This window comes from Neomonachus schauinslandi, chromosome X (genome assembly GCF_002201575.2).
Source record: "Neomonachus schauinslandi chromosome X, ASM220157v2, whole genome shotgun sequence".
Classification (NCBI taxonomy): Eukaryota; Metazoa; Chordata; class Mammalia; order Carnivora; family Phocidae; genus Neomonachus; species Neomonachus schauinslandi.
This window is the reverse complement of record NC_058419.1, coordinates 43,386,518-43,458,606: the sequence shown is the minus strand read 5'-3', so window position 1 is coordinate 43,458,606 and position 72,089 is coordinate 43,386,518. Positions and strand designations below refer to the sequence as shown.

The 72,089-nt window shown below is 39.0% G+C and overlaps 1 protein-coding gene across 1 annotated transcript; it reads left to right on the top strand.

The window, feature by feature from the left end:
- The first annotated feature begins 19,320 nt into the window (after positions 1–19,320).
- FAM199X (family with sequence similarity 199, X-linked) lies at positions 19,321–41,976 on the top strand. The gene is made up of 6 exons (XM_021678040.1): positions 19,321–19,517; positions 27,331–27,550; positions 36,729–36,878; positions 37,127–37,288; positions 39,489–39,755; positions 41,055–41,976. The coding sequence occupies exons 1-6, from the start codon at positions 19,321–19,323 to the stop codon at positions 41,223–41,225; spliced, it is 1,167 nt and encodes a 388-aa protein (XP_021533715.1). The 3' UTR covers positions 41,226–41,976.
- The last annotated feature ends 30,113 nt before the right edge of the window (positions 41,977–72,089 follow it).

Below are 72,089 nucleotides of genomic sequence, written 5' to 3'. Positions count from 1 at the left end.
GTTTCCAAAGAAGTGTTGCTGACTTTGGGTCGAGTGTTAGATAAGATTCAGGTATGTGTGAATGGACAGAAGTCCTTTTCAAGGTAGAATGCACCTAGAGGGCATAAGCAGATCCAGTAGCAGGAAACGGACAATCAAGGCTCCCATGGGGGAGCGGAGAGTAGTCCAGTGCGGCTGGAACACACTGAATGAGCCAAACACCAAATTCACATGCATTTTTACAATGAAACAAGAGGCTGCGACATTTTGTATTTGGCCCATAACCATGAGGTCAGTTGACAACCGTATTCAACATTCCAGTGCTCACTGATTACATAATTCCAGTATGGTACTAGGACTTCTAACTTACCGATAGACTGACTTACCCAGCAAGAGCTATTTGTGTGTGTAACATATAGACACATATGGAGGCTTTAAAAGTGAACCAGATTCTGCCAAATTAAAAGAATAAAACTCCTATACATGTCACTGGAAACAATATTGTTTGTGTTTTCATCTGACCTCATACAATGAGATAGAGAAGAGCAAATGTCCCTTACCCCTTGGTTACTAAGTACTGTTACCAAGAAAGATTAAAGAGCTAAGTCGTCACAGTTTCAACATTAATGCCATCAAATTGTCTTACCTAAATACCTCAAATAAAGTATACTGAGGCAAACCTTCATATAACTACAGTAAAATTGAAATTATTATTATTATTAGATTTATTTATTTATTTGAGAGAGAGAGCATGAGCGAGTGAGCATGAGCGGGGTGAGGGGCAGGGGGAGGAGCAGGCTCTCTGCTGAGCAGGGATCCTGATGTGGGGCTCAATCCCGGGACTCCGGGATCATGACCTAAGCCAAAGGCAGATGCTTAACCGACTGAGCTGCCCAGGCATCCCCAAAATGGTTTGTATAAATAACACATGACTGACTGAAAATGATTAGTGGGATTTTTTTCAAAGGATTGTTACCATAGGCAATTATAATATTAAATTTTGTTATTCATCAAGTAGTTTGCTAGTGTTAATATTACTCCTTTTTTCCTTAGGGAAAAAACCCACACACACTTCGTTAATTTTACTCAAAAATTTCAGTTAAATAAATAGTTCAAGATCTTATCTTAAGGGATGCCTGGGTGGCTCAGTCAGTTAAGCATCTGCCTTGGGCTCAGGTCATGATCTTAGGGTTCTGGGATGGAGCCCAGCATTGCACTCCTTGCTCAGCGGGGAGCCTGCTTCTCCCTCTGCCTGCCGCTCCCCCAGCTTGTGCTCTCCCTCTCTCCCTGACAAATAAATAAATAAATAAAATCTTAAAATATATATATTATTTTAAAAGGAGGTGCAAATTATCTGCAGAAGTTTCTTTTAGCGTACTGGGTAACCTCTTTTTCCACGCTTCCTTCTGTCCACTTCTGTCCACTCCGGGTCTCCGGGACCAAAGAGCCCAGCAGCAGTAGCGAAGCTAAATGCTTTGTCACTATCCTGTGTTTCCTCTACCAATTACCTTCTTTGCTCCTTTCACTCCATCCTTTTTGTTTTAACCAAAATTTCTACCTCTGATTGGATCACTACTGCTTTGCGATAAACCAATCCAAAACAGTGGCATTAAAAAACAATCGTTTTATTCTGCTCTCTGATTCTGTGGTTCAGGAACTCAGAGTACGCCAGGGATAGCTTGATTCTGCTCCATGCTGTCTGGGGCCTCAGCGGGAGACTCAATGGCTGGGAGCTTTAATCATCTAGGGGTATCTTTATTCACAGGTCTGGTGAATGTTGGCTATTAGGTGGAACCTCAGCTGGGACTGCTGACTGGAGGACTTATAGGTGGCCTCAACATGGGCCTGGACTTTCTCAAAGTATGGCAGCCTCAGGGTAGTCAGACTTCTTACAAGGCAGCTCAGGACTCTACAGGTCAACGTCCTTGTAAATAAGACAGAAGCTGCACTGCCTCTTATGGCTTCGCCTCAGAAGTCACAGGTCTCATTTCTCCCTATTCTATTGGTCAGTACAATCAAAGTCTGCCCAGATTCAAAGAGAGGGTACATCAACCCTAATTCTCAATGGAAGGGTGGCAAGATCACATTGTAGAAGAATGTGGAATGGGAGATACTGTTGTGGCCATCTTTGAAAAATTCTGCTACATTCTCCCATCTACTTCTCTTGCTTAAGTATACTCTGATCTGATGTTTTTGTTTGTTTAAGGAAAAACAACCTCAGGAGACTACTATTTTCACTGAGGCTTTTAAGTTCTACTAGAGGTTAACCAGAGTCTTTCATCCATATCGACATCCACTGCTCAATCTTTCCTCTTCAGCACATTTAACCATCTTCCTGCTATATACGGCTCCTGGCAGAAATGGAATTTGGTTCCCTACAGGCTGTTGGGCCCAGCACTGATCACTCTTAGGAGAAAAGCAGCCACTGACAAAAAGCAGCTGGCCTAGTCCTCACAGCTAGGCCTTGGTGTTCTTTTTTTTTTTTTTTTATTCATGAGAGACAGAGCGAGAGAGAAAGGCAGAGGGAGAAGCAGGCTCCCAAAGAGCAGGGAGCCCGATGCGGCACTCGATCCCAGGACCCTGAGATCATGACCTGAGCCGAAGGCAGACGCTTAACCATCTGAGCCACCCAGGTGCCCCGTAGGCCTTGGTGTTCTTGACATAAAACAATTTCATGGGCCATCGACATCAGACAAGGCCACTATGTCATCACTGTGACAGAGACAAAAGCAAGACCACTGCATAATCAGGTCTGAAAAGAGGCAGAACATGAACTTTCACCAAACCACAAAATGACCAAACATCCTTCTATCCTGGCTAATGGCCACCACTGCTACTTTACCAACTAGCCTCCTTCTAGTTATCCTCCCTCTAGATAAGATCAACGAAGATACCCAATTATAGCATTACCCCTATATTCTGCAACTTCCTAACAGAATCCAATCCAGAGCAAACCCTCACTTCTTTAAATCCTCCTCCAAATCACCTAACACAAGTCCAAAACCTATAATAAATCCTTTCTAACACCCTTTGAGACACCCTGCAAGTTCCCAATGATGGGCACTCTCCCTCGATGTAGTGAATAATCAACCCAACTTGTTCAACCACAGGTATGTTTCTGGTGGTCTTTAGCTAGAGGGCACTGACAACTCCTCTGAGGACCTTGAAATTAGAGAACATATTTCTCACGAGGTCACTTCTGATCTGCTGAACTCCAGCTTTCAGTCAGACTTTGGATTTGGCTCTTTTACAATGCAGTTTTGGAAGACAATTATATGCATTACTCAGACTTCCAAAAGCTATTAAAATGACCATATAGTTAAAAATTATATTTATATGAGATTGAGTCCTCCAGGCTTCCTCATCGCCTTACCAAGTGCAGGAAAGTTATCATGATAATAGAGGCAATAGCTGCTCTGTCCCCATGATGGTCACAGGACATAAGGACAACCTGGCTGCAGGCTACAGGTGCTTAAGCATCTGCTTCTGCTGTGGGAAAAGCTAAGCAGGTATGCACCTGCCAACTGGCTTTTCAGTTTCAGATGCCAGACCCTAGAATATATTTCTGCCTCCTTCTCCTCCTTCTAGTGAGTTCTTTATTTTTCTCTAATTTATTTTACAGTTCTCACTCACTTTATGTAGGGACTCTCATCCTTAGAAAGGCAACTCCAAATAACCTCCATAGCCTTGTGGTTAAGTGCCTGATCCGAAACCCTACTCTAACTCAGGTTAGAGACACTTACTGATTTAAAGTTGTTTAGAGAATCAGCTGCAGCAACCAGGAAATTTGAATTGGAAACAGTCCTATCTGAATTTGAATTGTGGAGTAATCATTTGTGTATTACATGGCCCAAAAGTCCCTTCTATCTGTCCACTCTCAGAGATTGTGAAATATTGAGTGCTCAAGCAACAAAATTAAATCATTTCTACCTAGGAATCACTTAGGACACAGTGACGCACAGTTCAAACTAACATAGGTTTGTTTTCTTTCTTTCTTTTTTTTTTTTTGAGAGAGAGCACGTGTGCGAGTGAGGGGGAGAGACAGAGGGAGAGGAAGAGAGAGAATCTTAAGCAGGCTCCATGCCCAACGCTGAGATCATGACCTGAGCCGAAATCAAGAGTCAGACGCTTAACTGACTGAGCCACCCAGGCGCCCCTTCATTTCATAGAAAATTATACTCTCTGTAAGTTTAGGTGATTAGGTACAGATGAGAACTGGTGTGGAGAGGAGGAATCACTGCACAAATATAATAAGTGAGAGTCTCACTGACCACCTGCAAAATTTGATTATTATTCAAGAGTCATGTATATGAGTGTTGAGGGGGCTCAGGACATGCTATCCCAAAATATGGCACCTTGGCATATTGAATGATTTAAGCTGAAGGATTTGGAAAAAATGGCAGAAGCAGAAAGCTCATTTTGACCTCCTGTCCTCTGAAACAGGACATAAAACACTCATGTGAGAGGTGGCCTCCCAATAGCATGAAGGAAAGCGTATCTTTATCTTCGAAGACAAAGGGATGCTGAGAGAATCCTAACAGGCCTTTGCTAAGTTTCCTCCCGTTTACTATGCTTGCTTCATACTCATTATCATATTCCTCCATGACTGTCCACTCTTCATCAAACCTAGCATAAAATACTTAGGTCTGTTTCTTAGGGTCTTAATTTCCTTATAAAGGTTCCTGTGTCATATAAAACTTAAATACATTTGTATGCTTCTCTCCTGTTAGTCTATCTTTGTCAATTTAAAGACTCAATCAGGAACCCTAAGAGGGTTGAGGAAAATTTTTTCCTTCCATACAGTGTCCTGCTGACTCCCTTGGGTTGTGGATATGACAGATCCTTAGATTTCTGAAACATCCAGAGTACTGATAATCCTAGCATCTTGCTGGTCCCTACAAAGGCTCATAATAGACTCAGGCCAGTGCGTTTGGACTTTTTTGGTGTTTTATGTGTGCATGTTTGGTTTTGCAGTTTTGTTTCATAACTGGCCTGGGGAGAGATTTGGGATCCAACATTGATAGGGGTCTAGAATGATTACTGTCATTCCTAAAAATGTGTCTTGGCCTTTTTTTAGGCTCATGGGAGGGGTTTGGAGATTAGGTAGAAATGTGGACTGTCTCCCTCCAAGAGCCTGTCCAGGCCATTCCCTAAAGGGAGGTTTCAAATTAAGCTTTGGCACAGTAAGATTCCTGGTTCTATCTGCACTCTACAGTGAATAAACTGATTGTTTGTTCTGAGAAGGTGGGGTTTCATTGAGGATAAAAAAAAACAACTATTCATCACACCTCAATTCTAGCTCCTTATACTAATCTCTGTTGATTAGATTGTCACTTTTTTTTTACTTTTAAACTCAAACATAATTTATTATGAGAAATTAGGAACACTTGAGGGATTTTGGTGATGACATAAGCTGGGGTGTGAGTTCCACTGTAAATACCTAATACCTGAATATAACTGAGCAACGCATCTGAAAAGAAAATAGCTACGTTGTTTTTTAAACAATTTATGGTACAAAGAAATCTGATACTTATTTGGGAAGAAAAAAACTGGTGCCAGCCTTGCTTTGTTTAGTTCAGGAAGATTCACCTTTGCTCCTCCATTCAAAGCATACAAATGAACAACAAAAACAAATCCATTTCATATCTACTGAGAGTTAACTCAGACATGTCTAACCTTTAGGAGTGTGTCTGGTTTTCCCTAGAGATGTCCTTTACAGTTTAATGTTAGTTCTGTTTAGACCAGTAGTTCTCCTACTGTGGTCTCAAGAACCAGTAGCATCAGCATCTCCAGGGAATTTGTTAGAAATGTAAATTGGGGGGCTCAACCCAAGACCCACTGAATCAGCAACTCTGTGGGCAGGACCCAGCAATCTGTGTTTTAACAAGCCCTCCAGCTGATTCGGATGCACAAGAAAGTTTGAGAACCACTGACTTTGATTGTCCGCTACACTTTTGTTTCTCTGGTAAACAAAGCAGTAGGTTTAATGATTCGGAAGTCTTAAAACATTGCTTAGGATTCCAGGTGGATGCACAATTCTGTGAACTGAATTTGCTGGAAAACCAAAGAACAGGCACAGAGATGTTTCAAATGCTTAGGGCAGAGAGGCCTTGTGTCCTGCACTGTAGTTCTACCCAGAGCTTGCAGGCTACATGTGCAAAGGGAGGCCTTGCTCTCAGGTAAGACTGATTCTCCAGCAGGGGCCCTGGAAGTGCCATTGTGATGGGACAACTGCTCTCACCAGGAATGAACTAGCTTGGGCCTTAAGTGTTCCTCAGTTCTCCAGGTAGCTACTGCTCCTGAACTAAATAGGCTTGGAAAATTTTACAGTTTTGCCCTACTTATATTATCTTCAAAGTATATGTCAAATCATCACATCAAAGACTGTCTCGGATTGCACCCTCAGGTAAGTTTGGTGGCCCCCAGCAGGTTTTCAAAAACACTTGATGTATCTATCTCTGTCTTCTTATATTGCAATTGACTATCTCCAAATGCATATCGTTAACTAGCAGGCTTCAAATGTCGAAAATAATGGCTAACTCCTTTCCTCATCCAGAGCCTTTAGTACAGTACCCAGCACAGACTGGGTACTTGGTAATTTAAGGGAATCAACCCATCAAAAGTAAAATCTGAAACCAGGGATCCATTAAAATCATTCCATAAAATCATCCCGTATAGGTACGATTCATAGATGCTGGTGTCCAGCTTTTCCCTCCGTTCATCTGTTCGCCGCTTCCCCCATCTCCAAGTAACCAGGATATTCACGCGTCTCAACAACAGCACTACGCAACACATTACACTTCCCTCTCCGACACCTACGCAATCAAGTCTCGCCGCTGGTCCGTCAACCTGTCAGTTCCCCCTACTCCTCATCCCCTCTTACTTCCGTTCCCCTTTCCCTGCGCGGCTGGAGGCAGGATGTGCCTATGCCTTCAGCCCAAAAGAAGTGCTTACAAACCTCCACCTCATCCGCTCTCCAGGCAGCGGCCGGCGGCCACTGCCTTGCGGCCCCGGACACCAACTGCGGCGGCATTAACCAGATCCCAGCTTGCCATGACCTTCACTACGAGTCGGTCATAATAGAGAGACACACAGGATATTTCCCAGGAGCCCACGGGGCGACGTAAAACGGGGTTCCCACAATCCTCTTCGCCTTCGTTTCCCCCATCCGTTCTCCCCCCGCAAAAAAAAAAGGGTCAACCATTAACCCTTTCGTGTCTGAGCTCATTGTCCCATCGACGCCTTCTTGTACGCGGATTGCTTTGCTGGGAGATACAGGTAACTTATCTGGTAAAAGAAATAAAAGACCAGGCCTGTCCTCTTAGTCATAGTCATCTATTGAACATTTTCTCAATTTGCTTGTAAATTGACCTGTAAGTTTACCATTTTTAAATAGGAGCTTAATTTACTTGTTCACAACCTGAATAGTTCATAATGATGCCTTTAAGCTTCCGGACCAGCCGAAACTCCAACTTTATAGTTGATGATTGTTCACCTTGAACCTGTGCCCTTTATCCTACGTTCCCCATCTCCTTTGGTTTGACGTTTAACTGCTTACCTCAATGGTTAAGAGCAGGTACTTTCTAAACCTGGCTTTCTGGGTTTGAATCTCACTATACAAGCGGGATCTTGGGCAAGTGATTTAAGCACGCTATTCCTTGGCTTCCGCATCTGTAGGATTGATATAAGAGTAGTACCTACCTCTAGAGTTGTAGTGAGAATTTTATAAGTTCGCATGTGAGCAGCACCTAGAACATTGCCTGGCACAGAGTTAAGCAGTATATTGAAATAGAAATGTTAATTATTGACCTTGAGGGTGATGTCATCTCAGCTAAGGCCTTCTAGCTAATAAATACTAAATGATAATAACGATTAACGTGTGGGCATCTATGGACCAAGTACTATATTAATTGCTTTAAACCCATTTTGTTGGGTTTTTGTTGTTGTTGTTGTTGTTTAATCCTCGTAATTATTGGTGGTAGTTACAAATATTATCCTTCCCTTTCCTCCTCCTTGTTTTTCTAAAGCAGCTAAGAAAATTCAGGTCAGTGAGATAGCAGATAACTCTATAACTTTCCCGTGGTCACAGAGTCAGTAACAAATAGAGCCAAGACTTAAAATCAGATAAACTCAAATATATATGTCCCTTTCAAATATCACTGAGAAAATGGCAATAAAGTATTTTTGAGTGCTCTTTTTCCCCCTAAGAATTGCCTCAATATCTGTGCAGGTGAGGAAGACTAGGTTCTCTTCAGAGGCAGAAGGGCAGCAGGCAATAAAGCAAGGGTCTCTCTCTTGAAGACTGGCAGCAAAGGAGATGAGCAAAATAGCAGTAGTCATAACCAGCTCACTTATTGTGCCCCACTGTGCTAGACAGGCCCCATTACTGCCTAAGGCCACCAGAGATAAAGATGCAGGATCCCCACCTCACCTGACCATCCTGTAAAGCTTGGATATTATCAAAGATCATGCTTGTTTTAGGACAGCACCAAGAGACTATAATATACTATTCTGACTCCAGCCAAAGTGGTAGTTATTTCCACATTTGCAGTTCATAGAATCAGATATTTCTACCTCAGTCCAAGAGCACGGGGATATCTCCTTTCCCCTCATTAAAACAAAAAAGGAATTCCCTCCTTTCTTTCAAGAGCCTACAGTACCCAAGGTCTTGTTATTCTTGCTTCACACCCACCTACTACCGCTTCCCAACTTATCCTCAGGCTGTTTATAATGGTTTTTCCAGCAGAAGGACTGGTGATGGTAGAGACTGGGGAAGGAGAAGGTAAATCCCCGATTTTCCTGAAGGTAAACCAAGTACTGCCTTGTCCCCACCCTCTACCACTTCTGCTGATCCCTGACCTTCTTCAATCCCTCTTGGCACTTCAGAACCCATTATTCTGCACACCCAGGAAACCTCTGAATTGTAGAAGAATCAACTTCTTGTCTTTTTCCCCCCCAATGCCCATAATAGCATACATGACCGGGCTTGGTCTTCTACTTAAAGAGGTTAAATTTAAAAAGAAAAAGGAAGAGAGATAGCAGGGGAAGGCATTTTACTTAATCTTCTTCATTATTTCTAGCTGTGAAACTATTAGAAAATGTCAGCGTAGGGGTAAACCTGCAAGAAGTTCAGTTCCAGAGGCTAGGAAAGATAGAAATCTTGGTGCAAGGCAGAAGCGTTGTCAGAAGACAAACAGTCAAGGGTGTCTCTAGGGCTGGTAGAAATAAAGAAAAGGGGGATGTTGGGGTGCAGATCTCAGACACAGACTAGAGACCTTGCCTTTATAGCTCCTTTCACCCTAAACTACATAGCACCATTCCAGAGACTTCATCTGCATTAAATCCTAATCAACCTGGTCCTTTCACTGGTGGGCATCCTGTCCTGATCACTGAAGCCACCACCAGCTGCGACGGCTTAGCGAATAGAATAGGTGAGGGGGGAGGATATTCCTAAACCCAATGCTCGAAAGGGAGATGTGTTCCCAGCATCCCTAACTGTTCTCATATTTTTAGAAACACCATCATTAGTTTAAGTGTTCAAGTTTTGCAATGCTTTCTGTAGTATGTTTCAGTTACATGTTTCTTAATGGCCAATTTGGGGTCCTAACATGCAAATGACAGTGTTTCTGTATTGTAGTGTATGTACACTGCTGGTGACCAGTTCAGGCCCACTTTATAGGGCAGATGGACCCATCCCCTGCAGCTCTGGGTTTTAGCTGCTAACTCCAGCTGCTTCCTTCGCTGGAGAATTGCACTCTGCAAAATATGAGCTTCAGTACTCTGCAGCACCTCCTCTCCTTACACACCCCTGCAACCTGCAGTCAATGACTGAATGATGATGAGGGTACATAACGCCAGCCACTTTGCCTCAAGGTAAACCAATTCTGTGGGGCAAATCCTACTCCAGTGTTCCTTGTGGGGTCAGGCTAAAGCTAGTCTCCAGTGGCTTAGTTGTTTTCCCCCTTGCCCTGTCCTGCTTCCTTCTGAAATTCCTTTTACCTGAGAGCACTTCCTCAATAAATGACTTGCATAAGAACCACCTCCTCTCAGACTGTGCTTCAAGCAACATTCTCTAAGATTCATTCTTATTTTAGGTTTATCAGAGGACTAAGTAAAGAAGGCCCTCTGTAGTCCTCCCTTCCCTCCCCCATTGTTGGCATCCATCTCTCGGGAAGCCAGTGGTGAGTTAAGATGCAAGGCCCCTCAAATCAAACTTGGACCTATGACCTAATTCAGATGAAAACCAGGCCCAGCCTATTCCTAATATCTTTTTCTAAGATTTTATTTATTTATTGGAGAGAGAAAATGAGAGTGGGGAGGGGCAGAGGGAGAGGGACAAGCAGACTCCCTGCTGAGCAGGGAGCACCATGCGTGGGGCTAGATCCAAGGACGTGGAGATCATGACCTGAGCCAAAATCGAGTTGGATGCTTAACTGACTGAGCCACCCAGGTGCCCCCGTAATATCTTTTGTCTTGCTGACACGAACAGACCACATTCTATCAATCAGAAATAAAGGTACATTCCTTCATGCTTCATTGTAATTCTTTCTTACTACAGAATATGAAAAATTCTTATAATTATTAGAGCTATGTAGCATTGCTTAAAAATTTGGTTAGATTATAATTCTCTTGTGATATTCTTGCTATAAGAGTGTGAATCTTAAATTTATTTATCAGCTCTTGGCTGTTTTATTTCTGTTAACTGTAAATTGTTAAGATGACCAAAGAATGAGCCCAAGTTTGGATACCTGATAAAGATGTGCTGATTAATCTAGAAGTGTTAAAAAACAGACCAGATTACCAGTTTGCAAATAATAAAAATATATCCTAATTTAATAATTCTGCTATGATTCAGAAGACATATTGGGGTCATCATTATAAACCTCGATATTGTAGAAGTGTACAGGTATTAGTTAAGAATAATGTTCAGGTTGAAAAAATGTTCAGATTGAAAATGACCAGATTTTAAAAATTTACATTTGCAAAGATGCAAATTCTATAACATCTGGCATCTTGTTCAGTTTTTTCCTCCAATATATATATCCTGTTATGTATCCCTTATATAGCCACCAATACCAATATCAGTTGACTAAATCCACTCTACTGCGGGCGCCTGGGTGGCTCAGTCGTTAAGTGTCTGCCTTCGGCTCAGGTCATGATCTCGGTGTCCTGGGATCTAGCCCCGCGTTGGGCTCTCTGCTTAGCAGAGAGCCTGCTTCTCCCTCTCCCTCTCCCCCTGCTTGTGTTCCCTCTCTCGCTATGTCTCTCTCTGTCAAATAAATAAAATCTTTTATAAAATTTAAAAAATAAATAAATCCACTCTACTGGCTTACAACAGAAGTGTCAAGACAATAATTTTCACTGGGATTATCTTCTCAATTAATTTCCACCTAAATTAGGACCCAAATGTACCTGAAAACCTATATCTGTGTATATTTGAATACATTCCTTTTGGTGTGACTTCTCATAAGTCTCACTTTTTATTTATTGTTTTCATTTATTTACATATATCTATATATAATTTATTATTTTAATTCTTTTTCATTTGTTATTTAGCAAAATATATTGATCATCTCTTCCCTGTAAAAAATTTAAATTATGGAGGGTCTTTTAAATGGTTTCTTTTGATTTGGTAACTGAAATAAACATTCTTTATTTCATAAGAATAAAATATTAATTAAAAATTTCTACTGATCTGAGAAATGTTTGTTGTTTCTGAAAAGCACTTCCTGCATTAGTCAAATAAATCTCAATATTTATAGGTCTTGTACAGTATTTTAGTTGTGTGCAAGATTTGCAATATAACATAGAAAAGAGTGCTATACTTGCTTAACACAGACATATACTGAAGAGGAGGTATGACTTTCAGAACTTCTCTGTAACAGTGTTTAAATGAAGGTTTGGTAAGAGCAATTGAAGAATGGACAGTTATCCACTCATTAAAACTTTTAAAGTACTTGAACATTAGGATGGACAGAATTATACAGGAGAAGATTATATCTTACTTCCTTTTCAAAAGTAAGGAGAAAATTATATGAGGGCAACTATGTAAATTTTATTATAATAGTCCCCTTTGTTGGTATTTCTCAAAGTATTTCTGGCCATCAACCCTTAAGGGTTTCCATGGTTGTATATGATTAATATTACATCATCCATTTCTTTTTTTTAAAGATTTATTTATTTATTTGAGAGAGAGTGCTTGGGGGTAGAGGGTAGGAAGAGGGAGAGAATCTCAAGCAGACTCCTCGCTGAGCACAGAGCCCGATGTGGGGCTCAGTCTCACGACCCTGAGATCATGACCTGAGCCGAAACCAAGAGTTGGATGCTCAACCAACTGAGCCACCCAGGTGCCCCTCACATCATCCTTTTTTTTAAAAAATTTTTTATTGTTATGTTAATCACCATACATTACATCATTAGTTTTAGATGTAGTGGTTTTTTAAGTCTATGATCTATCTTTCAAATTCACCAGTTTCACCACAGAAATGATACCGAATTTCATTGTCACACTGTTTTATCTAAAATGCCCACCTTAGGGTGCCTGGGTGGCTCAGTCAGTTAAGCATCCAACTCTTGATTTCAGCTCAAGTCATGATCTCAGGGTGGTGGGATTGAGCCCCATGTCGGGCTCTGCTCTCAGCACAGATTCTACCTGAGATTCTGTCTCTCTTCCTCTCCCTCTGCCCCTCCCTCTGCTCACAGACATTCTCTCTCTCTCTGAATAAATAAACAAATAAATAAAATCTTTTTTTAAAAAAAGTAAATACCCATCTTTCGTAGCCTAGCAGACAGCTATTCATATTCTTTTTTTTATATGTTAAGTTAGCCACCATACAGTACATCATTAGTTTTTGACATAGTGTTCAATGATTCATTAGTTGCATATAACACCCAGTGCCCATCACAACACATGCCGTCCTTTTTTTCTTTTAAAGATTTTATTTATTTGACAGAGAGTGAGAGCACAAGCAGGGGGAGCAGCAGGCAGAGGGAGAGGGAGAAGCAGGCCCATCGAGAAGGGAGCCTGATACGGGACTCGATCCCAGGACTCTGTGATCATAACCTGAGCCGAAGGCAGATGCTTAACAACTGAGCCACCCAGGCGCCCCAACACATGCCCTCCTTAATACCCATCACCCGGCTACCCCATTCCCCCATGCCCCTCCCCTCAGAAACCCTCAGTTTGTTTCCTGGAGTTCATAGTCTCTCATGGTTTGTTTCCCTCTCTGATTCCCCCCCCCTTCAGTTTTCCCTTCCTTCCCCTTTTGTCCTTCGTGCTATTCCTTATATTCAAATATGAGTGAAACCATATAATTGTCTTTCTCTGCTTGACTTATTTAACTTAGCATAATCCTCTCCAGTTCCATCCAAACTACTCATATTCTAAAAGCCCAGGCCAAATGTTACTCCCTCTGTGAAGCCCTTCCCAATCTTTCTCCCAGACAGAATTCATCCTTTCCTTAAATGTGCACTCATAGGTCTTTATAGATACAGACCTTGCATCCCAAGGTATTATATGTTGCATCAGTTAGGAATTGTGTTTGGCTGTCATTAAGAAACCAATTATTTTTCTATCCCATAAAAGAAATCCAAAGGTAGGTAGTTCAATATTATTATGGTGGCTGCTTTCATCTTTTTGCTCTATTTTCCAAGCTCAGGCTTTGCCTTTGTAGCTTGAGGTTTCCTCAATGTAACAAAATGGTTGCTGTATCTCCAGCCATCACATCGATGTCCTAGAGAAGGATGAGTAAGAAAGTAATACAAAATGGCCTCCCACCTTAGCAGTCTCATAAGCACCGTCTCTCTTCTTCCCCCACCCCAGTACATGCATGCAGACACACACATACACATGGACAAAATTATGAATCTTTCTAGAAAGGCCCAATCAACATCTTCAACCTCCATACCATTGACCCATATCATAGTCACATGGGCACCCCTGTCTGAAAGAAAGGCTGAGAAATTACATTTTTCCCCATTGAGTACATAGCCAGCCTCAACAAAATCAGGTTTTGTCACTCAGAATGAAGAGATAGGTTATGTGATAGACAACTAGCAATCTCTGACACATTTTCCCACTTTTTCTTTTTTCTTTTCCTTTTTTTTTTTTTTTTTACCATATCTGTTTCTTTACCTAGATTGTAAAATCTTGGGAGGTTTAGAATATGTCACATTCATTTTGTATTTCTAGAGCCTAGCATAGTACAAGACTCTCAGTGGTTTACTGTTTATTTCCTTCACCTACAATATGAAGGGTCATTCTGTGTAGTCTGCGTAGATAGAAAAGATTCCATGTTTTACCAGAACAATTTTTTGTGCTTTATGTTGACTTTATTATGTCCTCAATTATTTAAGCTTCCTTATTTATGTAAGGACCAAGATTCTTAACAATCATGTTACCTTCTATATTTATCTTCAAATGTCTTATTGTTCCCTTCATATGAATAGCCAAATATTGTTTCTTAGCACCAACTATCCTATTTTAAGTGTTCAAATCTCTTGATAACTTTTGATTTTTTCCTTTCTAAAATTGAATCCTAAATGTAAAATGAAATAAAATAACTTTCAGGATATCTTTTGCACTGTAGTTATCTTTAACATTTTCAAGAGGGTCCCTGGACAATCAAAAACTTGTTCTTTCACCTTATAAAAAGAGAGGTGCTAGAAACTGTTATGTTTATTCAATGTTACTATTGATGAGTTGCATGGGAAGAGTTGTCCAATCAGAAGAGATGCTCAGACTTCCCCAAATTAAATTTGTATGGATAAAATGTTATTAATATAAAAATTTCAGAAATTATATGCTATATGGGAAGTACGTAGAGATTTCTCAATTCCCTCAGTCTCCATGATGTTTCTATTTATCAGAGTCCTAATAGTGCTTTTCCTGAGAATATTAGATAACAGCAATATAGTGTTACCGGTTATAATTTCAGTTATTATTATAAACTTTTACTTGGCCACATCTTACGAATTTGAATCTAACATCTGAAGGTGAGTATTTTTTTAAAGATTTTATTTATTTATTTGAGAGAGAGTGTGAGACAGAGCATGAGTAGAGGGGGAGGGGCACAGGAAGAGGGAGAAGCAGGCTTCCCGCTGAGCAGGGAACCCAACGATGTGGAGCCCCATCCCAGGATCCCGGAATCATGACCTGAGCTGAAGGCAGATGCTTCACTGACTGAGCCACGTAGGCGCCCCTCAAGGGCAGTGGTTTTTAACTGAGGATGCACGTCGGACTTAATTATGGAGTTCCATTAAAATATAGATTTTTGTACCTGCTCCAGACTTACTGAATCACTTTATTTGATATTGTTCATATTCTACCAATATGTATTCTCCTGCATGTTTGGTCTATTCATAGCATAGACTATACATTATATCTCTGTATTATTATATGTTATATCTTAAGTTTTCTCTTTTTTTAAGATTTATTTATTTATTTTAATGAGAGAGAGCATGAGCGGGAGAGACAGAGGGAGAGGGAGAAAGAATCTTAAGCAGATTCCATGCTGAGTGTGAAGCCCAATGCAGGGGCTCAATCCCACAACCCTGAGATTACAACCTGAGCTGAAACCAAGAGTCAGATGCTTAACCAACTGTGCCACCCAGGAGCCTCAAGTTTTTTCCTTTATAAAAGTTATTTTCCTTAATTTTTTGTAAGGAGGTAACATCCGCTATCTTTGCTGAAAATAGGCTCAGTAATTATCCTTATAGATATTTTTTCTAAAACTTTGAGAATTGGCTTTATTATTGGGATTGTCTCTGATGTCATACATTTGGGCCCATTGGTTTGTCCTCTAGCAAAAAGGATCAGCAGATAATTTAATTCAAGAAAGAAAAAAAGTTAGGGGTCTCTGATTTGAGAACTGAAACCCTAACTACTTTAGAGGAATTCTGGATTTCTTTTTTCTCTCCTCAGCCCTCTTGGTTTCATGTTTTATAAGAGGTCCAGAAAGTAGAGCAAGTCCTACATGCTGTGGTTCAGAGCATAGCAAGCAGTTTAGACAATGCCACTGCAACAGGCTGAATGGTAGTCCCCTGATGATATTTCCACTTCCTCATCCCTGGAACATGTGACTATTACTTAATATGGCAAAAGAGCGAGTGTTACTATATATGGCAAACCAAAAAATGTGAATAAATTAAGGATTTTGAGAGAAGGACCTTATCCTGGATTATCTGGGTGGGCCCTAAGTCCAAAGACAAAGTCCTTATAAATCAGAGACTGGGTAATTTGGAGAACAACCTCATACCTGGTTTGACAGTCTTTGGATTGGGGCTGAGATCTATTCCCTTGCTTTAATATGGGTGCTTGGCTCCTGGCTGAAAAGTGAACCACAAACTGTAATAAGTAATACACTCAAGCTTTGTTTTATCAGTAGGTTGTGTTGGTGATCTTTGGGGAGCTAATTTTATATATATGTGTATATATACATACACATACACATATATATACACACATATATATACATTTTATATATAACATTTTGTATATCTAGATGTAGATATAGATAGATACAGATATAGACACATACACACACATCAATCACATTAAAAATTAACAGGGGTTAGATCATTGGGTCAAGTCTAATATATTTCTATCCAATAGTAATCCAAATGATAAAGACTGGCTGACAATTCTCAATCTTGTTTAGTCTCCATGACCCTCTTGCAGCCCATCAGCTCTCTGGGAGGTAAATTATGCATCTGAAGGCAGGTCACCCTAGGGATTCTTTCCAGGCCCAGACCCTCAGAGAAGGTAGGGAACTACTATATCCGTGTTTTCAGAGAAATAGGAATTAGGAAAGATCTTGTTGGAGAATGGAAGGGAAGGATGAATTGGGTAAATGCGTTCAGACTAGGTACACCCAAGGGACAAACCAAACAAATTAAAGTGGGGCAAGGAAGAAGGATGCACAGCAGTCATCAACTCCTAGTGGCGAAGAGCTTGGTAAAGATGTATTAGTACATTATTACCTTATATTTAAGTAAACGTTATACACACAGTGCACATACCCTGTTTACTGCTCTCATTATCTAATTAGTGTTTCTCAATTGAGAAATATATTGGAGGGACCTCTTTTAAAGGAAAAACGTTCTCTTAGACTCAAGCATTTATGTAAATTCTTTTTATAATATTTCTTAAATGTAAACAAACATAAAACGAAATAGAAACTGCTGTTCATAACGCTCTTATACAAATTTAACATCAAAGTAAATTTACAAATTGTGCACAAATAAAAAAATGTTAATTTAATGTGGTACATGATGTTTACTGAGACAAAACTGCTCTTAGAAGCCTGAACAAGCTACTGACTGGCCAGCGTGTGTTCTTGGCTTTCAACATGCTTGTATGTGAGTCTTGTGAGGACCCTGCTTTCCCATCACTTTCCTTTTCCAAACTACCAATCTTCATCTGTATAGTAAGCCGTGAAGTAGGAGGTACACCTAATTTATTTTCTTACTAGCTCATGACAGTTAAAGTAGTATTGTTGCCAACTTGTCAAATACATGTCCTAATTATGTCCTAATTAGTTACCATTGTCATCCAGATACTCCAGGATATGCTTAAAATTAAATGTAAAAGTAAAACATACTTGTAAAAAACTCGCAGACTCTGAGTACCTACCTTATTATGCAGCACTTGACTCTTGTTAGTGGGGACTAAGCCATTGCCCATTCAGGCTCACTAGGAATGGTGCATTGGGGACCACAAGTCAAACCATCATCACCCTCACATTCATGATATTTAAAATAAACGAAAGAAGAGAGGCACACTCAACAGTCAGGTAACCAAATAACTGAAGCAAGACCATATATACATTTTAAAGAAGTGGTTGAGTTGTTTTCATCATAAGTTGCATTGGTAGGACATGGCACAGAGATTAAGACTGTTTAGGGCTCGTGTGTGACAACTCCCCATTTCTCCCAGCCTCCTTTCTCCTTCCCTTCCTCCTGGGTTCTTTCACCTTTCCTCTTTTTTGCACCTAAGTTTTATGTTTCCCTCAAAGTTCAATGTAATGAGTTTTTCCATAAAGCTAAATATATTTAATGTTTTTATTAAGAGATTATGCCTTCATTATTTTATATGAAAATGTGCTTCCTTTTATAAAGTAGTAGCAGTTTAAAAAATTGTCTTCATTTGGCGAAATAAGAAATTGGAAATCTTGTGTTTTCCTCCAAATATTAAAAAAATTTTTTTACACGTCCAATATCTGCAACCACTTGTCTGGAAAGCAGAGAAAAGAGAACGAGACAGGAGGATAGAATGGTATGTGACACCTAGTAAGTTGACTTAAGTTGCACAAGTTAAGCGCCATAATGCACTTTCTACTGGAGCACTGACAAGAATATGCAAGACTCAGTGGGAGTCAGGGAAGGCTTCACAGAGGAGGTAACTTTTGAGCTGGGGCTTTAAGGATTAGCAGGGGAGAACCCGCAGGGCATTCCAAGCAGAATGCATAATGCGACCAAGAGCACAGAGCACAAAAGAGCACTACGTGTCTAGCAGCTCTGAGTAGCCTGGTGGCTGTTACGTAGAGTTCTCAGGGTTAGAAGATCAAGGGTGAGGCAGGGACTATTTTTTTTCTTACTTGGCTCATTTCCCCTACAGCTCATTGCACAGTGCTGGGCACACACACTGCAGGAGCTCAATATAAATAAATACTCATTGAATTGGGACAGGGTGGTCGAGTACGCTGGGAACCAGGGCATCTGGATTCTTTCTCACGCACTCGCAGTGTGACCTTGGCCAAGTCCCTTTTCTCAGGGCTGCCGCTTGCTGCTTATTAATCAGCCGTGGGTGAAAAAACAGAGGTGGTTGGCCTGAAGCGCAGGGCCTTTCCAGCGCCAGGAAGCCCAGGTTCGACGCGTGGAGGGCGGGCGGGCGGAGGTTCAATTCCTCCTCCGCTCCAGCAGGGGGCACAGGGAGTGGCTTCCCAACGCCTTTCTCCTCCCGGCCGGCGCCGGCGGATTGCAGCAGTAGCGAGTGGCGAGCGCGGTGGGCGGGCCGGGCGGTGGCGGCGCTGGCGGCGGCGCTGCGCTGCGCTGTACTGACTGGGCTGGGCCGGGCAGCGGCCGCGACTCAGACGGCTGCCGAGGCCACTGAGGCGCTGACCAGGTGGCCAGTCCGCTGCTGTGCCCTCTAGCAGCCCCTTAGCGCGGCCGGCATTGCCCCGGCAGCATCCGGCCACGGCGCTCAGCCTGCTAGTGAGCTGCGGTGGGCACACCCCGGCTCGGCGGCGGCGGCGGCGGCGGACAGGTTAGAGTGGGGGAAGGGGCAGGCGCGGGAGCAGCCCGGGGCCAGAGAGGGAGTCCAAAGCCAGGCGGTCTCCAGCCATGTCCGACGAGACGTCGGCCACCACTTCGTACGAGAAGTTTCTAACCCCCGAGGAGCCCTTCCCGCTTCTGGGACCCCCTCGCGGGGTGGGCACCTGCCCGAGCGAGGAGCCAGGCTGCCTGGACATCAGCGATTTCGGCTGCCAGCTGTCCTCTTGTCATCGCACGGATCCACTCCACCGCTTCCACACCAACAGGTATGAACCGTCCCTGAGGGAAGGGGCGAACTGCCCACACCCCTGCCTCAGACAGGAGAACGCTGGGTCGCTCCCAAACCTGGCGCTCCGCCTCGGGTCTGCGCTTCTATTCGTCCCCTCCCCCACCTTCCTCCGACCAGTGCTCCTTCCCTGGCTCCTTCCCTGTCCCCCTCCCTATTTTCACCCCTGCCCTCCGATTTTCCTTTCGGCCGGCATTTTACTTGCTCCCTTTTCCCCATTCATCTTCTGGACCAGAGTGATGCCTGCCTTTCCCCTCCTGCCTCATCTGTGCCCGGAGAATCTCAAATCTGCACCCTCAATTTTAAGATGCATCCCTGTTTCCATCCACCTGAAAAAGTTTAACCCCTTCCATTTTCCATACGTTCTAGAGTAGATTTCGGATGACTCAAAAACCAATCTGTGGTTCTTTTTGAAAGATGGCACTTTTAAAGCTAGAATCTTCCTTTTCCCGATTTTTAATCTGCCTCACAGCCCCATTTCCACTCCCACCCCAATTTTTTTTTCGTGAAGCTCTAGGAAACCAGACGGTCCTCCTCCCGCGCCCCCCCCCCCCATGAACTCTTTGCTTTACCGCTTTAGGCCCTGCCAAAATGTATAAGCTTAGATCTGGAAGGTTCCTTTATGTAGCTTATCCCTTGGTTTGCTCCCCCAGTGGAGGGATGGAGCTAAGCTTAGGATGGGCTTGCTTATACAAATTTACTCAGAGGGTGCATCTCCTAACCGATTTTATTGGAAGCTAGAGTGTTCTGGAGAATTCTCTCATGCAAGCATTTGAGTGTTAAGGGGGATGTGAAGATGTACACATAGCCCCAACCTATAATATAGGTGGATATTTGAGAGATATATACCAAGGCCTGGGAGGGTGTGTGGAGAACAAGCGAGGAGATGGGTTTAACTATGGAAAATATTGGCATTGAATTAAGGAGTTTGGTTCTGATTTCTGGTCCACAATATGAGCATGAACAAATCCTTCCACATTTTAATGTCTTTTGCATGCCCTCCCCCACCTCTTAAATCAGTCTACAGTTATACTGAGCTTCTGCCAGGTACAAGGAGTGTATAAAACATCATTCTTCCCTAAAAGAAAGTTAGAGTCTGGAAACGAGGTGTTATAGTTAAATAGAAGATCAGCATAACACATTTGAAAAGGAAGTGGTAGTAAATTTGTTACGACTTTTCCAAATCTTCATTGCAAAAATGAGGAAACTGAGGCCTAGAGAGGAAAGACTAAGTTCAAGGTCATAAAACTGAGTTAGGCAAAGCCAAGATTACTTCTTTGGAGCCAGTGATGAAACTTGGAACAGAACTAATGGCTCAGATGTTATAAATGGTTGTTATAGTTTTTTAGACTGACTCGCAGAAGTTTACTTAACCCATGATGTGATTTTAACATGAGTGTAATGTATTTATGAAATCAAGTGTGCTTAGGATTGTTTGCATTGGAAAACAATATGAAAGACTACTTTTGCACATATTTGGTATTTAAGTTTTACAGCATTGGAGCAAGTCCTATAAACAGGAAAGTGAAATGATTTCAGAATTAACCTGCTCTGATGATGAGGGCAAGGGAGTGGGAAAAGAGGCTAAGGGTAAGCACTGCCAAAATTGGTAGGGTGATGAAGAGTGAAGGAAGGAGAATACATTTCTTACAGCTTGTTCTGTTCCTTTTTCTTGTTTCCATTTTTCTCTTGTGTTTTTCTATTCCTTTTCTTAGAGACCGAGATAAGGCCAAGGTTGTTTTCCAGAATGGGGCAGTTAAGATAGAGGAGGTTCCTGTTCAGCCCCAGTTTTCCCAAGTGAAACATTTTGCCTGCTTTTTAAAAACCTCCATCTCCTACCCTACTTTTCCGAAGGCTTGGAATGGCACTAGGATGTCTAATGTATTTTGATTTGTACCCTTTTCAACAGAGATTAGGGCAAACAGAAGTAGCGATATTTACATCAAATGATGTTTCTGCCCTAGGCTACCTTGCTTTTTAAATTTTTTTTTTTTTAGATTTTATTTATTTATTTGAGAGAGAGAGACAGTGAGAGAGAGCACAAGTGGGGAGGAGAGGAAGAAGCAGGCTCCCTGCAGAGCAAAGAGCCCGATGCGGGACTCGATCCCAGGACCCTGGGATCATGACCTGAGCCGAAGGTAGACATCCAACCAACTGAGCCACCCAGGTGCCCCTACCTTGCTTTTTAAATCTTTTCTCATTCTGGAATGTTCTTCCTTCCTGCCCCTCCTCAAGGTGGCATTTGAGAGGACCATATACTTCCAGTCAGTCCTTTTCAGGGAGAAGCAAACAGCTAAGTCATGTATGCAGGCAAAGTTTAGTTTACAGAATTCTTTTATTTTGGATTTGCACGTGTCACATCTTTTCTTCACATCACCAATTCAAGCAGCAATTCAAAAATCAGATCTCCATACTTGAGTATTGATGTTCTGCTTTTGGTTTAGTCATTATAAAACACGTTTTATTGGAAATAAAGCTTGTCAGTTGGTAAATACTTGGTTTACCTTTATTTTGCGTCTTCCTTGTTACCTGATAAGAAAACTATGGAGATTATTTAATGCCATTGATAAGAGCCTTATGATGATGGCAGTTTTGTGCCTGCTCATTTACTGGACTCTGGGCTCTATTTGTAATCTTCCTTAACCAGGGGGCTCAGGGCACTATTAATTTATGATCCCTAAGTTTGAATGTTTATAGTGTTCATATTAGAGTCACCTGTGACTGAGGTTGGCATGTCACTACTCTAGGTTCAGTGGGAAATTACATGAACACAACCACTTTCCTAAGAATTCACACGTTCCTAGGAGTATCTTTTAGGATTTTATGACCGAGTTGGGTTTGTCTGGAAGTTTGGTAGAATAAAATAAATTTCAATAAACTAAGAAACTTAATTATATTTTTAAAGATGTATTTATTTGAGAAAGAGTGCACATGTGCGAGAGGGGGCAGGGGCAGAATGAGAGAGAAGAGAGAGAATCTGAAGCGGACTCTGTGCTGAACCGGATGCGGGGCTTCATCTCAACCTGAGATCATGACCTGAGCCAAAACCAAGAGTTGGACACTTAACCGACTGAACCACCCAGGCGCCCCAATTATTTTTTAACTTAAATGTATATATGGAATATATGTGGTGTTTAAGACATTTTTCTTTGGTTTTGGCACAGGATGTTTCTGATGTAATTGTGGGTTTTCTTTTAGCATTTGTCCATGGCAGCCTCCACCATTATCAAAAAGGGAAGTCATTTACCAAATTGAAAAAATTATAATGATATTGGTAAGTTCTATAATTAAATTGTGAGATGAAGGAGGTTAATACGAACTACTCGATGTGTTATTATCTTCATCTTTTAGTAGTACATCAGTACTTTGACACTGAACAATTGTGAAAAGTATGTGAGAGGACAGTGTCTCACTTTTGTTCACTGTATTGGCAGGATAGGAAATGAACTATCGTATAAAGCAGTTACTCGGTTATGTGATTTTAGAACCCTATTTCAATCATTGTTAACTAGAAGAACCCCAAGACTACTATGTACCTTTTGTACTACCCACAGTTTTCCTATCTCAATATAGAATTAACACTTGCAGCAGAGCTGTGAGTTACAGGTGGGAGAACCGTGGTCCATGAAGTAACATTATAGAGGCAGGAAGAATTTGGTTTGGGGACTTGTTGAGACAAATTGAGAATGGGGATCAGGCTTGGGAGAGCTATCCAGCCTAATGTGGATTTGGGAGCATTCAGAATGGGAAGAACAGTAGAATAGTAACGTGTTAGGGGTAGAACTGTGGGTTACAAGGGTTGAGAGAAGAAACTTTTCAATAAATTTAGCAGGGAAAGGAAGGAGAAGAGATGTGGTAATAATTTGAAAAAAAAAAAGGTGAAGGTTTCGTTGTTGTTGTTGTTTGTTTGCCTTGTTTAGTTTTTCTTTTCCAAGAATAGATATTTTTAGCTCCTTAGAAGTAGCCCACAGGAAAGGGAGAAACTGAAAATATGAGAGAGTGTGGGATGACAGGAGATGGCTGGGATGAACTCAGAACACGAATGGAATATTTATTCTTAGAAATGACATGGAATGTTTTTTACTTCCAAGACTATAGAGAGGGTAAGAGGGATGGATAATGATACCAAGACAATTGAGATCACTAGGAGGAGAGTTGGGAATTTGAGTAGAGTGGGGGGATTGTGTCATCTTCTCTAACTTGGGACCTTGATGGCCTACTGTGCTCCAAAATTGTAGCAGAGGTGGAGGGGTGGCTATATGCGGGTTTTGGCAGATAAGCTTTGCAGATAAATGTTCTTGGCTTTACTTTTTTTAAATTAAAATTTGGGCAGCAAGCCTAGTTATTGCATTAAACTCCATTTCATTAGGATTCTTTTCAACATTTTTCTTTTAAGGTAGAAAGTCTCCTTTGTCAATAATTTTACGGTTATAGCTAGGATCTTAGCGTTAGGTAGCTTTCTCCTACTGGAATAAGATGTAAGGACTTTGTAGATTTGAATAGTTCAGTGCTGAGCACATTTACACAGTGGTCATTCATTACACATTTGAAACCAACGGAACAGTCTAAAAGAATCACACTTAAATTTTTATTACAAAAGCTCACTTTAGAAATTGGCATATACAAAACTGTAAAGATCACTCATGATCCCTTTCAGTAAAGATGACAACAGTCAGCATTTTGATGTTGTTACTTTTAATGTTCTTTTTATGTTCATATGTAATTTTTAAAAATCAGGATATATAATTTGACCGGGTTTTTACACTTACATTGTGAGTGTTTTTCTTTTCAAAAAACAGTCTGAAAATATAATTTTTAGTTTTTTTATTTTTTAAGATTTTATTTATTTGAGAGAGAGATAGAAAGTGAGAGAGAGCACGAGCTGGGGCAGGGCGGGGGGAGAAGCAGGCTCTTTTCCCTTTGTTGGCTATTACAAATGATATTGTTTGGACATACATTTTTTCCCAATTTCTATTTGGGGAAGTGATAGATTCCTGAAAGGGCAATTACTGAGTCCAAAGGAATGAACTTTTTTGAAGCTCTTGATATATATACAGTAGCAAATTGCTTTTCAGGAAGATTATGCTAATTTAACACTCTCACCAGCAATGAATAAAAGTACTACCTATTTTGTTTTTGTTCAGATTGCCTTAAAGTAATAATAATATTTGGAAATTAGAAGATAATAGAATTTTTTTAAATCTCTAGTAGTAAAAATATTATTTTTCTGTTTTGTAAATGATTGGTTCCAAGTATGAACCCAGTATTTTTTACCACTGTTAATTGAAAAAAAAAAGAAAAAAGAGCAAAAGCTTCTAAGAATACCCAGAATCCTGTTAAATCTGTTAGAAAGTCATGGACCTAGAAAACTGAGAAACATACTGATTTTGCCCTACATTAAGAGCACAAAACCAAGCAAATTCCTGGCTTGTCCGTGATCTAACCATTAGGTTATTAAATCCAGCATAGTTTTTTGAAAAGGAAAGTCATTATTATTCACGGAGGGAATTACATTTCTACTGAATTTTTGCAAGCTCAGAAAAAAGTTCTCATTAAAAAAAATTACCTAACAGCTTTTCCTACCACATAACACAGTACTTGGCCCATAGAAGATACTGTTTGTTGAGTGGGTGAATGAATAAAGATTGAAAAAGCTCACATGCAATTTAAAGACACAAAAGAAAAAACAGTTTGCCCAGAATATGATATAGATAATGGTTTACTAAGTCTAGGAGAGTGATTGCGATTTTTTAGCTTTTATATTGTCTTATTGTACATCCAGAACAATTTGGTTAATTCTACTAGGTTTGTTGATTTTTTAAAAAATGAGGATACTGCCTGCCTAGTAAGCATGTGATGAAACTAGGTAATATTACAAGGTATTCCAAGATGTTAGATGAATTTTAGATTTTTGCCTATTTATAAAAGCTTGTTGACATCTGTATTGATGGTTACTGAACCATAATAGTTTAGAGAGTGTGTGTCTGTGTGTGTTTTGATCCTTTAAAATATTCTACATTTAGCTAAAGGAAAAAGTGCCATAAAATTGTCAGATTGCCCAAATATTGTATATCAAGAACTTTGAAATTAAGATTAATAATACAAAATAAGGGGGGAGTTAAAAAATGAAAAACATGGTTCAAGAAAAAAAATGGGCTTAATGAATGATGAGAAACAACCTAATAATAGGTAAGTAACAGGCTTTTCTTCAGGAAGTCATTATTTCAGTATCTTATTAGTATCGGATATACTAAATCATTATCTTAAGGATTAATTCCCTAGGCTACTGCCTAAGCAATGAAGATTATCTTGTTAACAGTATGAAGCTAGTGGAAATTTACAAAAGAAAATAGATTTGTAGATTTCAAGAAAAAAGTAACCCTGCAACAAATACCACAGGCAAAATGTTAATATTCTTAATGCATCAAGAACTCATAGAATCAGTAAGGAAAACATTAACACATAGAAAAACACTAGAGCAAAATAGCTAATTAATATTTTAAAATTTGATCTTGGCAGTATTTGAAGAAATAAAAATTGATATAAAATTTTTTTTTTTTCGGGACGCCTCGGTGGCTCAATTAAGCGTCTGCCTTCAGCTCAGGTCATGATCCAAGGTCCTGGGATCAAGTTCCGCGTCGGGCTCCTTGCTCAGTGGGGAGCCTGCTTCTTCCTCTGCCTGCCACTCCCCCTGCTTGTGCTCTTTCTCTCTCTCTCTCTGACAAATAAATAAAATCTTTAAAAAAAATGTTTTTTTCCCCCATCAGATAGGTCAAACTTTAAAAATGAAAATTCCAGGGGCGCCTGGGTGGCTCAGTCGTTAAGCGTCTGCCTTCGGCTCAGGTCATGGTCCCGGGATCCTGGGATCGAGCCCCTCATCAGGCTCCCTGCTCAGTGGGAAGCCTGCTTCTCCCTCTCCCACTCCCCCTGCTTGTGTTCCCTCTCTCACTGTCTCTCTCTCTCTCTGTCAAATAAATAAAATCTTAAAAAAAAAAAAAAAAAGAAAATTCTAGTGCTGTTAAGGTTGTGGTGAAATGAGCATGTTTTATATACTGCTTTGGGGAAGGTAAATTGGTGCAGCCTTTCAGAAAGTCATTTGACTAAGTATGATATGACCTTGAGAAGTGTTCATATTCTTTGACTTAGTACTTTCCTTTCAAGTAATCTATCTTGAAAGATTGTGTTTTGTTTTGTTTTTTTAATCTTTTATTAAATTAATTATAAATTAAAAAGTCTCATGATCTATTTGACCTTCTTCCTTCAATAATACTTAGGCTGTTTCCATTTTTTTTGGTATTACAAATAATACTGAGACGAACCTTTCTAATTATAATTATTTATCAAAATACATGAACCCTGCGATCATGACCTGAACCGAAGGCAGATGCTTAACTGACTGAGTCACCCAGGCAGCCCTAGATACAATTTTCTTTTAAAATATTTTATTATAAAAAATTTCAGACAAATACAAGAGTAAAGGGAATAGTGTAATGAGCGTCATATATCCATCACCCAGCTTCAACAATTATTCACATATGGCAATGTGTTTTATAGCATTACTTGTTCCTCAAACCCTTATTGTGAAAAATCCCAAATATATTTCATTTATAAATGTTTTAGTATACATCTTTAAAAGATAAGGGCTCTTTTGAAAATAATCACAATATCATTGTCATACCTAAAAATATATTTACATTCTTCATAAGTGTCTTGAATGTATCTCCTATGAATATCTTAAAATTGTGTGGCTTCTGGAGTTCCTGTTGTGATTTCTTTTGTGTTGTGTTTTTAAGGTGGAACTTAACTTCTTGTGGAACAAGTGTTGCCAGCTCAGAATGCAGTGAGGAGCTATTCTCATCAGTTTCTGTTGGCGATCAAGATGATTGCTATTCACTGTTAGATGACCAAGACTTCACTTCTTTTGATTTATTCCCTGAGGGGAGTGTCTGCAGTGATGTCTCTTCTTCTATTAGCACATACTGGGATTGGTCAGATAGTGAGTTTGAATGGCAGGTAGGTTTGGTTTTTTTTTTCCCCCCCTTATATTACCATCATTACTCCATAAATAGAATAATGAATTTCTGTTTTGATATTTTCATCTCTGATAACATTAAGAATTAGATGGAATATGCATCCTTTATTTTTGCTGATGTACCATTTAGGCTTCTGATGCTACAGATACCTTTTTGTGGATTTTCATGTAATTTAATACTTGTATAATGTTCTCATTATTATATATTATCAGTACTTTTCTATGCATGAATCCAAGCAAATGTATTCTTCCTACATTATAGTAAATAGCCTTTGTGTCCTTACAGGCACAATATCCTTGCATCGGTTATGTTCTATATATCTAAGATCACAAACCATTGTTATCATAAAAACATAATTTTTGGTTCTGTTGTCAGAAATATAACAATTTCTCATTTTGTAATCTCTTCATATGTAGAGATGTTTTTTTGCCCTACAGTGTGTGTGTGTGTGTGTGTGTGTGTGTGTGTGTGTGTAGCATATATACCATGTAAAATGGCTTTGTGGCAAATTGTTTGGGAATTCTGCCATATAATGAGTGCAGTCTATCAGAAAATGTAAATCATGTTATTGCAACATCCATTCTCTGATTGTAAAAGACAGTAACATTTGAGGAAGCTTTCCTTGCATAAAGCAAATGTTATATTCAACAGATACTTGAGTGCCTGCTATGTTTGAAAGCCATCCAAATCTTTGAATTTATATTCCAAAAGAGGAATCAAATATTATTTTATTTCAAACATTTTCTTATTAAAATATGAAAACAGACTGGCATGAAGTTAAAGATAATTCTCCAAATCCCACTCTGCTGTGGTTACCATTGTAAGAGCTTGTGTAGATACAAGTATGTTTGCACAGTGTTAAAAACACACAAATGGGATCATACTTCAGCCACTGTTTGGCCCTTTGCTTTTTTTCAACTAATATCTCATTCTTTTCTATAGCTGTGTCATAATTTATTTAATCTGTTCCCTAATAATGGATATTTAGATTGGTTTCAGTTTTTTTTTGTTATAAAAATGCGACACTTAGGAGTTTTTAAAGAGGAAAAAATAATCTAAAACCCCTCTTTTTATATTATTTCAGATGTTTCTATTTTATGTACAGTTGTAAATATGATTTGCATAAAAATTATAAAATATTTTCAGCTTTTAAAAAATTGAGATAAAATTTGCCATTTTAATAATTTTAAAGTGTATAATTCAGTGACTTTTTATTCACAGTGTTGTACAGCCATCACGACTGTCTAACTCAGGAACATTTCCATCACTTTAAAAAGAAATCCATACCTGTTAGCAGATAATCCCAATTCCCTCCTGCCCCCATCACCTGGCATCCACTAATCTACTTTCTCTATGGATGTGCCTTCCTGGACATTTCATAAAAATGTACTCATATAATATGTGGCCTTTGTGTCTGGTTGCTTTTACTTGGCATGTTTTCAAGATTCATCCATGTTGTAGTGTGTGACAGTACTTCATTTCTGTCTTAGCTCAAACTGCTATAACAAATATCATAGACTGGGTGGCTTAAACAACAAACATTTATTTCTCACAATTCTGGAGGCTGAAAGTCTAAGGTCAAAATGCCATCGTGGTCGGGTTCTGGTGAGGATCCTCTTCCTGGTTTGCATATGGCTGCCTTTTGCTTTATCTTCACATGGAGAAGGGAGAGAGAGCTGTGGTCTCTTCATCCCCTTATAATTATGGTTACCAATCCCATTATGGGGGCTCTACCCTCATGTAAATGTAATTATCACCCAAAGCCCTACCCCCAAATCCTCCTAATTGGGGATTAGGGCTTCAAGATAGGGATTTGGTGGTGGTGGTGAAGGGAGGGTGCACACATTCAGCCCACACCAATTCCTTTTCATTCCTGAATAGATATGGACACATCACATTTTGTTTATCCATTCATCTGCTGATGGGTGGTTTCCAGTTTGGGGCTGTTATGAATATACTGCTGTGAACATTCAGATATAAGTTTTTATATGGATATATCTTTTTTATTATTGAAGTATAGTTGACATATTATGGATGTATATTTGTAATTCCCTTGGGCACACACTTAGGAGTGGAATTGCTGGGTCATGTGATAACTTTATGTTTAACTTTTTGAGGAACTGCCAAAATGTTTTCCTAAGTGGCTGTACCATTTTACATTTCCACCAGCAATATATGAAACTTCTAATTTCTCCATATCCTTGCCAAACCTTGGTATTGTCTGTCTTTTTGATTATAACCATCCTACTGTGTGTAAAGGGGTATTTCATTTTGGTTTTAATTTGCATTTCCCTAATGACTAATGATGTTGAGCATCTTTTCATATGCTTACTTTTCATTGATTGGTATTCTTTTTTGGAAGAAGGTCTGTTCAAATCCTTTGCCCATTTTTAAATTGTATTGTCTTTTATTGTTGCATTGTAAGAGTTTTTTATATGTTATGGCTACTAGATCCTTATATATGACTTACAAAGGATCTTTCCCTTCCTGTGGGTTGTCTTTTTACTTGATACTGTCCTTTGACACACAAAAGGTTTTAATTTTAGTAAAGTTCAATTTATTTTTTTCTTTGAATACTGTGCTTATTATGTCATATTTTAAAAAACCATTGCTTAATCCAAGGTCGTGCAGATTTTCACCTGTTTCCTTCTTAAGAGTTTTACAGTTTAAGTTTTTACATCTAGTCTTTGATCCATTTTGAGTTCCTTTTTGTATATGGGATACAAATACAAATGTATAAGGGGTACAAATTCATTCTTTTGCATGTAGATATTCAGTTGTCCCAACACCGTTTGTTGAAAAGACTATATTCTTTGCTTATTGAATGGTCTTGGTACCCTTGTGGAAATGAATTGGTCATAGATGTGTAGGTTTAGTTCTGGGCTGTCAATTCTATCCCATTAACATATATGTCTATCCTTATGCCAATACCACACTGTTTTAATTGCTCTAGCTTTGTAGTAAAGTTTGAAGTCAGGAAGCATGAGGTTCTTTGTTCTTCTTTATTAAGATTGTTTGGCTATTGGGGATCCCTTCTGCAATTCCACATGAATTTTAGGATCAGGTTGTCCATTTCTGCAAAAAGGGCGGTTGGAATTTTGGTAGGGATTGCATTGAATCTGTTATTTTTGTGTCCAAGCCTTGTACTTCCTTGGTTCAATTTATTCCTACATATTTTATTCCTTTGATGCTGGTGAAAATGTAATTGTTTTCTTAATTTCATTTTTGCATTGTTCATTGTTAGGGTATAGAAATAAAACTGATTTTTGTATATTGATTTTGTATTCTACCACTTTGCTGAACTCATTTGTTGGCTTAAGTGATTATTTTTTTCTGTGTGGATTCTTTAGAGTTTCTATGTTTAAAATCTTGTCATCTGTGAATAGAGATAGGTTTTCTTCTTCCTTTCTAGTCTGGGTAGCTCATTTTTTCCTTGCTTAATTGCCCTAGCTAGATCGCCAGTGCAGTGTTGAATAGAAGTTGCAAAAATGGGCATCCTTGTCTTTTCTGATCTTAAGAGAGAAGCTTTCAGTCTTTCACCATTGAGCATAATGGTAGCTGTAGGTTTTTCATAAATGCCCTTTATCATATTAAGGAATTTCCCTTCTCTTCCTAGTTTGTTCAGTGTTTTTATCTGAAAGAACTATTTAGATTTTGTCAAAATGCTTTTTCTGCCTTTATTGAGATGATAATGCAATTTTTTCCCTTCATTCTATTAGTATGATGTACTACATTGATTTTTGTATGTTGTGATCCACCCTTGCATTCCTGGAATAAATCTAAATTGGTCATGGTACATATTCGTTTTAATATGCTGCTGGATTTCATTTTGCTGAGAATTTTTGCATCTGCATTCATAAGGGATATTGGTCTGTAGTTTTCTTGTGATATCTTTGTATTGCTTTGGCCTCATAGAATGGGTTAGGAAGTATTCCCTTCTCTTCTGGATAACATACTGTAATACAGTTTCCCATTTAACATATAAACTTTTTCATGATCTTCATAATGACTCTTTTAATGACTATATAATATTCCTGGTACTATTCCTGGTACTATAATATTCCTGGTGCCAGAACTTGTGAGACCATTCCTTTTACATCTGTTTCAAAATTTTTTCTACTATTGGTAACACAGCAGTAAACATCTTTGTGTGGGTACCTTTTTATTCTGTGCTTCATTTTTTAAGTGCACACTTTGTATTTAAAATCAGACTACTATAAGGATTCTTAATAAAGTATAATCGGATGGAGTTCTGATAATTCTGAGAATTATTTTTTCTGATTATTTGATTTAGAGTTTTTATCCATAATGTTGCAAAGTGGCAGGCGTTTTTTAATTTTAATTGCTGACTTCACTCATTTCATGAGTAGAGTGGAAAACTATCCCCAACCACTCACTAAAAATGTACATGGCTGACTAGAACATTGGAACAAAAAGGAGGCCTGCCTTAGCAATGTGTTTCCCCACTTCTGAAAGTGGAGTGTGGGTACTCTGTTACCATGGATGTTTGCTATTTAAATATTCTGAAAGGTTTAAAATGCTCTCTTGTCTTTGTGGGACCTTGTAATGATGAGCAGTAAATTATCCAAGAAGATAATTATAAATTATGTGTTGGGATTAATATAGATTAAAATCGTTAACTATAACTTAAAAATTCCTGTTACCTCTCTTGTGATTAAAAACTACATTTGTTTAAATCTTTTTAACAGATGTTTCAGTTACTACTAAAGTAAATATAAAGGATTCATAGATTCTCTGGGAAGAGAAATACTAACTACTTGATAAGGCAGGGTTTTAACCTTACAGTGAAGTAGCATCAAAGCATTTTGCTTTTCTGATAGTCTTCTTTGCTTGCAGTCCTTTTATTATTAAAGCTATATTTGACTAGTTTTAGAGCTTGAGAAATTATTTTACTGTTGAGCAGGGAACCATAGAAAATTTAAAGAGTGAGTAGTTCAGCTGTCACACTTGAAACCTAAAGGTGCAATTTGAAATTACACATCAGTTGTTACAGAAATGAGCTTACTCATAAAATTTTGCTGCATACTGCAGAAAATATGGCAGAGGTTTGATTTAATTCTCCCTACTTGTCACAGTTACTGATTATAATATAAACATACTAAATATTGTCCATGAAAAATACGGAATAAGAATTATTAAGCATTTTTAGCTTGAGATATAAAATGGAAAATTGCTCGTCTAATAAATATAGAGGAGCTCATACAGTTAATTCTGATGTACATCTGCAGCTCTAATCCCATATCTCCAATTGACTACTTGACATTTCCACTTGGATGACCTTATTATTTAATGTACCTATTATCTGATGCCAAGTCCTTGATCAGTAATGTAACTTCCAATTACAGTGTTTCCATGGGAAAAAAATAGACTCCGCTTTGTGACATGTCTTACAGTGTAGTGAAAAATGACTATTGTCATTTTGAAGGACATTTGCACTTGCTTCTTTCATTATTACTACAAACTTTCCATATTCCAAATTGCCTTCTTCTCTCATTCCAAACTACCTGCAAGGCAAGACAGCCCAGCATAGTTGAAAGCACCAGACTTGTGTCCCACTTTGGATACTGGCACTAGCCATATGACCCTCCCTAGACATTATTTTTCCTTATTTGTAAAATGAGGGTGTTGGACTAGAAGATCTATAATATTGCCTCAGGTCTCTTGCTATAAAAAATTGAGGTCTTTTAAGTGCATTACCCTGGATGGGTTGTATGACTGTGAAATGTGGCCAGTTTTCTTCTGGTTTCAACAAATGGTCATCTATCATCCATTCAGTTGTCAAACATTTGGCTGTCTCAGTCAGAAAAACATGTGACTCTTGATCCCAGAGTTGTGAGTTTGAGCACCATGTTGTGTGTAGAGATGACTTAAAAATAAAATCTTAAGGGGCGCCTGGGTGGCTCAGTTGGTTAAGCGACTGCCTTCGGCTCAGGTCATGATCCCAGAGTCCTGGGATCGAGTCCCGCATCGGGCTCCCGGCTCAGCCGGAAGCCTGCTTCTCCCTCTCCCACTCCCCCTGCTTGTGTTCCTGCTCTTGCTGTCTCTGTCTCTGTCAAATAAATAAATAAAATCTTTAAAAAAAAAAAATAAGAAAACCTTTAAAAAAAAAATCTTAAAAACAGCCTTGTGAATTGTTTTTCATTTGAAATTCTCCGTTTATTCCCATTTTTCTTTGCATTTTTATCTTAGTCCAGGTCTAGATCAAATAAGAACTTCCTGTCTGATTGTAGTCTTTCCTCACTGTTTTGTCCCTGTATTGCTTTTTAACTCATCTTCCCTCAAGACTAGTTTCATCAAGTTACTTCTACTTAGAAAATGTTACTGGCCTACTTCTGCATATCATATAACAGCTTGTTCATCCATTGAGCTTTCAATTCCATAGCACTGATTTTCTGTTGTTGTTTTTTTTAAGATTTTATTTATTTGAGAGAGAGAGAGTGAGAGAGAGCATGAGAGTGGGGTGAGGGGCAGAGGGAAAAGCAGACTCCCCACTGAGCAGGGAGCCCAGACGCAGGGCTGATCCCAGGACCCTGGGATCATGACCTGAGCCGAAGGCAGACGCTTAACCAGCTGAGCCACCCAGATGCCCCTCATTTCCTTTTTAATTATATTAGTCTCCTTATCCTCATCCTATTTTTTTTTTTTAATCTGTGGTTTTACCAAGTTGTTCTTCTTACTTGAATGCCTTCTCCTTTTCCCCATTCTGTGATTCTGAGAGTACCTTGTGAAACTTCACCCACTTTAGCAACATGTGGCATTCTCTGATGGCTTATGCTACCTTTTATAAGGGTACAAAACCATGGAAAGAGATGGAAAAAGGAAGACACATTTGTTTATTGAGGGTTGCCTTGTGCCAGGCCTATCACCTCATGTAAATTTCTCAACAATCCTTTGAGATGGGTGGCATTAACCATAACTCTGGGGCTCAAAGAAGCAAACTAACCTCCACAAGATCACATGGCTAGCGAGCAGCAGAACTGGGATTTGAACTCTGGCATCTTTTTACTTCTCCCTGAAAAAAAAAAATAGCTGAAGAACCACTAGTTGCCTTCTTTATCCCACCCTCCACCCCCCACCCCCAGCAAACACATAAATAGAACCAAAGGCACAAATTTAAGTGCTTAACATATAGTCTGTTACCTAGCAGATATTCACTAAAGATTTAGATGGAAATTGTTCTTAAATTTTGAGAGTATACATATTTTGATAGTTCCTTTACCTAATACATCAAAGGAGCTTGAAGTAGGGGAGGCCTTTCATCCGATAAGGACTGTTTCATTTTGTTTTAGGAACCCCAGGGAGATCTTTAATGTAGTAGTGTTGTGATTTGAAGTCTTTCAAAGGGAAAATAGCAAAACATTTTCTTTTTTGACATTAAAGACTGAAAAAATGGCCTTCATCTATGCATTCAGCAATCATTCTTGCATGACACTGACTAGGTAACATCAAAGCTAAGGGTGAATGAACAATTCAAGCAGTGTTAGTTAATGAGATTTTAATGGAAGTCATACAAATTGTTGGTAGTTATTTATGCACTTGGACTCATCAGTGACTGTTAAAATGAAAATGTGGTTTTTAACAGTAGTAGCTAACTTAAGACAATTTCATTCTAAGCATCATGGTCACCTTGCATGGTGATCAACCCCATTTTTGTATCTTCGTTTATCTCTTCTGTGCAGCTGACTCCCCATTGCCTGTCCCCTTGTAGCTCTCCTAAGCTTTAATCCTGCAGCTTTAACTCACTGCTAGATATTTCTATTGATGACCTGTCATTTCAAACCTAGCATTTGTCATTTGCTATTTTGTATAATTGTATGTTTGTGTTATAATATTATCTTCCCCAGTAGAGTATAAAGTTTTTGTATAAGGACCATGACTTAAAATCCTTTGAATCCCCTGTACCTATTAGAGTGCTCCAGGTATAGTAGGAGGCCAGATGTGTGTGATTGCAATAATCTTCGTGGCAAAAGTAGCTTTTCTCTTTTGGTAACCTCAAAAGCCTAGTAATCTTCCAGAGTTCAGATGCAATTGCAAAGGACAACAACAACAAAAAGGTGATATTTTGTACCTTGTAAAAATGAAAGCATTATCTTTGAAAATTACGTACTCCTTGTAGAAGAAATTATCTTTCTGGTGAATGACTTAAATTTATTTATTTGTTTATTTTTAAAAGTTTTATTTATTTAAGTATCTCTCTACACCCAATGTGGGACTCAAACTCATGACCCCAAGATCAAATGTTGCATGTTCTTCCAACTGAGCCAGCCAGGTGTCCCTAAACACATTTATTTAAAATTAAAACCATTCTGACTTTTGGAGGTGATCTATTTATTACCCTGATTGTGGTGATGGTTTCATGGGCATATGCTTATGTCCAAAGTCCTCAAATTATATGTATTAGATATGTACTATTCTTTGTATCACTTATAACTCAAGATAGCTGTTAAAAAATGAAGTCCATTCTATTTTTATTAGGCAGTATAAAATTATAGCACATTTTTTTTTGGTGTGCATCTCACTTTAAAATGATTTTCTGTGTATTAGGCTTGCTTGCTTTTCTCCTTTGTCTACACATTGTCTCAGCATTTTTCTAATTTTTCTTTTATAATGCTTCTGTTTTTAAAGTGTTTTGCTCTATATTAACAGCATATTTTAAATTATTTTAATTGCCTTGTGGTTAATACTGACTTGAGCACAAGGACCATGGCTTATTTGTCTCATATTGACGGTATGTCCAGCATAGTGTTAGGCAAACAGCCAGGTAATGGCAGATCAGTCCTGTCTCCTGAGATGGAGACCAGTGTTCCTTATTCATCATGCTGTGTGAGCCCTAGCCTACATTCACACTGTGAATTAAAAACCCTAATGATGATTGACTCTTAAGTTAGCATTTTATTAACAAGTCTTGATTATGATTTTCAGCTTTTGGAAAGTATCTCATTGAGTAAGTGACTGTATACAAAGAATATGTTGATGTTGCTGCTTTGTCTAAAATAGGAGTGATTCAGAATTAATGTCTTCTCATTCTGTATTTGTCATTAAAAAGTAATTTTTAATCAGTATGAAATATGTTGTGGTATTTAAAATGTATTTTTGAAAAATTTTGCTTTTCCTACCCCCTTCTTATTTTTATAAAGTTACCAGGCAGTGACATTGCCAGTGGGAGTGATGTACTTTCTGATGTCATACCCAGTATTCCCAGTTCACCTTGCCTGCTTCCTAAAAAGAAAAATAAGCACCGGAATTTAGATGAACTTCCTTGGAGTGCAATGACAAACGATGAGCAGGTAGAGATCTTGACGTTCTTAATTGAAAGCATATACGTAGAGACTATGTGAAACTCAGTGTATTGTCTGTTTAAAGCTACTGGGTAAATGTGGATTGCTTAGTAAAATCTGAGTGGGAGCTTTAACTGTTTTGCAGGGAACACCTATCATGTTAAGTGCTTTTGATATTTGAAACACATTATAAATGACACACTAAAATATCAGAGGTTTGGCATTGATCTTGTTTATTATAATTTTTCATCGCATAGGTGGAATATATTGAGTATCTGAGTCGTAAAGTCAGTACGGAGATGGGTCTTCGGGAGCAACTTGATATTATAAAAATAATTGATCCTTCTGCTCAAATTTCCCCTACAGACAGTGAGTTTATTATTGAACTTAACTGTCTCACAGATGAAAAACTGAAGCAGGTATGTAAAGAAAATACAAATTGTATAGCTATGAAGAAAACCATTATTTTATAGTATATAGACTTGAATAATCATACTTTAAAATACACAAATAATTAAGGTCCAAATCACTGCTCTGAAATGTAGTATTAGAAAAAAATGATGGCAGTATTTGAGAGCACATGGTTGTAAGGTTTTAGGTACATCTCACCTGGCAGTGCCTTTCTGGGATCATGTGGATCTAGAACCTCCTGTTTAGTTGTGTAGGCTTTGCAACTTAATTTTACCACTTAAGAGGTGGTTATGCTGTTTGTTTATTATAACTCACATTAAAAAAGAGTATTTGGCAGAATCAAAATACTGATTATTGAGGGCTATCTATACTTGAGTGAACATCTGAATTGGGGGATTTGAGTAGTCTTATGGAGTAATTGAGCCTGGCTAGGGTAAAATGTAATTTTCCTTCTGCTATTCTGAAATACACATTTCTGGTATCTTCTAAATAGTCTGTACTGCTCTATTTTTTTTTTTTTCGGTACATAGTTGAATGAATACTTACGTTCTCTTCATTTTTTAAGGTTTTTTTTTTTGCCTTTATCATCACTTAAAATTTTTTTTATTTCACTATTTCTCTCAACAGACATACTATAATTTTCTACGTTCCAGCTCATTTTTCATTAGTATTGAAATTGTGCCTTGCATTTGAAGACAGGTACCATGGGCCCCTAGCTAAGATTTAGGAAACACCCTAATCTTAGATATAATCAGCAACTCACTTAAATCATATTAAGACCTTTAAAAAATGCCTAATCTGATTTATTTTATTGTTAATTTCTCGAGTGTTATTTTCTTTTTTTTTAAGACTATTTATTTGAGAGAGAGAGAGTAAGCCGTGGGAGGGGCAGAGGGAGAAGGAGAAAGAGAAACCAGCAGACCACCTGCTCAGTGCAGAGCCCAACTCGGGGCTCGATATCATGACCCTGAGATCACGACCTGAGCTGAAACCAAGAGTTGGACACTTAACGGACTATGCCACCCAGGCTCCCCTAAGTGTTATTTTCTTATAATCCTAAATTCTGGAGGCTTGTAGCCTTCCATTTGCTGATTATATTTTATATGTTTTTTTAAATTTTTTTTTAAGATTCTATTTATTTATTTGACAGAGAGAGAGAGAGACAGTGAGAGAGGGAACACAAGCAGGGGGAGTGGGAAGGGGAGAAGCAGGCCTCCTGCAGAGCAGGGAGCCTGATGTGGGACTCGATCCCAGTACCCTGGGATCATGACCTGGGCTGAAGGCAGATGCTTAATGACTGAGCCACCCAGGCATCCCTGTTCATCTGTTTTCTGTCTTAAATTCCACATAAGAGTGAAATCATATAGTATTTGTCTTTCACTGACTATTTTGCTTAGCATAATACACTCTAGCTCCATCCACATGGTGGCGAATGGCAAGATTTCATTCTTTTTGATGGCTGAGTAATATTCTCTTATATATATACATACCCATCTTCTTTATCCATTCATCAGTTGATGGACATTTGGGCTCTTTCCGTAATTTGGCTGTTGTTGATAATGCTGGTATAAACATGGGGGGGAGCATGTATCTCTTCGAATTAGTGTTTTTGTATTCTCACAATACCTAGTGGTGCAATTGCTGGATCATGGGGTAGCTCTATTTTTAGCCTTTTGCAGAGCCTCCGTACTGTTCTCCAGAGTGGCTGCATCAGTTTGCATTCCCACCAACAGTGCAGGAGGGTTCCCCTTTCTCCGTATCCTCACCAACACTTGGTGTTTCTTGTGTTGTTGATTTTAGCCATTCCGACAGGTGTGAGGTGGTATCTCATTGTAGTTTTTTTTTTTAAGATTTTTATTTGAGGGAGAGAGTGAGCGGAGGAGAGAGAGAGAACATGAGCGGTGGGGGGGGGGGGGGGGGGGGGGCAGAGGAAGACGGAGACTCCCCGTTGAGCAGGGAGCCTGATGGATTGGATGCGGGGCTCCATCCCAAGCCTCCAGGATCATGACCTGAGCCGAAGGCAGATGCTTAATGATTGAGCCACCCAGGCACCCCTCATTGTAGTTTTGATTTGCATTCCCCTGATGATGAGTACATCTGTAGCACTTCTGATAATGTCTTCCATTATGTGCAATGTTCTTTTTGCCAGTATTTTGAGGGAGCACGTCAAAGAACGACACTGACCAGTTTTTGTCTGTGTGTTCCAAGGTCAGAAACTATATCAAGGAGCATAGCCCTCGCCAACGGCCTGCAAGAGAGGCCTGGAAGAGAAGCAACTTTAGTTGCGCAAGCACCAGTGGAGTAAGCGGGGCCAGTGCCAGCGCCAGCAGCAGCAGTGCCAGCATGGTCAGTTCTGCAAGCAGCAGTGGGTCCAGTGTTGGAAACTCTGCTTCAAACTCCAGTGCCAACATGAGTCGAGCACACAGTGACAGCAACTTGTCTGCAAGTGCAGCAGAGCGGATTCGGGATTCAAAAGTAAAATGTCTAATCAATACAAAACTTTACCTTTCAATATTAACATTAGTACTCCTTCATATAAATATCTTGAAGAGTTCAAATCATCTTGCTCTCTAGATGCCTGTGGATTTTGGCTTTAAGTGAACAAGCAGGATACTCTGCTGTTGAGTAAAGCCCTTTAGGCTGAGTGCTTTGAAATACTGTTTTGACCCACAGCCGTATCACATTCAATTTCATATGATTTTTGTGTCTGTTTTAAGTAAGATAAATTGATGGAAATAGTGAGTCTCAGGATTGCAGTATTGACTGCAACTCATTACTGAGCGGATCTCACTATGTTGCTGATGTTGCTGTCTATTAGCTCCTAAGAATGTTCTGCATGTCTTGTGTGTGTGTATTAAATGTTTTCTTAATGTTTTAATCTTGAATGTTCTTAGATCTTTTAAAAATATAATAACACCTTCTCTAATTTCTGAATATTCACAGCTGAAGAATTCTTTGTAATACTTTTGGGCACATAAAAAAAATAGGGAGGTGTAAGTGTATTTAGAATGGTTTTGTGATGCTTAGGTAAGTTCGGTTCCTTGCAGTGGTGACAGTTTGGAGCCAACTTAAGGAAGAGAAGGGTATCTCTATAACTCTTTGGGAACCCAGTGGGTGACTAGAAGATAGACAGTGATTCCTTCCCTGGCTCTTACCAAAGTAGCAGAAACATAGCCAGCTTTGTTGGTTGCCTGGGGATTCCTCTGGATATGTGGTCATTCCTTTTTTGCATCAGTTCACCAGTGACAAGAAATGGGAGTACCCACTGGGTTCCTAATGGGCTTTTAAGATGGTATTTGCCTAATATGGAAAAGACATGATTCTTTCCCAGCCATTGTAAAATCGCTTCTGCTTTTGGATAAAAGACACCTTAAAAGCATAAGCATTAGAGATTTTGGCAATGTTCTCTACATTGGTATTCAGTATTGTTTATTATGTGTTCACTCCGCAGTGACGCCAATGTACCTTAATCTGGTTAAAAAAAAAAAAAAAAAAAAAAAAAAGGCTTTGAAATGACTGATTATCCATAACTAGGCAAAATGATCGGGTTTCAATTCTTCCTAAGATTCACTGGTCAAATACCATAAAAATAGGATCTTGAAGAATCATTTTCAAGTCTAAGCCAGTGGCTCACTTACTGGAACCAGGATCGTACTGCAGAGGAATTTGAACATCTCCAGAGATTCTGAAAATATAGAATTTGATCCATAAAGTATTCTGGGGTGGATATGCCAGAACTGAACCTTACTGATTTAGAAATTTGTATTTTGACAGAAGCGATCCAAGCAGCGGAAGTTACAGCAGAAGGCTTTACGCAAGAGGCAGCTGAAAGAACAGAGGCAGGCTCGGAAGGAGAGGCTCAGTGGGCTCTTCCTTAATGAAGAAGTGCTGTCCTTGAAAGTGACTGAGGAAGACCACGAAGCAGATGTAGATGTTTTGATGTAATAAGGGTGAATTTATCAGCATTCTTTCTAAGCATTTAAGTATTCTGTCCTTTTATTTGTTTACATGCATCTTGACCAAACTTTTGGTTAGGGCTGTGCTGATGTACCATTAATTTAGGCCAGTGGTTCTCAGCAGGTGGTCCCTGGACCAGCAGCTTCAGCATCACCTGAGAAGTTGTTAGAAATGCATACTACCAGGCCCCATTCCAGATCCAGTGAATCAGAAACCCTGGAGGAGGGGCCCAGCATTGTGTTTTAACAAGCACCAGGTTATTCTGCTGCACGCAGCTCTTGTTTTAAGAACCACTAATTTAGTAAATGTTTTGACTATTTAGACTTTAGGGTGGTTTAAGTGGGCTTTTTCAAGAATTAGTACTTTTACAGTTTAGAGGATTTCAAGGTACTGCTGACAAGTAGTTTATTATGTCAGTATAGGTACATACGTAGCAATCATAATTCAGTTTCCTTTTTAATGTTACAGTTCCTTAGTTTGCTTTTTCTAAAGGGCCATAGTATAATTCTCAATTCCTAGTGAAAATTCTTTTTTGAGGTTGTGGGGGTGGGGTGTGGATTGCTGTTTACAATAGTGCCTTCATTAGGTTTGGTTCTGTTTTCATTTGTTATTAACTTAAAGGTGTAATAACAGGCCCTAAGGTCTTTCCTGTTAGGTTTGTTTTTCACTTTATGTAAATTCAGAATCCTTTTGTAAGTGAGGACTACTGAGGAAATAATGTTATTAGTAGCTGAACTTTAGACTTGATGCTATATTGATTAATATTCAAATGGAGAAAGCAATTAAGCAAAACAACCGATTCTGCTTTTCCACTGCTTTTTGAAATTTTAGGCTGTGAAGCTGTCTCAAAGGCAAAAACTATGTCTTAAGTTCTTTTTGTAGGTCATTTTTTTTTTCCAGCACAGCTCTAATTTTTAAATATTTGGTATAACAGCTTCTGGCATGTGAACAGGTTAATGTTCAAAGTTAACTAAAGAAAACCCTTACAGTTCTCCTAAACTTCTCTATAAATCACTAGAAATACACAGAACAGTGAGATGTAGGAAAAAACCATAGCTTGTTGGCTGTTAATAGAAGTCTAATTTTAGATGTGAAATCATGGAGTTTCTTTAAATGTTTTCATGGAGAGTTTGTTATCATGAACATTAGGAGTAGTGTAATTCCTTTTCTTCTACCACATGTCTTTAAGCATTCACGTGGGTTAAAGAAGGTGGAAACTGATACTACTGACAATCAAACTGCTGACTTTCATAATTTTCTTTTTATTGTGGATAACTTGGGAGGTAATCATGATTCTGTAGAAGGAGTTTTAATCAATGTTTTTTTAAACTCTAGAGTCAGAGGTTGATAGGATTTTTACTTTTTTTAACTTTATCATATCAAGTGACTCATTAAGAAAGAGATAGACTTAAATTCTTAATTCTCAGTTGATATAAAGGCTTAACCTTGGCTTACAATCATGTGTTTTGAAAACTTGATATTATTTTAGTTCCTTGAAGGTTAAAGAATTGAAACTGAGGATAAAAATTGATGTATTGCAGCTTTGCTGAGGTCTGTGGTATGGTAGATTATGAAGACTACTAAATTCATACTTAAAAATTTTACCTAAAATGAAAGTAATGTGTATATGGTTATCAGTTGGATTACTCCCTCTGACTTTCCTCTTACCCTTTCTTTGATGCTCCTAGCCACCTTTAGAGGGCCCAAAGAGAGCTTGGGGTTAGACCCCAGAATACTTTGAGGAAGGTAACCTTCATTGTGTTTTCCCTTCCAAGTATAGGAGGAGTAAAAGGAGAGAAGAGCATATCTGAATTTTCTACCTGCTCTTAGCAAAAGCAAAATCCCAGAGAATGACTTGTCTGTTCTCTTTACCTACTCTTCCAGGAAAACAGGCCACTTCTGGAGACCATAGAGCAGCATTTATCTGTTAAATACTTGGAAACAATTGACAATGACCAGTAAAAGAAAGTCCTAACAGGGTCATGATAAAGTAAGACCAATTTTTCCACTCTCCCAACAATCACAGTCTTATTACCTTAGATTTAACTTAAGTCACTATTAAACAAATTTACCAAAGCACCACAAAGCCAGTTTTAAAAGTTTATAAAGATTTAAGTGTTTATAGTAAAGTATGCCATGAAATTTTGTGTAAATCTGGATGCACTGTCTTTACAGTACTATAAATTAGAGATTGCCCATAAAGTTGGTTTAGAGGAGATTGAAAGTAATTCCTCTGATTAAAAGAAAAAAAATTAAAACAACTTGGGTTTGCTTGTGATGTGGAAGAGGGAGATTACAAAGTCTTTCTCCATCTCTCCCACCATAAAAAAAAAAAAAAAAAACAGTAAAAGACAAAAAGTTCTCTTGTTTTTGTTAATGTGCTATACTGTGTTTTTTCTGTTTTAATATCTCATGTAGATAATTCAAGTTGGAATTCTTTCTTTCTTGGAATAAGTAATAATTTATTCAGTCTGGTATATCTCTGAGTTTAAGACAAATCCAACTCAGTATTTTTTCTTTTTAAATATAAATCTAAACTAACCAATTAATAAAAACGTGAGACTTATTTGCTCCAGTGTCAGTTGTCATCTGTAGAGAATGGACACTGGAGCAAATAAGTTTCTTCCCCCCTTTAAACATAACCTTTGTTTAACTTAGGGCACGATCAGGTTCCCTCAGATTTTTTCAAAAAACATTTTATTAGAGATCTTTATGTAAGTTTAATTATATCTCAATAAAACTGGAAAAAAAGGAGCTCTTGTAGAAGTCTGTCAGTGCCCACCACATGTATGAACTTTGAGTTAAACAAAATGGCATGTCTTTTTCTACGGTTTTACAGCTGAATTAAAGTATGGCAAAGTAGTATAATGTTTAGTGGACTATAAAGAGCGAATTCATTCTGCCCTAACAAGAACATACAATAAAATAATGCTTTTTTTCATGAGAGAGACTTGTCTCATTTTTTCTTAGGCTGGGGCAGTTTTGTCCATTTAACTATAGATAGGTATTGCTGAATTAATCCCAGAAACTGACTTGTAATTTAATGACTTTATGAATTGGGTGGAGACCTCATTTTATTTAGCTCCTAAAAGTGCTAATTCCCTCTTAAAGGAAAAATTCCTAGAAACTACTGTATAAAGGTATCCAGATTCTGATGAGCTTTAAAAATTGTGAAATTTATCATATATCTTCATATTTAAGCCAAAAATGTTAGTACTTGACAAATATAGAAGTCTTGTTTCCAGATTCTGTAGCAGAGACTTTTGTTCATGGCTTACTTTATAGCCTCATGTGCCTTAAAGGTGAACTCTGTACTTTTTCTCAATATCAGGCCTTTTCAAACTCAAAAATAATCTAAATATTGTAATTTGTTTTATAAAATCCCCATGCTGTTGGATATCAGTAAGCAAAAACATTAAATTGAACCAATCAGTGGTAATAGTGTATAACAAAACAGTGACCTTTCAGATCTTAAATTTCATTACCTAACTTCATTTTTGGCCCAGCTAGGTCATTGAAGAACACTGAAAGTTACCTTAAGTAGAGCTTAATGTATTCTCTCATTTTTTCCCCTGAAAAAGGTCATAAGCCAGAATGCTTTTTTAATGCCAGGTAATTCTTAGTATCTGGAAAGATAATTTTCAAGACAAAAGTACGTCAAGAACAGAGATTATATAGCAGCTTGATTCTCTTGTTAGAACTTTAGGGATTCTTTGCATTCATTTGTGTAATAGCTGGAACACTCCCCTCCCCTTTAACAGATTACCTGTTAGCTCTTCTATCTTCAAGAAATGTTTGCTTAGAATTGGGAGGGGGTTACTTAAAGTCAGTTTATAGTTTGAGACAGTTGATAGGAAAATTCCCAGTTGTATTTCAAATATGGTATTGGTGTTGAGCACACTGACATTCAACATGTCTAAACTTAGAGGTAAATCTAATCCTGAAAAGGACTGTTAGTTAGAAAATAAGTATTTGTATACACATGTATTGTGGTAACTTTGGATTCATTTTAAGTCTGACAAAGTAAGATAAATTCTATCTTTATAATGAAATTATGTTAAGTGGGTGAGAAACATCTGAGATATTTAGACCTAGGCATGTCTGTCAGCATAGTATCTGGAACATAGCTCCTTAGAATTCTAGCTTAATTCTCATTTCTTTGGAAAATAATTTATTTATTCCAAAGGCTTAGAAGGAACCCTGAAAATTCCTCTAATTTACTGGCTATTAATAGAGTACAGAAGTTGCATGCTATAGCTGCAGATCTAAGTTGACTCACTAAAATTGTATTTTCATATTTTTTCTAATATTAAAATTATTTTAAGCCCCCCTCACAATTTTATTTTAAATTAGTTATTAATGTTCTAACCTAGATCACATGATGGTAAGTTAATTTTTAATTTGACATTCATACTGAACTCTGAAAAACTGGTTTAGTCTTCTCTGATTTCAATATATAGTATTTTTTCTTTATTGTCAGGTTTGTTACATCTTTGTGGTCAGTGGAACCTGTGGAAATCTGTGTTCTTTTTTTGTGGTGAGGGCTAGGGGTAGAAAAGAGGAGAATTGCTCTAATTATACATATGCATTTTGACTATATAAATGTAGTTGTAGAATTAATATGTATAAATGACAAGTTAACACTTACCTACTCTGACTTGTTCTAAGGAACAGTGGCCTGAAGCCATGGCTTGTTTTCTGGAGCTGCTTGCTCTTCAATAGTAGCTGACCAATTGGATTTAAGTTTGGACTTTGGGGTTAGGTTATCTAGCTGAGGCTTTTAGGAATGGATCAGACTATGTCTGTTCCTGTAGTGGATCAATTTAATTTCCTCTTTGAGTACTCTAATTTAGGTATAGTTATTATCCATTCTAAATCTTTGTGTTGGGAGTTTAATAGGACTATTGTCAAAAGCTGTTAAAGATAAACACAAGTATATATAAAACATTTCATTTCACGGATGGTTAAAAATTTCACTTTTTTTCAGTTTCAGAAGTTAGTTATGTAGCATCAATATCATAACCAAAGCAAGTAGGAAGTTGACTGGTTTGGAGAATCTTCAAGTAGTCTTAAATACTGTAATGTATCAGATTGTTAACCAGGATTTTTTTCCTGTATTTCTGCTAAATGTATTACTATATTAATGCACTTTTGTATATATAACTGTCTTCTGTACATTCTGTACTTACTACAGTGTATATAAAAGCTGTTTTTCCTGAAAGCTGTAAGGGAAAGACAATAGCTGTAACACAGGTCGTTTCTATTTTGAGTTCCTTCTTGTACTTGAAAGTAGTAGTTCTGTAGTTAAATCTCAATGTGTATGTATGGTTGTAATTAAAACTGGCAATGAGGCAGAGCTGTCTTTTAAAGCTGAATATCAGACTGAACAGTGTGTTGTTTTGGGTATTAAAATCTCTTGTAATATTTTAATTGTTTTTGATGTACAGTGAATTTTTACAAACCCCACTGCTGCTTACTACTTTATACTTCATAATTCACTCCTTTCCATGTTCCATCCCAGCACATTTATCAACAGAGAAGAATTAGGTCTCCTCTCTTTTGCTCACAGTTTGGTTAAGGCTCCATAAACTTTAGTTTTGTTGAAAGCCACGATTTCCATTGGCAAATCATTTTTTCTGGAGAGATCAGATTTCTAGAGAGATAGCATTCATAGCAGGTGAAAATTCGGTCTAACTTTTGTTTACAAAAAATCATATCTGTTTTCCTTATATATTAATCTAGAGTCTTTAGGTTATAATTATATAAAAGAAATGTCTGTGAGCAGTTTTATATAGTTTCAGAAGCAACTTAACTTTCAACAGCAACTTTATCTCTTGCCACTAGAGGGAGGTCTGTGGTTGCTCTCCTGAAAATGTCTTAGCTGCTTTTCTTTTGTTTTTAATTTCAGAGGTTGAAATCAGCCTCATTTTCAAAATTCCTTTTGTGATATTAAATACTTTCATTGATTAGTGGAAGGTAAGTTAATTGAGCTTGTTTAATAAAGCAAATCTTATGCTTTTCTGTAATCTTCAATTTTTAATAAATGTGAGTTAGCTATTAAGTGAAACGTGTGTGTGTGTTTTTCTTCTCTTAGGTACTTTAGAACTGTACTGTCCACTGTGGTAGCCATTAGCCATACGTGGCTATTTAAATGAATTAAAATTTAAAATTTAAAATTTAAAATTAAAACTGAGCCTGGGTGGCTCAGTTGGTTGGGCGACTGCCTTCGGCTCAGGTCATGATCCTGGAGTCCCGGGATCGAGTCCCGCATCGGGCTCCCTGCTCGGCAGGGAGTCTGCTTCTCCCTCTGACCCTCCTCCCTCTCATGCTCTCTGTCTCTCATTCTCTCTGTCTCAAATAAATAAATAAAATCTTTAAAAAAAAAAAAATTTAAAATTTAGTTCCTTGGTCCCATTAGCAATACTCCAAGTGCCCAGTAGCCACATATGGCAAGAGGCTACCATATTGGAAACCCCAGGATACAGAACACCTCCACCATCACAGGAAGTGTCTACTGGACAGAGGAAGTTCTACTAGAGATTTGATGGTTTATATAGTGCCCACTGTCATCATCTTACCAGTGAACAGTAATCAGTGATTCAAAATTGCTGCCCACAGTTAACTGTTGTAGGTGATTTGTGTGAGGGGGGGGAGCAAGCTGGGCTTCATTTTTCTACTTAATTAAAGCCACTACCAAAGTTGGGACTTGGTGGTTTAATAGAGAAATTTCTCAAATACTGAGTATTTCACTTGACTGTGAATAAGATTTCTTAAAGACTCCCATTTTTTCAAAACTGCTTAGAGTGTTTCTTTATTCTTGTGATGTGAGAGCCTTAACAGGGTCACTGTGTTGGGACTGATAATCCTCTGCCCTCTCCCAATCAGTTTGAATCTCATGGTTAAGTGGTATTTTTATATTACATTATCTGTGTTTCTTAGTAATAGGTTGATAGATACTAGATTTAGGTACAATATTATTTCCCTTTGTAAAGGGTAAATAACATTTTTAACATTTCAGTTTATTCATTTGGTTGCCAGGATCTCATTATATGCCTTTTCTTTTTAAAAGCAGCAGATAACTGAATTTATATATTTTCAGGTTTGTCTTATAAAGATTGTCAAGTAACACAGTAAAATGAATCCCCACATACCCATATCTACTTCCACTCTTCTCTCGTGGCCAATCTTGTTTCTTTTAACCTCTACCCCCAGACACCTTACCTGAACTCCCAATGATGCTCAGGCTAACCCCAGATGATATTTCATTTTTAAATGTTTCAGTATCAGATTTTTAAAAGATAAGGACACTCCTATTTTATATATAAATATGGCCATATACCTCCACAAATAAAAATAATTCCTTAATATCAAATATCTGGTTTACTTGCTTGAAATCAAAACTGTAACTTTAATTTCAAAATCATTCTGCATTTTGTTAGCACTAAGGTATAAGAATAATTTTTGTTATTGCTTGGCTAAGTCCTGACAGTATATCTTCACATTTTTATTGAAAGTGAGATATCTATTGCTTTTAGATAAAAACCCAGCTGTTTTCCTTACTATTTTGGTAAGCCATGAAATAATTTGGGTAGCAGGAAGGGAGGGAAATAACTGTTAAAGATGAGTTGAACAGTTATTTTCTGTCTCACCTACCTTTGAGTTCAAGAATGCTCTTTGTAAGCCAAAATTGGCACACATGGTAAAGATCTGAATACCTACTATTTATTTTTCTTTTTTTAATTTTTAAACATTTTTTTCAAATTAATAAATTTTATTTTTTTATTTAAATTCAATTAGCCAACATATAGTACGTTATTAGTTTCAGATGTAGAGAACAGTAATTCATCAATTGCATATAACACCCAGTGCTCATCATATCATGTGCCCTCCTTAATGCCCATCACCCAATTACTCCATCCCCCCACCCACCTCCCCTCCAGCAACCCTCAATTTGTTTCCCATAGTTAAGAGTCTCTCATGGTTTGTCTCCCTCTCTGATTTCTTCCCATTCAGTTTTCTTTCCCTTCCCCTATGATCCTCTGTGCTGTTTCTTATATTCCACATATGAGTGAAAGCATATAATTATCTTTTTCTGATTGACTTATTTCGCTCAGTATAATACCCTCCACTAACATCCATGTCGATGTAAATGGTAAGTATTCATTCTTTCAGATGGCTGTGTAATACTCCGTTGTATATATATATACCACATCTTTTTTTTAAATTTTATTTTTTTGAGAGAGCACGAGCAGGGGGTGGGGGTAGAGGGAGAAGCAGATTCACCACTGAGCAGGGAGCCTGATGCGGGACTCCATCCCAGGATCCTGGGATCATGACCTGAGCCGAAGGCAGACACTTAACTGACTGAGCCACCCAGGCACCCATGGCCACATCTTTATCCATTCACCTGTCGATAGACATATTGGCTCTTTTATAGTTTGGCTATTGTGGACATTGCTGCTATAAACATTGGGGTGCATGTGCCCGTTCGTATCACTATATTTGTATCTGGGGTAAATACCTAATAGTGCAATTGCTGGGTTGTAGAGTAGCTCAATTTTTACCTTCTTGAGGAACCTCCATACTGGTTTCCAGAGTGGCTGCACTAGCTTGCCTTCTCACCAGTAGTGTAAGAGGGCTCCCCTTTTTCCACATCCTTGCCAATATTTGTTATTTCCTGACTTGTTAATTTTAGCCATTCTGACTGGTGTGAGGTGGTATCTTACTGTGGTTTTGATTTGTATTTTCTGGATGACAAATGGTGCTGAGCATTTTTCATGCATCTGTTGGCCATTTGTATGTCTTCTTTGGAGAAATGTCTGCTTGTGTCTTCTGCCCATTTCTTGACTGGACTATTTGTTTTTTGGGTGTTGAGTTTGATAAGTTCTTTATGGATCTTGGACACTAGCCCTTTATCTGATATGTCATTTGCAAATATCTTCTCCCATTCCATAGGTTGCCTTTTAGTTTTGTTGACTGTTTCCTTTGCTGTGCAGAAGACTTTTATCCTGATGAAATCCCAATAGTTCATTTTTGATTTTGTTTCCCTTGCCTTTGTAGATGTGTCTAGCAAGAAATTACTGCAGCCAGGGTTAAAGAGGTTACTGCCTCTGTTCTTCTCTAGGATTTTTTTTTTTAAGATTTTTATTTATTTATTTGACAGAGAGAGAGATAGCGAGAGCAGGAACACAAGCAGGGGGAGTGGGAGAGGGAGAAGCAGGCTTCCTGCCGAGCAGGGAGCCCGATGTGGGACTCGATCCCAGGACCCTGGGATCATGACCTGAGCTGAAGGCAGACGCTTAACGACTGAGCCACCCAGGTGCCCTAGGATTTTGATGGATTCTTGTCTCACATTGAGATCTTTCATCCATTTTGAGTTTATCTTTGTGTATGGTGTAAGAAAATGGTCCAGTTTCATTCTTCTACATGTGTCTGTCCAATTTTCCCAATGCCATTTGTTGAAGAGACTGTCTTCTTTCCATTGGGTCTTCTTTCCTACTTTGTTGAAGAGCAGTTGACCATAGAGTTGAGGATCCATTTCTGCGTTCTCTGTTCTGTCCCATTGATCTATGTGTCTGTCTGTTTTTGTGCCAGTACCATACTGTCTTGATGATTACAGCTTTGTAATATAGCTTGAAGTTTGGCATTGTGATGCCCCCAGCTTTGGTTTTCTTTTTCAACATTTCTCTGGCATTTTCTGGTTCCATACAAAGTTTAGGATTATTTGTTCTGGGTCTGTGAAAAATGTCGATGGTATTTTGATAGGGATTGCATTGAATGTGTAGATTGCTCTGGGTAGCATAGACATTTTAACGATATTTATTCTTCCAATCCATGAGCATGGAATGTTTTTCCATTTCTTTGTGTCTTCCTTAATTTCTTTTGTAAGTGTTTGGTAGTTTTTAGAGTACAGATCCTTTACCTCTTTGGTTAGGTTTATTCCTAGGTATCTTAAGGATTTTTGTGCAATTGTAAATGGGATCAATTCCTTAATCTCTCTTCTGTCTCAGTGTACAGAAATGCAACTGATTTCTGTGCACTGATTTTATAACCTGCCATGTAGCTGAATTCTTGTATGAGTTCTAGCAATTTGAAGACTTTTGGGTTTTCCACATAGAGTATCATGTCATCTGTGAAGAGTGGGAGTTTGACTTCTTTGCCAATTTGAATGACTTTTATTTCTTTTTGTTATCTGATTGCTAAGGCTAGGACTTCTAATACTATGTTGAACAACAGTGGTGAGAGTGGGCATCCCTGTCCTGTTCTTGACCTTAGGGTAAAGCTCTCAGTTTTTCCCCATTGAGAATGATATTTGCTGTGGGCTTTTTGTATGTGGTTTTTATGACATTGAGGTATGTTCCCTCTATTCCTACACTGTGGAGAGTTATAATCAAGAAAGGATGCTGTAGTTGGTCAAATGCTTTCTCTGCATCAATTGAGAGGATCATATGGTTATTGTCCTTTCTTTTGTTAATGTAATGTATCACACTGATTGATTTGTGGATGTTTGAACCACCCTTGCAGACCAGGAATAAATCCCACCTGGTCGTGGTGAATAACCTTTCAATGTACTGTTGGGTCCTGTTGGCTAGTATCTTGGTGAGAATTTTGGCATCCATGTTCATCAGAGATATTGGTCTGCAATTCTTGTTTTTGGTGGGGTCTTTGTCTGGTTTTGGGATCAAGGTAATGCTGGCCTCATAGAATGAGTTTGGAAGTTTTCCTTTCCTTTCTATTTTTTGAAACAGCTTCAGAAAAATAGGTATTAGTTCTTCTTTAAACGTTTGGTAGAATTCTCCTGGGAAGCCATCCGGCCCTGGACTCTTGTTTGTTGGGAGATAGATTTTTGACTACTGCTTCAATTTCCTTGCTGATTACTGGTCTGTTCAGGTGTTCTATTTGTCCCTGTTTCAGTTCTGGTAGTTTGTAAGTTTCTAGGAATGAATCCATTTCTTCTAGTTTGCTTAATTCGTTGGCATATAGTTGCTCATATGTTCTTAAAATTGTATTTTCTTGGTGTCAGTCATAATCTCTTCTCTTTCATTCATGATTTTATTAATTTGGGTCCTTTCTCTTTTCTTTTGGATAAGCCTGGCCAGGGGTTTATTGATCTTACTAATTCTTTCAAAGAACCAGCTTCTAGTTTCATTGATCTGTTCTACTGTTCTTTTGGTTTCCATTTCATTGATTTCTGCTCTAATCTTTATAATTTCTCATCTCCTGTTTGGTTTAGGCTCTATTTGCTGTTCTTTCTCCAGCTCCTTTAGGTGTAAGGTTAGCTTGTATATTTGAGACTTTTCTAGTTTTTTGAGAAAAGCTTGTATTGCTATGTTCTTCCCTCTTAGGACCACCTTTGCTGCATCCCAAATATTTTGAACAGTTGTGTTTTCATTTTCATTTGTTTCCATGAATTTTTTTAAATTCTTTAATTTCCTGGTTGACCCATTCATTCTTTAGTAGGATGCTCTTTAGCCTCCAAGTATTTGAATTCCTTCCAAATTTCCTCTTGTGATTGAGTCCAGTTCTAAAGCATTATGGTTAGAAAATATGGAGGGAATAATCCCAGTCTTTTGGTACTGGTTGAGACCTGATTTGTAACCCAGTAAGTGATCTATTCTGGAATATATTCCATGTGTACTCAAGAAGTATGTGTATTCTGTTGCTTTATGATGGCATGCTCCGTATATATCTGTGAAGTCCATCTGGTCCAGTGTGTCATTCAAAGCCCTTGTTTCCTTGTTGATCCTCTGCTTAGATGATCTGTCCATTGCTGTGAGTAGGGTGTTGAAGTCCCCTACTATTATTGTATTATTATCAATGTGTCTCTTTAATTTTGTTATTAATTGGTTTATATAATTGGCTGCTCCCAAGTTAGGGGCATAAATATTTACAATTGTTAGATCTTCTTGTTGGATAGACCCTTTAAGTATGATATAGTGTCTCCATCTCTTACTACAGTCCTTGGTTTAAAATCTAATGTGTCTGATATAAGGATTGCTACCCCAGCTTTCTTTTGATGTCCATTAGCATGATACATGGTTTTCCACCCCTCACTTTCAACCTGGAGGTGTCTTTGGGTCTAAAATGAGTCTCTTATAGACAACATGTGGGTCAGTCTTGCTTTTTTATCCAGTCTGATACCCTGTGTCTTTTGACTGGATCATTTAGCCCATTTACATTCAAAGTATTGGAAGATAGGAATTTAGTGCCATTGTATTACCTGTAATGTCCCTGTTTCTGTATATTGTCTCTGTTCCTTTCTGGTCTATGTTACTTTTGGGCTCTCTCTTACAGGATCCCCTTCAATATTTCTTGCAGGGCTGGTTTACTGATCACAAATTCCTTAAGTTTCTGTTTGTCCTTAAATCTCTTTATCTATCCTTCCATTCTGAATGACAGCCTTGCTGGATAAAGTATTCTTGGCTGCATGTTTTCTCATTTAGCACCCTTAATATATCATGCCAGCCCTTTCTGGCCAGCCACGTGTCTGTGGATAGGTCTGCTGCCAGTCTAATGTTTCTATCCTTTTAGATTAAGGACTTCTTGTCTTGAGCTGCTTTCAGGATTTTCTCTTTATCCCTGAATTTGCAAGCTTCACTATTATATGTTGGGGTGTTGATCTATTTTTTTAATTTTTTGTTCCCTGAAGGCTTTCTGTACCACATTAGAGGATGAAAATAAAAATGGTGGCGCCCCAGTCTCCAGCTCCAGAGCTGAAAGATCGCGGCCCCCTCTCTTCAGTAAGCCCTCAGGGAAAAGCAGTCTTCACTTGTGTGTGAGCCAAACTCTGCAGACTCCTGAGGTGTGCATCCAAGGGGCCCCTCCCGGGGGAGGGAGGAGGGTCGCTGGGGGCCTGTTGCTTGCAGGGCCCCCGCACAAAAAGTGGTCGCCCAATTGTGGGCTTGCCTAATTGTGGGTGCACCCGTGCTGGCCCTCCCAATGGAAGGTGGAGGGTTGTCGTGTTTCTGCCCTTTGAAGGGCCCCCACACGGAGAGGAGCCACCCATCATGCCAGGATTCATGGTTTATGGCAAACTGAGCTGAGAACCCACTCCCGGCTCACTGACTGTAGTTGGCTCCCCATCTCCAATGCTTGGGAACTCTGCCGGTGCCTGAGCCGGCAGAGCCGGTCCATCACCCTGGGGATCCTGAGACCACACTGACCCACCTAGGATTCTGCCCCATTTTGCCACCTGAGCACCTTTTAGGCAGGGACATCTCTCACTGGAGCAGATTTCTAAAAGTTCCAATTTTGCCCTCTGGGGCTATATCACTTTCTGATAGCCGGCTTAGGCAGGCTCCCCCCACCCCCCACCCCCCACCCCACCCCACCCTGCTGTTTACCTTCCAATGTATCCCCTTAGATTCAGTTCTCCGCACTTCCTACTTTGCAAAAAGTGATCACTTTTCTATTTGTAGAATTCCAGCAATCCTTTTTACATCTCTGGTTGAAGTCACAGCTGTTCAGAATGATTTGATAGATACCTAGCTAAATTTAAGGCACTAGATGAAACAATGTCCTCTACCCTTCTACCATATCCCCCCCCCATTTATTTATAAAGAGTTTTGCAAGGATGCTCTGGGGGACATAAGGAAAAATAGAGATTCTTATTTTACCCCTTAGAAATTAATTTCAGGAAACCTTTTTTAATAGCTGTGACTGAGGCTATTGATTTTGGTTTTCCATTTTAACTTACTGAAGTTTAGACGTTCCAAATTGTAGAATTTCGGAGCTTGAAGGGACTTTGGAGATCATTTAGCTTGGTGGTTCTTAAACTTGAGTGTGCATCCGAATCCCCTGGAGAGCTTGTTAAAACAGATTGCCAGGCCCCACTCCCAGAGTTTCTGATTCAGTAAGTCTCAAGTGGGGCCTGAGAATTTGCATTTTTAATGAGTTCCTAGGTGATGCTGATGCTGTTGGTCCAGTGAACACATGGAGAACCATTGATGTAGCTCAATCCCTTTTTCTCTTACCTCTGTTTTTGCAAATGAGGAAATTTACACTAAGTGGAAAGTGACTGCTTTGCTCAAAACTGGTTAGTGACATGGCCAAATCAGAATCCAAATCTTGAGGTGCCTTATTCACATTGGAAAAGTCCAATGCTTTTCCTATTGTGCATTTGTTTCTTTCATAGTATTTGCCTCCAAATTCTTCCTTCCAAGTCTTTTCTGAACATTTGGGTTTTCTTGATACTGGTAAATCTTTATTTCCCTAGATCTGGAGTTTCTCAGATCTGGAGTGTCAGAATTAAAATTGTTGGCAATTCTTTTTTACATGCCAATGTATTTTTCTGAGGAGGGCTCCATATCTTTTATCAAGTTCTCAAATGAGTTTTCTTCCCCTTAATGGCTAAGATTCTGTCCTTTAAAGCCATTTTGGTTTTTAGAAATAACCAAGGGTCATTTGGGAGGCTGTCTGGTGGCTTATGTGTGTAAGAAACCTGGAAATTGCTACATTTGGTCAACAAGGTATGATTTTAAAAGTAAGGACTGGCTCTTTTCATGTGGCCTAAAAACTAGGGCTTTGATGTATATTAACGAAAAGAGTTCTAGAAATACTTTGGGCAATGACAGCATCATTGGATTAGGTGTATGTATGGTGATGACATGGAATGGGGTTGTTATTGATTTGGATGTATTAGCTTTGGCTTATTGATTAAAATAGTCATTTCCTCATAATCATAACTTGCATTCTAGAGAAAACTCTTCCACTAATGTTTTAGAAATATCAGGTTAGATTTCACAGACTTGTTCATCAAATCTGAGATAACAGAACTAGATGGTAATCTGAAAACTTGAAAGAGGTATAGATTTTTGACATAATGGTCATTAAACCAGTCTCTTTATTTTGCAAGTGAGAAGCTTGAGGCCAAGAGAAGTGAAGTGATTCATTCAGGTCCCTATAGCTGAATGATGACACATGAAGGATGAGAATCCAAGTCTCTTGAGCTGTAGACTAGTGCTTTTTCCACTATATCACACTGCTTTATGTCATGCTACTACTTTCCACAGTGGTTCGTGAAAAACACCTTCAAATTTTGGCATAGAGCACTGGGTTAAAGTGTGGATTCCACACCAGCAAAATCAGCATCACCTGAGAACTTGTAAGAGGTGCAAATTCTCAGGCCCCACCCCAGACCCATGGTATCAGAAACTCCCGGTGTGAAGCTTGGCAATCTGTGTTTTAACAAGCTCCCCCAGAGGATTCTGATGCACACTCAAGTTTGAGAACCACTAGTATAGAGTTATGATTCTCTACTCTGGCTGAACATCAGAATTATCTGGGGGAACTTTTAGAAAATAATGGCTCTTAACCATTACTACCGTCCTTACTCACCCAGACAAATCAATCTCAGAGGTGAGGCCTAGGCATCTATTGTTTTGTAATAAGCATTGGATTCTGGAATAATTTTAGGTTTATAGAAAAATTGTAAAGACAGTATAGAGAGTTCCTGTATACCTGTTACTTAGTCCTCTAATGTTATGTCTTTCATAACTATGGTACATTTGTCAAAACTAAGAAATTAACATTGGCATTACTGTTAACTGTAGATTTATTCAGATTTCCTTATTTATTCTTTATTCAGATTTCATTAATTCCACCCTTTTTCTACCCAGAATCCAGTCCAAGATTCCTCATTGTATTTCATCATCATGTCTCCTTAGCCTCCTCGGGTCTGTGACAGTTTCTCAGTCTCTCCTTGTTTTTCATGATCTTGACAAATATAAGGAGAATTGGTCATTTTGTGGAATGTTATCCACAATTTGGGTTTGCCCGATGTTTTTCTCACAATTAGACTAGCATTTTGAGATTTAGGGAGGATTACCGGAAAGGTGAGGTGCCATTCTTATCACATTATCTTGAGGGTACATAATGTAGATATGACTTAACCGTAGTTAACGTTAACTTTGGCTTATGGTTGCCAGGCTCTTCATTGCAAAGCTACTATTTTTCCCTTTCTAAACTCTGTTCTTTGGGAGCAAGTCGTGCAGTCCAGCTCACACTCAAGGAAGAGAGAGAAAATAGGCTTTGCTTCCTGGAGCGAGAAGTATCTACATATATTATTGGGATTTCTCTATGGAAGATTTGCCTCTTCTCCATGTATTTATCTACCTGGCCATTGAGATCAGTATGGGTTCATGAATATTTATTTTATACTTTGGCCTAAAACCTAATACTAAGATATTGCTCAAAATTTTCCAGATTTGGACATTTGGAACTCTTGAAGGTTGCTTCTAGTGTCCCTTTGACCTACCCATATCCATTTGTATTTTGAGTGCTTTATTTTCTGGCATTACACAATGCTCCAGCCCTAGAATCAGCATTTCTTCAAGGAGCTGGACACTTCTTTTTAAAAGCTCCTCAGGTGATTCTAATGCAGAATAAGTGTGGGGACCCCTGATGTTGAGGATGAACCATATTCTTCTGTAAATCTCCTAATGCCTATATCAGACCAGATTCTATCTTGCATCCTCATAAAATGTAGTCATCTGTGATTCATTTCTCTTCCTTTTCTTTTCATGTTCAATCTTTTCACCAAAGCTGTTGTCTCCTCAGCAACCAGAGCAGCACTCTTTAAACTTTAATGTACATAGGATCTTGTTAAAATGCAGATCCTAATTCAAGAGGCTCGTTTTGTATTTCTAGCAGGTATCCAGGTGATAGGAGCGCTGCTGAGCCATGAACTACATTTTGAGCAGCGAGTGTCAGAACAAAATGCAGACAACTTGGGACATTTCAAGAGCCTCCATGGTCTGCTTGACCCCAGTCTGCTTTTCAGCTTAATCTCCCATGCATTTCTCCATTTACCTTATGCTCAAACCAACCAGTCTACTCAACATTTGTAGTAGTCACCTTCTGATGTGGCCCCCAAAGGTTGTGGTGATTCACTTCTTTGTTGACTTCCTTTCCCTTGGGTGTGGGAAGGACCTAGAGACTTGTTTCTGATAGAATACAGCAAAAGTGATGGGATGTCACTTCTGTGATTACATTACAAAAGACTGTGACTTCTGTCTCACTTGTACTCTTTATTTTATTTTTTTATGTTATGTTAATCACCATACATCATTAGTTTTTGATGTAGTGTTCCATGATTCATTGTTTGCGTATAACACCCAGTGCTCCATTCAATACGTGCCCTCTTTAATACCCATCACCGGCTAACCCATCCCCCCACCCCCTTCCCCTCTAGAACCCTCAGTTTGTTTCTCAGAGTCCATAGTTTCTCATGGTTCGTCTCCCCCTCCGATTTCCCCCCCTTCATTCTTCCCTTCCTACTATCTTCTTCTTTTTTTTAACATATAATGTATTATTTGTTTCAGAGGTACAGGTCTGTGATTCAACAGTCTTACACAATTCACAGCGCTCCCTGTAGCACATACCCTCCCCAATGTCTATCACCCAGCCACCCCATCCCTCCCACCCTCCACCACTCCAGCCACCCTCAGTTTGTTTCCTGAGATTAAGAATTCCTCATATCATCTCACTTGTACTCTTGTCCTCTCGGTTGCTCATTCTGATGAAGCAAACTGCCAGGCTGTGACATGCTCTGTGAAGAGGCCCACATGGCAAGGAACAGAGGGACTGAGGCCTTTGTAGAACAGCCCATAGGGAACTGAATTCTGCCAACAACCTTGAGTGAGCTGGGAAGTGCTTCCTTCCCAGTGGAGCCTTGAGATGACTGTAGCCTTGTGACAGATCCAAGGCTGAGCTCAAGCATCCAGCTAAGTCATGTCCAGATTCCTGCCCACAGAAATTGGGAGGTAATAAATGTATTGTTTTCAGCTGATAAATTTTGGGGTAATTTGTTAAGCAGCAATAGATAGCTAATATATTACTTACTTAATGTGCAATGAAATGACTTCCTGTTGCCTCCTTCTCATCCTCAGATGCTCCTGACTCATTCATTTATTCAACAATATTTGCTGGATGCCTACTATATGCTAGGCACTGTATCAAGCACTAGGGGATACGTGGTAAATAAGCAGGCACAGTGTCTGTCTGCCCTTACATCACTTGCATTCTTTTGCATTGATTTTCAAAGTCTTACAAAAGAGGAGACCAAGGGGCATCTGGGTGGCTCAGTCAAATGTCTGCCTTCAGCTCAGGTCATGATCTCAGGGTCCTGGGGTCGAGCCCCATGTGGGTTTCCTGCTCAACAGGGAGCCTGCTTCTCCCTCTCCCTCTGCCTCTCCCCCTACTCATGCTTTTTCTCTCTGCCCCCCCTCTCTCAAATAAATAAATAAAATATATTTTTTTTAAAAAGAGACCAAGATACATTTCATTAAAGGAAAACTATTTTTTTTAAATGTAGGTTCCAGGCCCAGCATGGAGCCTAACACAGGGCTTGAACTCACGACCCTGAGATCAAGACATGAGCTGAGATCAAGAGCCGGCTGTTGACTGAGCCACCCAGTTACCCCAAAGGAAACCTATTTTTAATGCCAAGAAAGCAGGAAGGAAATAATCTAAAGAAGCTTTATGAAAACCTTTTCTACATTGTCATTTTTGTCATTTTGCTATAGACCAGTTAAAACTTCATTATGGGGGCGCCTGGGTGGCTCAGATGGTTAAGCGTCTGCCTTCGGCTCAGGTCATGATCTCAGGGTCCTGGGATCGAGTCCCACGTCGGGCTCCCGGCTCAGCGGGGAGCCTGCTTCTCCCTCTGACCCTCTCCCCTCTCATGCTGTTTCTCTCTCGCTCGCTCTCTAAAAAAATAAATAAATCTTTAAAAAAAAAAAACTTCATTATGGACTAGTAGAGGTCACATTCAGGCATTTCTGAAGTCCTAGTTCTAGTGCATTTTAAGTCAACCCTAATTCCTCCCAAGTAGGGTGTATTACTTTTTCTAAGCACTACTAAAATGTTTATTGTACCTTTATTTTGCTTGTACGCTATTCTGCCTTATAATTAGAGAGGTTTATTTGTTTTCCCCACTGGTTCTCATTTTCATTTTTACAACTCCATGGTTTCTTGCACATGTGCGAAGAACTTTGTTAATTTAATATTAGTAATAGCTGTGTCAATCTGAAATTAATGGAGATTTCATTCAAGCAGAGTTATTTTAAAAATCTAAGTACCATTATTCTTCATTTTCTCTTGTTTTAAGAGAGTATTTATTGAAAGCACAAATACTGTTTGTTTCTTTGTAAATCCCTGCTCCTTTCAAAATGATTTAGATTGTGATAATGCTCCCTATTAAGGTTACAAGTTCTAGTCATTGTAAAATAAAGCAAAGCCATTTACAGGCTGATGAAATGAAGATGATTCATGACTAGTTCTCTTGGTATTATATTAGCCAAAATTTACCTGTAGTTGATTTCATTTTATATATTTGTACAATATCCTGAGTGGTAAAAAAAACATGCCAAAATATAAGGTAGTCATCATTTTATGTAATTTCACACAAATTTTCTGAATACTCAGATGCTGTGTCTCCTTCTAGCCAGAATAAAAACATTAGCTTATAAATTTAGAGCTTCTAACTGCCTTGCAAGAGAAGAATAGTCACTCAGAGAGCCTAGTAACATTGATTTGTCATTAATAATTTTACTTGATGACTCATCTATGATCACAGTACAACAAAAATGTTATGTTTGCTTAGTGGTATTAACTCCATTTATCTCAGGTACATTTCAGAAAATCGCCTTGTCATCAGTGTACTATATCTAAATAAGACAGTTATTAAAAAGATTTATTTCCACAGGGAGTATGACCAGTTAAAAACCTACCAAAATAATTCAGATTGAGTAAATACATTATTATAAAATTTAAAAAATCATCATTTGTAGCAAACATTTAGTGCTAATTCAAGTATCATAGGAAAAGACAAAAGTCCCTTAAGTGAGTTATATATTTGAGAAAGAAATGCATCAAGATAAGGGTGGCTAATATATATAAATCTCCGAAGAAATAAGTCAAGGTAACCATTCTACACAGTAGAGAATGCATTTGTCCCCTCTTTCCATTCTCATTACCATTACTTAGTTGAGACTGTAATTGTCAATTATCTGGATCTCTCCCTGTAAGTTCTATTCTGCAGCAGAAGATAAGGATGACCAGTCTTCCTAAAGCATTAATGGGGTCACCACCCTGTTTAAAAACCTTCAAACAGGCTCTAGTATTTCCTTTGACCCCACATCTCCTCCAACTAACCTCCATTTCTCTGCTCCCTTTCACAGTACAGTGCCTCAAAACAGTTGTTTCTACACTGGCTATCTTTATTTCCTTACTTCGCATTCTCTCTTATACCCATTTCATTCTAGCTTCTGCTCCTGAACATTAAAAAAAAAAAAAAAACCTACTTATTTTTTAGGTCACCAGTGATCTCCATGTTGCCAACTTCAATGGTCCATTTTCCTACCTCATCTTGGTCTCAGCAGCATTCCACATGGCCGTCCATTGTCTGTTTGTAGAAACACTATACTAGACTCCTCTTCTGACTTATCTTCCTCTCTCCAACATCTAAATGTTGGTATCTCAAGTCTTGGTTGTAAGAAACAGCTATCTATATTCTTTCCCTATATGATTCCATCTAGTCCTAGCTTGAAATACTACCTAAATACCATTTCCCAAATTCACATCATCAACCAGACCATTTCTGAAATTTAGCTTCATTTATCTAACATTTTATTTGATATTTCCACTTAAATACCTCAAATTCAACATGTCAAAAGCAAAACTTAAAAAAAAGACATTTGATAATTTTTTAAAAGATTTTATTTATTTGACAGAGAGAGAGAGTACAAGCAGGGGGAGCAGCAAAGGGAGAGGGAGAAGCAGGCTCCCCGCTGAGCAGGGAGACCAACAGAGGGCTCTATTCCAGGACCCCAGGATCATGACCTGAGCCGAAGGAAGATGCTTAACCAAGCCCCACTCTGGGTGTAGAGATTACTTAAAAATAAAATCTTTTAAAAAATAACAAGACAGAGGTTCATAGGGGAAGGGAGGAAAAAATGAAACAAGACGAAAGTGGAGAGGGAGACAAACCATAAGAGACTCTTAATGTCAGGAAACAAACTGAGGGTTGCTGGAGTGGAGGGGGGTGGGAGGGATGGGGTGTCTGGGTGATGGACTTTGGGGAGGGTATGTACTATGGTGAGTGCTGTGAATTGTGTAAGACTGATGAATCACAGACCTGTACCCCGAAACAAATAATACATTATATGTTAATAAAAAAATTAAAAAAAGAAAAAAGAAATTAAAAATAACTATCCTTAATATGTTAAAAGTGATGTGGCAAAATTCAGAATTTAGAAAAAAGACTAGAAATTGAGCAAGAGACTTGAACAGGTGCTTCACAAGATCTCCACATGGCCAATCAGCATATGAAAAGGTGCTCTACCTCATTTGTAATTAAGAAAATGTAAATTAAAATGATGAGATACTACTATGTACACTTCCAAATAGGTAAAATTAAAAAACTGACAAAACCAAGTGTTGACAAAGGATGTGGAGCAATAGGAACTCCCACGCACTGCTTGTGAAAGGGTATTTTGGTGCAACCGTTTTAGAGAAGAGCTTAGCATTATCTACTTAGGTGAACATATACATGCCCTGTGATTCAGCAACTTTACCTGTAGGTATATACCAACAGATATGTTTGCATTTGTGTACCAGGAATATTCAGAGCCACATTATTTGCAATATCCCCAATTGAACAGTCTAAATCTCCATTAACAACAGAATGGAAAAATTACAAATGTGTTATCTTTAGATAATAGTATACTATACCATGATGTATGCTCATAACTACATGGATCAATCTCACATTTACAATGTGGAACAAAAGAATTAGACACAAAAAGAGCACCTATTGTATGGTTCTGTTTCCATGAAGTTCAAAAACAGGCAAAAGTAATCTGCTGTTAAAAGTGAAGGTGATGGGGGGCACCTGGGTGATTCAGTCAGTTAAGCGTCTGCCTTCAGCATCTGCCTTTGGTCAGGCTCCCAGGGTCCTGGGATGGAGTCCCGTGTCCTGCTCTCTGCTCAGCAGGAACCCTGCTTCTCCCTCTGCCTGCCACTCCCCTTGCTTGTGCATGCTCTCTGTCAAATAAATAAATAAAATATTTTAAAAAAGTGATGGTGATGGTAGCCTTTGGAGAAGGAGGAAGTAGTAATAGGGAGAGGGCAGGGAGGAGCATCTGGGTGCTGGTGAGGTGCTATTTCTTGACCTGTGTGGTACTTATACATTTATAGTGACTTTGTGAAAATACATTGAGCTGTACATTTACTTCCTGTGCACTTTTCTGTATATGTTATACTTTATAATAAAAAATTAAATCTCTATACATCATTTTCCATTTCTAACCTACTTTCATTCATTGTTCATTTTGATGCTCTAGAACCTATCTTATTCAGCTCTCACAACTGGCTCATCTCCTCTATGAAGCCTTTCCTAACTCCTCTACATAGAATTGTAGACTCCTTTCTTTGGGTCCTTACTGTAACATAATACTTGTAATAATATATTATTCTTATGTGTTTGCTGTCTCCTATCACAAAGTTGTAAACCCCTTAAGGGCAAAGATTATTCATTTTTTAATGTCCAAACTGAGTGGAACACCTAGTACTATAAGCATTTAATGCATATTTGTTGAAGGGTGCCTGGGTGGCGCAGTTGGTTAAGCACCCGACTCTTGGTTTCAGCTCAGGTCGTGATCTCATGGGTCATGAGATCAAGCCCTGCGTGGGGTTCTGTGCTTAGTGCAGAGTCTACTTGAGTTTCTCTCTCCCTCTCCCTCTGCTCCTCACCCCACCCCACCCCCTGCGTGCACGCTCACTCTATCTCTCTCTGAAATAAATAAATAAAAACCTTAAAAAAATACATATTTGTTGGAAGAATGAGTTGTAAATATTCTTTCCCATTTTACACATACGGAAACCAGTACTCAGAAAGGTAAAGTATCCTGCCCAAGGTCACACACTAGGTTTGCACCCAGATCTATCTTATTCTAAAGCTCGTGCTTTTGTTCTCTGCAGTGGCAGGTTACCTTTGTTAGCTTACTTAATCTTTACTACATCTTCATGACCTCAGTACTAGTACCATCCCCATTTTATAGATGAAGCAGCTGAAGCTCAGAGGGGCGCAATAACCTGTTAAAGATCATACCCCTGAGAAGTAGTCAAGCTGTGATTCAAATTTAGGTGTCCCCAATTTTTAAAGCCCTTGCTCTTAATACTACATCATAATACACTTGTGATGTACCTCATAATACATTTAGAGTATGCAGTATTTCATAATCATTTAGACTGCTTCATGTCAGAGCAGAGTACAAATATAGCATTGCCATTTCAGGGTTTGGTGTCCAGAAAGCTCCTATTCTAATATCATTTTGTCTTTTTTAAGGTGGTATCTTTTCCCAATAACTATACAAATGGAATTTTTTATCTTTGAAACCCCCAGTGTTACAGATGGTGGATAATAGAACTCTGGAACAGATTTGGGTTTGAATTTGGGCTAATTATGTAATCTCCTCTCCAAACTCTATTTCTTCATCTCTAAAATGGGGCTAATAATAGTACTTACCTCATAAGGCTGTTGTATAGATTAGTGCCTGACAATAGAATTATTATTGTGTCATTATTATTGATGATGTTGCTTAAGTTCCTATTTTATAAAAAGCAAAAGAGAGGGGCGCCTGGGTGGCTCAGTCGGTTAAGCCACTGAGCGGGGAGCCTGCTTCTCCCTCTCCCTCTACCTGCCGCTCCCCCTGCTTGTACTCTCTCTCTTTAATAAAAATAAAAAATCTAAAAAAAAAAAAGCAATAGAGAAGCATGAGAGGGGTAAGGCATTTATCTGTTCTAGGTTGTGTTCTCCAACAAGGTTTTACTTGAAGAAAAAGCACACTTGTAGAACATGACTGGATTTTGCTCTAGTTTGTTCTTTTAGGATAAACTGTTGAACACTATTTTCATCATTTCTTCCTACTCAGTAACCAAAGAGTTTTTTCTCACTGCTTTTTGGATCATGTACATTCTCATCCCAGCATCTGTGGCTTTGCAGCCTACCCACTATTTTGTATTCTCTCCAAAGCTTCCCATTCCTCCAATGACAGCACTCATTGCTCCCCTACCTGGTCCCTGGGCTATGAGCTGGCTGCTCCCCTCCAGCCATCAGTCAACTCAGACCACTGATCCTTCTACTCTAGTTTCTTCCTTACTTGGAAAGCTGGTTTCCTTTCTTATCCATGGCCATGTCCTTTAAGACCTGGCCAAAGATTCCCATCTTCCAAGTGTCACACTCATTTATTTAACAAATATGATTTAAGTGGCTACTCACTGGGGATATTGAAATGAAAGAGACAGCCAAGACCTGCTTTCTGTCCTGGAGCTTACATTCTAGGGGGTGAGTGAGAAAGGGAGGGAATGGAGAGGGAAGGAGGGAGAGAGGGAGAGAAACAGAAGGAGAAAGGAAATAGGATCATTTCAGGTACTCAAAAGCACTACAAAGAAGATAAAATCAGGCAATGTGATGGAGAGTGATCAGTGAAATGGGTCACTTAGGACTGGAGAAGACCAAGGAAGAAAAATTTAAGCTTTGTGTTAAAAGACAAGATTAGGAGGCTGTCATGCGTTCCTGGCAAAAGGACATACTAGGGCAAAGAGACAGCACAGCACAGTACTGAATACAAAATAGGTGCTTTGCAGGTTCCCATTGAACACATAAGGATGGTTGCCCATTACCATTGCTTTTTAAAGTTAAAATGTGATGACTCTTTCTTTAAGCAAAACAGTTCATGGTTTAAAAAAAATCCTTTCCAGGGGCACCTGGGTGGCTCAGTCGGTAAAGTGTCTGCCTTCAGCTCAGGTCATGATCCTAGGGTCCTGGGATGGAGCCCCGCGTCAAGCTCCCTGCTCAGCAGGGAGTCTGCTTCTCCCTCTCCCTCTGCCTGCCGCTCTGCCTACTTGTGATTCCTCTCTCTCTCTCTGTCAAATAAATAAATAAAATCTTAAAAAATAAAATACAATGAAATTACAAAAAAATCCTTTCCATATAAACACATAACTGATCACAATAGATTTAACCTAATACCCACCAAGACAAGAGAAGGGAGAACTGCTAAGGCCCCCAAATAGATCTGGCTGGCCACCAGCTACTTTTGCTAACCAAGCCTTGTGGTTCTGCCAAGGTCCAGCTGGACTCCTGGAGGCATAATCGTACGCACAATGCATTCTACAGGGGTTCCCACTACCTAGGGAAGGCATGCTCTTTAGGCCAGGGGTTTCAGGCTAAACAAGAATGCTACCCAGTGGCACCCAGTGATTCCCTAAGGGGGTTGTTTCCAGGGAGCTACATAGAAAATTAGTCCCTTTTTTGAGTTAGTTGCCAAAGCTGTATCAGCAGAACTGCTCCAATTCTCTTTATCTTCTCCCTCTATATCTCCAACTTTCAGTAGCCCCCCTTCCTTTCTACCAGTCTGCTGCAGGGTTGAAATTCAATCATAGCGCCATTCCTGCGTTTAAGATTTATGTCCTAGAATCCCTGTTAAAAGTATATAGTCCTAGGAAGGGGAATATGCCATCCCATTACTTTCTCTTAATACAGTACTATAACTTGATCAAATTGTGCTAAGATTATACAACCTGGGCATGGGACCAGGCTTCCCAGTAAGCTTTGAAATGCAGAGTCAGAACAACCAGTAACATTTCTGCCACTGCCTAAGCTCTGCCCTTCATGGCTAAGGGGGAAAAGAAGAGTAATAAGTAAAAAAAAGAGTGAGATAAGCAACCGTTTTCTTTGACACTACCACCTTTTTATTCTATAGACTCCTTCATGTTCTCATTACCCTTCCTTCCTTCCCCAAGCAAACGTGCAATTGAGAGTTGTTTAGAAAAAGAAAAAAAAGTCAGATCCCCAGGCTCCTTGCCTGAAGATTATGATCCAGCAGGTCTAGGTGGGAGCTAGGAATGTATATTTTAATGCTCCAAGTGACTCTGATTCTTGTCTTCCTCAGACCACACTGAGAACTCCTGATTTAAGGTCATACAAATAACTGGGGGCAATTAGGACTGGAATCTGGATAAACCCTCTATAACAAAATACACCAAACTGGGCACTCACTGGTCAGAGCAATGATTTCAACAACTTGGCAACCATTTTGAGAAAGAGCACTGCAAGTCCTATTACCGCAGGAGACTGGGAGGAGAATCAGACAAAACAGCTGTCACTAGACAATGGCACATGTATAGAAGGGGGAGATGTGGTACGCAGGGATGGTTGTCAGTCTCACAGGGGCTTTTCCTGCCCAGAGATAAAGGAGCATAGGCACCTACCTGAGCAGGTGCAGCTACTAAAGTATGTTATAGAGCAGAGAAGACTGGAGAGGCGCTGGGGTCTGAGGGGTGGGGTCATGGAGCTAAAAAGGGCAGGACTAGAGTGTGAACCTATGACCCTCTCATCCCAAAATTCCATGCTTTGAATCTCCCACAGTAAGTCACACCTTTGCTGGAACTGTTGCCTCTTTCTGTCATCTCTGCCTGAGGAAATCCTGCCCACTTCAAATGTAGCCCCCTCTTTGAAGCCTTCCCTGATTTCATGCCCCCTATCTCTAACAGATGTCAGCCCCCCTGTTGCTATGAGATGGGGGAATATGAGAGACCCAGGCCTTGGAGGGGTCAGAGCAGTAAATTTAGAATTTCAACCACACAGCCACCATGTTTGGGAGGAGGGGAGTTGAGTGGGGGTGAGAATACCCCACTGAACAGGAAAGGGGCCTTTTGTGCCTAGAAATCAAGGCCAATAGGCCACTCTCTGAGCATGTGCAGTTGGAAGAGTGTTGTTATGTGCCACAGTAGCTGGAGAGTTGTGTGTCTGGGGACAGGTAGCAAGAATACCAAGAAGGCAAAATCATGTGAGAAACTTGTTGTAAAAGTAGACTGGTGGTTCGTACTCCCAGATATTGTTGATTGATGCTTGCAATAGAGCCTGGGAATATGCATTTTAAAGAAGTGCCTCAGATATTTCTGATGCAAGTGGTCTGTGGAACACTCTGAGAAAAGGGCTCAAAGTAAGGTGATCTGGTTACCTTGGCAGCACATCTCCTGGGAGTTTTAAAACTAACAATGGCCCAGCCCCACCCAAGACCAATGAAATCAGAATCTCTGAGGAGTGGACCCAGGTAAAAGATTTTAAAACTCCTCAGGTGATTCCAATATGCAGCCAAGGTTGATAAGCAGTGATAAGAGTGATAGCAGGTCCTTTCCCCTGGGACCAGGAAGAAGTGTAGAGAATTTGAGGGGTCGAAAATAAATACATTAAAAAGACGAGTATATCTTATTGTGATTTTGTAGTTTAATACACCTCATATATTCAGGCTGTTTTTTTTAAAGATTTTATTTATTTATTTGAGAGAGAGAATGAGACAGAGAGAGAGAGCACGAGATGGGGGAGGGTCAGAGGGAGAAGCAGGCTTCCCGCTGAGCGGGGAGCCCGATGCGGGACTCGATCCCGGGACTCCAGGATCATGACCTGAGCCGAAGGCAGTTGCTTAACCAACTGAGCCACCCAGGCGCCCCAGGCTAATTTTTTTAAGCATTACTAGTATCATCACATTTTCTCATTTAATCTTCATTGCAATCCTATGAGGTAGGTAATTTTATTGTTCCCATTTTACAGATACTCACATCGAGACACAGAGGGGTTAAGCAATTAGCCCAGATCACACAGCTATAAGCTACAGAGCTGGGATTTGAACCCTGGCAACAAGACACCTGAACTTCACTGTTCAATGCAATAGCTACTAGCCATATGGGGCTATCAAGCACTTGAAATGTAGCTAGTCCAAATTGAGAGGTGTTGTAAATTTAAAATACACACCTGATTTCAAGAAGAATATAAAATATCTCAATAATATGTCTATATAACCACATGTTGAAAGGCTAATTTTTTGATATGAATTAAAATATATGATTATAATTAATTTTACTTGTGCTTTTTATTTTTTAAATATGGCTCCTAGAGAATTAAAAATCACATATATGGTTCACATATTTTCATTGCACGGATCTGCTCCAGAGGCTGCATGCTAAACCATGACGTTTGCTTGAACGAGAGATTAAGCAGATGTTTCACACTGTCAAGAAGCTTGCAGTTTGAGTAGGAAGGATGTAAGAATCAAATATTTCTTTCTAAAAGCATATTGTAATCAAATGCTATGAAAGAGAATGGAGATTTTCTAGTGTGTTCTGTGTCAGGGGGAACATTTAACCTAGTCTTTAGAAAGATTAATAGTGAAGGTGAGAAAAAGGGAAAACATGGGTACCTTTGGAAAAAGGCTAGTAGTCTAGTTTGGGGAATAGGATAACAGCAAGGAGAATAGAAAAGGCTGGATAATTAAGTGAAGACCAATTCTAACAGGACTTGAATGCCGAACCAAGGAGTTGGGACTTTATGTTGTTGGTTCTAGGGAGCCATTGACAGGTTTCAAGGAAAGGAGTCATAAAATGACTTGGTTTTACGAATGTTAGCCTTCCAGATGTATGGAGTGGAACTGGGGTTGGAGGGGAGATGAGGTCAGAGCCAGAGAAACTGTAGTAGGGAAAAGTTAGGAGGCTTGTGATAATAATTCAGGGGAGAGGCAATGAGCACCTGAACTTGATTGTTGGCAGTAGGAATTAGGAAGGCATGGGTTTAATTTGGACAATACTACTGAAGTAGAATTACTAGATTAGGCAGTAGGTTGGTGCAAGTCCTAGAGAACGAGTCAAGTATGATTCAGTAAATGCAAACAAGTGGGGTTCCTCAGTTTTAGGGACTGACAAAGCAGGTCAAATGGGTTGGGGTTCCTGGGTTCTAGACATAATGTGACTTAAATGGCTAACCTTAGAGTCCAGGCTGGTCCAGAGACAAGTGAAGGCCAGTTGGAACGAAGAAGAGAGGAAAGAAGAAAGGCAATGCTTCAATCTTTGGGACCTGGGGGAGCCACTTCCCTTTTTGGCTTTAATTTTCCGATCAAAAAAGGGGGGATTGAACCAGATGATCCTTAAGTGTCCTTCCAAGACCAATATTCATTCTAAGATCTATGCTGATAGTAGAGGATGTCAATAGGGCATAATAAAATTACCTTAGGTACCAGCCCTATTTTGTTCTTGAGATCTGTTTCTGTTAGCTGCATTTCCCCCCTTGAGTTTGTGATCAACTCTCCCCAAAGTTTTCTATCATGACAAATTTATAGATGTTAAATTTGATGAAAGAGAGGGGGGAAAAGGGAGAAACTGTGAAAGGTTTAAAGATCATTTAAATATTCAGTTGCCCAAAAAGGTACAATGACTGATACAGAGGGAAAAATATATAACTTAACTGCAAGGAGTTACCGAACCAAAAGTGATTAGCATCAGCTTAAAGCTTTCAGGCCTTTCCTTCTTATTGAATCTAAACAGAATAAATCTGTAAATGATAATAGTGCTCAATTTAAATTACTTCCAGCAAGTGCCACTTTTCAGGGCTTGTCAGACATCATGCTGCTCTTTTAACTGCACTTTGCGTGTACAAAGCAAATTAATGTGGATAGAAACAGTTGTAATTTAGGACAATTTACCAGTGTATCTTTTCACTGCATACAACTGTTTTTTACTTAAAGGGTGTTAATTGCATATATAATGTGGTCTATGGTTTTCTACACAGATAGCCCTACTTCAAAAAAAAAAAAAAAAAAAAGATCTCAACAACAGGTGCCACTCTGTCAGACTCCTTCAGAAGTTGAGGAGAGAAGGTACAGGCCAAGAAGGTGGAGAAGCAGAAGCAAATATGATTTCAGCAGGGAGTGATCCACAAAATGCCTCTTCCTCTGAGAATGTCACAGGTCTCAATAGAGAACAAGTCCTTATCAAAATCATCAAGTGGGCAGCCAGAGCAAAGGGAGGAAGCCTAGGGTAGAGTGTTGTCTTGGAGGCAGGGGCAGGGAAAGTTTGAAGAAAAGTGTGTCTTTGCGGCCCAGGCTGTTGTAAACAAATGATCCTGAAGCTGAAGCATGAGGAAACTGTGAGCATCGTCATCCAATGCCCTTACAGCAAAAGTAAGTTGCCATGCTCAGGATGTCTTATAACCCTTACCGTAGTTTTTATCCAATGGAGTCTAGGAACCACCTGTGTCAGGATCAGGGATTGGGGGAAACTTTTTTTTTTTTTTTAAGATTTTATTTATTTATTTGACAGAGAGAGACACAGTGAGAGAGGGAACACAAGCAGGGGAAGTGGGAGAGGGAGAAGCAGGCTTCCCGCTGAGCAGGGAGCCCGATGTGGGGCTCGATCCCAGGACCCTGGGATCATGACCTGAGCCGAAGGCAGACGCTTAACGACTGAGCCACCCAGGCGCCCCTGGGGGAAACTTTTTTAAAACATGGAATCTCTGACTCCCAGGTTCCATTCCAGATCTACTGAATCAGAATTTTTGGAGGTGGGGCCTAAGAATATGAACTTTAATAAGCTCCCAGGTGACTTGAATGCATACCAGAGTTTGAGAACTACTGCCTCACTACAGCAGAAATCCTTGAGGTGCATCTCATGTCATGTGTAGTGCTTGGCAGTGATGTTTAGTGAATCACTGCAGAGTAAGCAATGCTATTAAGTGATTGGCCTCTACATTACTTGCCCAAAGCCAAGTTTTCTTTTCCTTCTTTATTAGTTCTTCAATAACTCTGAACAATATCAGAATGATAGACTGAGAAGACTGGGCGTTGGCAGAGAACATTACCTCCTTCACAGAGAAAACTGAGACAATAGGTTCAACTCCCTCAACTTCCTTCTTGCCTTGTTCCCATTCTTTTCTTTTAGATTTAAAATCTAAAAGAATTTTTAAATCTAAAAAAATTTTATTTTTTTAAAAAAAATTTTAATATTTTTAAAAAATATTTC

Excerpts from the sequence above, each read along its gene's own strand:
- FAM199X (XM_021678040.1), top strand. The coding sequence starts at position 19,321 with ATGTCCGACGAGACGTCGGCCACCACTTCGTACGAGAAGTTTCTAACC. Across the intron at positions 19,518-27,330 it reads CACCGCTTCCACACCAACAG|GTGGAACTTAACTTCTTGTG; the intron begins GTATGAACCGTC and ends TGTGTTTTTAAG. Across the intron at positions 39,756-41,054 it reads AGCGGATTCGGGATTCAAAA|AAGCGATCCAAGCAGCGGAA; the intron begins GTAAAATGTCTA and ends GTATTTTGACAG.